Raw genomic sequence first — 72089 nt, 5'->3', positions numbered from 1 at the left:
TCTCAGCAAACTATCGCAAGGACAAAAAACCAAACACTGCATGTTCTCACTCATAGGTGGGAATTGAACAATGAGAACACATGGACACAGGAAGGGGAACATCACACACCGAGGCCTGTTGTGGGGTGGGAGGAAGGGGGAGGGATAGCATTAGGAGATATACCTAATGTAAATGGCAAGTTAATGGGTGCAGCACACTAACATGGCACATGTATACATATGTAACAAACCTGCACGTTGTGCACATGTACCCTATAACTTAAAGTATAACAATAAAAAAAAGAACTAGATAGTTGAGACTATTTTATAAAATAGCATTTAACTGCTTTGAAAAGGCAATAAGTAGCCCCAATAGGTGTGAAAATATTCAGAATCTGCTAATCCCATCCTAGCATTAGGAAATTCATCAAAATTAAAATTTTCATCATAAATATCAAGTGAAGGCCAGGTGTGGCAGCTCATGCCTGTAATCCCAGCATTTTGGGAGGCCGAGGCAGGCAGATCACCTGAGGTTGGGGGTTGGAGACCAGCCTGGCCAGCATGGCGAAACCCCATCACTACTAAAAATACAAAAATTAGCTGGGCGTGGTGGTACACACCTGTGATCCTAGCTACTTGGGAGGCTGAGGCACAAGAATCGCTTGAACCTGGGAGACGGAGGTTGCAGTGAGCTGATATCATGCCACTGCACTCCAGCCTGGGCAACAGAGTGAGATTCCATCTCAAAAAAAAAAAGAAAAGAAATATCAAGTCAATATAGTCAATATTAAAAAAATTTTTTAGTTTATTGTAAAGAGATCTGTAGGTGGGAAGCAAGATGAAGTACTTTAACACTTTCTTACTAGCTGGTGAAGGTGGGCTACATGTACAATTGAAGTTAAATAATATCCTGGGTGGAGTGGCTCACGCCTGTAATCCCAGCACTTTGGGAGGCCAAGGCAAGTGCATCACTTGACCTCAAGAGTTCGAGACCAGCCTGGGCAACATGGTGAAACCTTGTCTCTACAAAAAAATACAAAAATTAGCTGGGTGTGGTGGTATGCACCTGTAGTCCCAGATACTTGGGAGGCTCACTTAAGCCCAAGAGGTCAAGGCTGCAGTAAGCTGTGATCATACCAGTGCACTCCAGCCTGGGTGACAGAGTGAGACCCTATCTCAAAAAAATAAAAATAATAAATAATAAAGTACATGAAATCACAGAGAGTAGTTATCACAATGGTGGAATATATCGTGTAAAAATAATCTAACAAATATAATTTCTTATAACAAATATTGTGCATGAATAGCCTTGAGATTAAGGAGACATAAGACCGTCACATAAAGCTATCTCAAGGAAACTTCTGGTAACCAAAATTTGCCAAAACACATTTCCTTCATAACAAAATAATGGTACGTATAAATGTGATAATAAAGGATTTAACCCTCATTTGCTTAATGTTTACATTCTTACTGCCTCCAAGGGGAAGATCTTGTAATTACGTCCCCATGTTCTCCCTTATATAACAAGATGTAATGACCAGCTCAGTGCTTTGTCAATCTCAAAACACAATAACAGGACTTTTCCTAATTTTTCTAGGTTCCTTATTAAGTTGTTAAATTACGTTTTTTGACCCTGGCTTTTGCTACAAAACTGAATTAGGAAATATAGGGCTCCTAATTTTGTTTCCCCTATAGCCTGAGGATGTTTTGCCATATACGAATCACTGCAAATTTGAAAACATGATTTTTTTTTTATTATACTTTAAGTTCTAGGGTACATGTGCACAACGTGCAGGTTTGTTACATATGTATGCTTGTGCCAGAAAACATGACTTTTAGGCAAGTGTATTATTAGGCAAATTGCTTGCCATTAAATTTTCATTGTAATTTTCTACGTAAATTTTCATAGTCTTCTCAACAAATGATGCTTGATCAATTGGATATAAATATGTCAAAAAACTTTGATCAATTTCCTATACAATATCGTAAAATTAACTCAAAATGAATTATAAGCATAAAAGTAAAATCAGAAAGCATAAGACTTCTAGAGAAAAACAGGAAAAATTATTTGTGATCTTGGGTTAGGCAAGAATTTTGCGGATAATAACAAAAGCATAATCCATAAAAGAAAAATTTGAGCTTCTGCTTTTTTTTTTTTTTTTTTTTGAGAGGGAGTCTTGCTCTGTCACCCAGGCTGGAGTGCAGTAACGTGATCTCGGCTCATTGCAAGCTCCGCCTCCCAGGTTCACGCCATTCTCCTGCCTCAGCCTCCCGAATAGCTGGGACTACAAGGCGCCCGCCACCACGCCCGGCTAATTTTTTGTATTTTTAGTAGAGATGGGGTTTCACCGTGTTAACCAGGATGGTTGCGATCTCCTGACCTCGTGATCTGCCCGCCTCGGCCTCCCAAAGTGCTGGGATTACAGGCGTGAGCCACTGCGCCTGGCCAAGCTCCAGCTTTTTGAAAGAGAATGAAAAGACAAACCACAGACTAGGAGGAAATATTTACAAATCCTATCTGATAAAGTACTTGTATCCAGATTATATAAAGAACACCCAAAACTCAATTTTAAAAAGACAAGCAATTAAAAAGTGGGCAAAATATTTGAATAGGGATGTCAGAGAAGTGGTTTTCATGCGCATTTGCCTAATGACTAATGTGTTGAACAACTTTTCATGTGCTGGCAAATAAGCACATGAAATGCGCATGAAAACCAGATGAGACACCACTCCATACATATGATAATGTCTAAAATTAGGGTGAGCAGACCAACTATTTGGTGATGGTGTGGAGGAACTGGAGCACTCATATACTGCTGGTAGGAATACAAAATGGTACAACTGCTTTGAAAAACATTTTAGATATTTCTTAAAAAGTAACACATATAACATGATTTAGCCATTCCACTTGTAGGTATTTATGCAAGAGAACTGAAAACATATGCCTACACAAAGAGTTATATGGAAATATTCATATCACTTTTTATTTGTAATAGCCTCAAACTGGAAACCACCTAAATGCCCATCAACAGATGAATGATTAAACTGTGGCACATTCATCTGATAGAATACTGCTCATAAACTTAAAGGAAGAAACTACGGACATATGCAAAAACATAGATGTACCTCAAAACTATTCTGAGTGAAATAAACCAGACAAAAAATGAACATGAATTTAATTATTTTATTTATTTATTTATTTTTATTTTTATTTTTATTTTTTGAGACAGAGTCTTGCTCTGTCGCCCAGGCTGCAGTGCAGTGGCTCACTCGGCTCACTGCAAGCTCTGCCTCCTGGGTTGATGCCATTCTCCTGCCTCGGCCTCCTGAGTAGCTGGGACTACAGGCACCTGCCACAATGCCTGGCTAATTTTTTTTTTTTTTTTTTTTTTTTGTATTTTTAGTAGAGATGGGGTTTCACCGTGTTAGCCAGGATGGTCTCGATCTCCTGATCTCATGATCCGCCTGCCTTGGCCTCCCAAAGTGCTGGGATTACAGGTGTGAGCCACCGAGCCCTGCCTTAATGATTTAATTTGTATAATGTTTTGAAAATGCAAACTAATCTATCATGATAGAAAGCAGATTAGTGGTTGTCTGGGAATGAGGGGGATGAGAGTGGGAAGGAGGAAATATTCCACTAGGGCATAGGGAAGCTTAGGAGTGATGGTTATGTTTAGATTCTCGTTCCTAATGATGGTTTCACAGGTGAAAACATGTGAAAACTTAATCATTGTACACTTTCCACAGGGGTAGTCTACAACATGTCAGTTGTACCCCAATAAAGCTGTAAAGGAATGGAAAGAGCATCAGTGACCCACAGAGAAATCTCAAGGAGTCTAATATGTGTATTTGGAGTCCCCTAAGGTGAAGAGAGTGGAAAGACAAAACAATATTTGAAGAAATAATGACCAAAATTTTCCTAATTTGATGAAAACTATAAATCTACAGGTCCAAGAAGCCCAATGAAACTCAAGCCAGATACACAAACACACATACACACACACACACACACAAAGACACACACTAAGGCATGCCATCACCTATAAGACTGCACAAAGTAGCCAAAAAAATTTTACAAGAATACACGTCTGTAATCTCAACACTTTGGGAGATGGAGGTAGGTGGATTGTTTGAGCCCAGGAGTTGGAGAACAGCCGGGGCAACATGGCAAAACCCCGTCCCCATCTCTACAAAAAAAATTTTTTTTTTAATTAGCTAAGCATGGTAACACACGCCTGTAGTCCCAGCTACTAGAGAGGCTGAGGTGGAAGGATCACCTGAGCCCAGGAGGTCGAGGCTGTAGTGAGCTGTGATTGTGCCATTGCACTCCAGGGCAACAGAGCAAGACCCTGTTTCAAAAAAACCCCACAATTTATACAAATACTTACAAATAAACAGATATGTAAGGTGTATGTGGAAGAAGAGAGGAGAATGGGAGTGGGAAAGATGGATAAATAAAATGAAAAAGAGGCCTTTGGTGGATCAATGAAGATAATGTGCCACAGAAGGTGTTTAATGAATTAACTTGACCCTCTGTGGCTGAGGCCAAAATATTGACATAAGCAGGAATTTGAAGTAAAGATTCAAACAGAAGAAATATTATGAAATAACTAATGCTTTGATAGCAATTACAACGTGTAAGGAACTGTTATAAGTGGCTTGCACATATTAACTCACTGAATGTACACAATGCTACAATGTAGGAGTTCTTATTATTACCATCATCCCTGTGCTTGGTTTTTTGTTTGTTTGTTTTTGTTTTTTTGAGATGGAGTCTCGCTCTGTCACCCAGGCTGTGGTGCAGTGGCGCAATCTCAGCTCACTGAAACCTCCGCCTTCCGGATTCAAGCGATTCTCCTGCCTCAGCCTCCTGAGTAGCTGGGATTACAGGCACGTGCCACCATGCCCAGCTAATTTGTGTATTTTTAGTAGAGATGGGGGTTTCATGATGTTGGTCAGGCTGGTCTCAAACTCCTGACCTTGTGATCTGCCCGCCTCAGCTTCCCAAAGTGCTGGGATTACAGGCATGAGCCACCGTGCTCGGTACATCTTCCCTGTTTTAAAGATAGCGACAGGGCCAGGCGCGGTGGCTCACGCCTGTAATCCCAGCACTTTGGGAGGCCGAGGTGGACGGATCATGAGGTCAGGAGATCGAGACCATCCTGGCTAACACGGTGAAACCCCATCTCTAGTAAAAATACAAAAAAAATTAGCTGGGTGTGGTGGCGGATGCCTGTAGTCCCAGGTACACGGGAGGCTGAGGCAGGAGAATGGCGTGAACCCAGGAGGCGGAGCTTACAGTGAGCCGAGATTGCACCACTGCACTCCAGCCTGGGCGACAGAGCGACTCCGTCTCAAAAAAATAAAAATAAAAATAAAAATAAATTAAAAAAAAGAAATAAAATAAAGATAAGGACACTGAGGCACCAGTGGAGTGAATAATTTCCCCAAGATGCACAATTAATAAATGGTACAACCAGGATTTGGATCCAGATGAACTGTTTCTAGAGTCTGATTTCCTCAGCTACTATACAATATAGGTTTGCAAGAATTTCCAGGAATAACAAAACGATGGGATTTTAAGCCAATTTTATACAAATATTTAATGACAAGGTAACTCAACAAGTAGAAGAAATTAGGAACATGCCAAGAAACTGGCACATGTGTATCATATGTGTGTAGAGCACTGTTTTCTTGAGTGCAGCAGATATCAAGATAAAAAGGCTACAGTTGAAAGGGCACAGTGGTTCATTCCTGTAATCCCAGCACTTTGGGATGCCAAGGTGGGTGGATCGCTTGAGGTCAGGAGCTCAAGACCAGCCTGGCCAACATGGTGAAACCTGTCTCTACTAAAAATATAAAAATTAGCCAGGTGTGGTGGCATACATCTGCAATCCCAGCTACTCAGGAGGGTGAGGCAGGAGAATTGCTTGAACCCGGGAGGCAAAGGTTGCAGTGAGCCATGATTGCACCACTGCACTCCAGCCTGGGTGACAGAGTGAGACTCTGTCTCAAAAAAAAAAAAATCGCCAAAAAAACTCTCAAAATAAAGAAGAGGGTACAGACTGAGCTGCCTCATGAAAGGGATGGGGCTGTACGGTTGGTATCAGGAAGGGATCACAGGTACAAAATACTACATCTAGTTTGGGAGAGTAGAAAATACTTTGCAAGGGAGGCATTTGAGATTGATATTGAAAGATGGAAGGAGACTGAGTAGGTCAGAGAAGGATTTTAGATAATAGGGTAATATAACTATCATTTATGGAGTGTCTCTTATGTTCCAAGTACTATATATCACTGAATACCCCTAACAACTGTAGGGGGTAGGCATGGTTACTCCCATTATTCAGATGAAGAAGCAAGCCATTAATATTATTTTCCCTGATCTTATTCTCTCTCTGAATGTTACCACCATACAAGTAGTCTTCCAAAACAGAAAACTGGAGATTATTAAAATTTCTTCTCATTCATCCCTATAGCCAATGACTAAATCATGTTCTTTTCATTACCTAAATAGTCTTATAGTCATTCCTTCTCACCCATCCCTATGGTATAGTTTAATTTTATTTATTTATTTATTTATTTATTTATTTTTGAGATGGAGGCTCACTCTGTTGCCCAGGCTGGAGTGCAGTGGCACGATCTTGGCTCACTGCAACCTCCGCCTCCTGGGTTCAAGCGATTCTCCTGCCTCAGCCTTCTGAGTAGCTGGGATTATTGGCATGCACCACCACACCTAGTTAATTTTTGTGTTTTTAGTAGAGGTGAGGTTTTACCATGTTAGCCAGGCTGGTCTCGAACTCCTGACCTCAAATGATTCACCCACTTCAGCCTCCCAAAGTGTTGGGATTACAGGTGTGAGTCACCACACCCAGTCCCTATGGTATAGTTTAAATGCATGGTCTCCTCATCTTTTTTGAATGATTCAATCATCTTTTGGCTAAGCCCTATCTCTAGTTTTATCCCCTCCCAATTCACCAGAATGATCTTTGTGAAATAAAAACTGATATATATTTCCTTACTGGGATGTACGAGTTAGGGTTGTTCATGTTTCACATAATAGAAACCTTATCTCAATCCTATTCAGTAAGGAAACTCAACCAGAAAACTTCTTGGCTCGTGTCATGGGAAGTTCAGAGAGAAGGTAGTGTTTGCTTAATCTAGGCTCCAGCACCATTTCCCTGCAATTCTCTCATGTCTGTCTCTCCACTATCAGTTTCGTTCTTCAGGCTAGTTGAAAGGTATCCACAGTAGTTTTGGCACTCACACTTATAGTATGATGTCCAGTGAGAGAGGAAAAACTGCCCCTTCTTGTGTTTCAGTCTTGGGAGTGAAAAAACTTTATCTGGAAGCTGTCAGAAAACTTAAATTGTATTAGCTCATATTTCACCATATGTACAATTTCTGACCCTATCTCTCTGGTTAAGGGAATGCCATCCAGGGATTGGTTCAGGTCTGAGATCCTGAGCCAATCACTGACAAGGAGCATGGATTATTAAAGTAGCTTAGAGTATTCAGAATACACTCCCAGAGCTGGGGGTTCAATCTTCCATACCACTTGGATGTTACACAATAGAAGTGGGTAAAATTGATGTTGAGTAGAAAATCATGGGATCACTACATGGATAAGGTCCAAACTCTTTTGCCCAACTGACAAAGCCCTTTGAGTTTTGTCCTCTGCTTACCTCTCAGGACTCATTCCTTGCCATTCTTCTTTGTACACTTAAAATTGAGACGTATTGAACTACCTGTACTTCCTGAAAAAGAACATGCTTTTCCAGATGACCATACTTTTCATATATCTAGATCTACATTTGCATCTTTGCATACTTTCTGCTTCCCGGAATGCCAGCCCCCTTTGACTAACTGATAAACACATCTTTCAACATCAAACTCAAGTGTCCTCTCCTATATGAAGCCTTCCTCAATCTCTTGGACAAGTTTAACCAATGAGTCCTTTGTGCCATTGGTTACCTAGTTCACACTTCAAGTATCTTTTCTTTCTTTTTTTTTTTTTTTTTGAGACAGTGTCTTCTTGCTCTGTCTTCTGGGCTGGAGTGCAGTGGCACTGTCATGGCTCATTGGAGCCTTGACCTCCTGGCTCAGGCAATCCTCCCACCTCAGCCTCCTAAGTTACTGGGATTATAGGCACACACCACCATGCCCAGCTAATTTTTTAGTTTTGTAAAGATGAATTCTTGCTATGTTACCTAGGCTGGTCTCAAACCTAAGCTATCTGCCTGCCTCAGCCTCCCAGTATTGGGATTATAGGTGTGAGCCACAGTGCCTGGCCCACACTTCAAATATTGTAGTTATCTCACTGATGCGCAATTATTTGTTTTTGTTTTTGTTTTGGTCTCCTCAACTACACTGCAAGCTTTTTAAGGACAGGTACTATATCTTCTGTCCTTTTCTACTGCCTAGTAGAGTTTCTAGCACATTCCAAATACTCATAAATATCTCTTGAATGAATGAAGCATGCCCTCAGCATCATTGTTTCCCCTCCTCCTTTAGGTTCCCCTTGCTTAGTCTCACCAGCCCTGGCCAGTCTCCCCAGTGCTACTTTGTTGGTGCCCAGATCTTGTCATTATCAGGCTTAGGTGTAAGATAAGACCTGTATTGGTTCTTACACCTAGGAGCTGTTACCTCTCTAGTAAGCTAACTCACCAGGTGAACACATACACTTATATGTGGTAATACTAAAAAGCTGGGAGACCACCTCCCAGATTTGTGCTTGTTACTTCTTTCACCACATCCCTCAGTGATATGCTTCTGTCTCTTTGTGTCTCTGATAGGCAAGAGAACAGGCTGCAAGACAGATTTAGGTCCCTCCGATATCTGGATTACTGGAATAGCCTCCTATTGTCTCTCTGCTTATAGTTTTGCTCTTTTTCCATCTATTCTCAACATAACCATCAAAGAGATCTTTTAACAGCTTAGTCAGGCAGGGTGCGGTGGTTCACACCTGTAATCCCAGTACTTCGGGAGGCCAAAGTGGGAAGATCACTTGAGCCCAGGAGTTCAAGACCAGCCTGGGCAATATGATGAAACCTCGTCTATACAGAAGATACAGAAATCATCGGGCATGGTTGTGCACACCTTTAGTCCCAGCTACTTGGGAGGCTGAGGTGGCAGGATCGCTTAAGCTCTGGAGGTGGATGGTGCAGTAAGCTGAGATCACACCACTGCACTTCAGCCTGGGTGGCAGAGACCCTTTCTAAAAAAAAAAAAAAAAAAAAAAAAAAAAAGTTTAATCAGACCTTGTTTTCCCTTTGCTCAAAACCCTGCAAATCATTTGCCCTTTCACTTACAGTAAAAGTCAAAAGCTCTACGAGGCTACGAAGCCCTGATGATCTGTTCCACTGCCCCACTCCTCTCTGGCCTCATCTCCTACCCTGCCTCTTGCTCACTCAGCCTCAGCCACCCTGGCTGCCCAGTCCCTCTTAAGCACACTTGGCGTGCCTCAGAAACAAAGCTTTCACACTGGCTGTTCTTGCTGCAGGATGGCTTCTTCTGCAGATTCACATAGCTAATTCTCTCACCTCCTTCAAGTCTTTGTTTAAATGCTGTCATCTCAATGAGTCCTGCCTAGACTGCTCCTCTGAAAATTGTAGCTCCCCTCACCCCACCTTCAGGCACTCTTGATTTCCCTTACTCTGCTTTTTAAAATTAAAACATAATGTTTTATTAATGAACTTATAACTTTTGTACCTACTGTATAATTTACTAACCTATTAAGAGTATTGTTTTTGTCTGAATTCTCTGGGTAGAACATAAGCTGAACGAAGTCGAAGACTTCAATTCTGTTCACTGATATATCTCAAGTTCCTGGAACAGTGTCTGTTCTACGGACTCACCAAAAATACCTGTGAAATGAATGAATGAGTAAATGAATGAATGAATTATGACAGCTTTAAATTATGAATTTATGAATGAATGTTCATAATGCATTCATTCATTATGAAATGAATGAATGAATGATGACAGCTTTAAATATGCAGGTGGTTCTTTTGAGAACAAAAGGGACACGGATTTGCATAATTCAAGGATAGAGTACATTTCTGATACTTACAATGGGGAGTTAGATACTTATAATGGGGAGTTATGTTTACAGAAAAGCCCAAAGAAAAAAAAAATCCTGTATCTTATTACCCAATTTTATCACAAACTTATGAAATGTAGCTATTGAGCAGTGTTAGAATAGACATATGTTGTAATCATGGCTGTTAAGTATAAAATCATCTGAAATGCGAAAGAATATTCTGCCAAACCATTTACATATATTCTACACTCGCTGCATCCTCTTTAACACTTTAGAATCCAGATTCTTTTTAACTGTTTCTAATAACAATATTTGTGCATATTTATATTCGGTCTGCTTCCAGCCTTTTTTTTTTTTTTTTTTTAGCTCCCCAAGGCATCTGATAAAAACCTCTAGTTTATCTAGTCTAAGAACCACTTATTTAAGACAAGAACTCTATCTTAACACATTTTTTTGTCCCTAGCACCTAACACACAATATGGTACGGAGCAGGCATTCAGTAAATGCTAACTGAATGCAGGAGAGGAGTCTCACCATCCTCTAGGACATTTTCTGCACTATACCACAAGAGTTACTCTTCAACATAATAGAGGTGTTTGGCCTTAGCATTCTTGAATGGTATCAACTCCAAATACATAAACTGTGAAACTTAAATATGTACATTGTGAAAATAAAACTTTTATCAAGATATGAAACACTACCATTATCCTTAAAATTTATTTGTGTCTCATCCCAGTCAATTTCTGCCCCACCCCGACCAGAGACAAACACATTTCTGATTTTTCTCACCGTAAATTAGTTTTGACCTTTGGAAAATGTCCTATAAATGGAATCATAAGATAAGTAATCTGTGTAAGTCTTTTGCTCAGTATAATTTTGCCAGTTATTTTGTTTAAGATATTTGGAATTATGCTTATGAGTGAGACAGGTCTATACATTTCCTTTCTTGAACTATCCTGGTTTTTGTATCAAGATTATGCCTTATGTCCCCATGTTGCTCTCTTCCTTTTGTTTAATAGCTAATACAATGACCTGCACATAGTAAGTACAGAAGAATGAATAAACAAATGAATAAGCAGAGCTATAATAATTTCATGATTGCCTTGTTATAACAAGCTGCTAGTCTTTGTCAAATTCTATGGTGGTACAAATGAAAATATCAATACCTTCAAAGTTAACACTGGAAAATTAATTTTGACCAGATCCCAATGATGAATTTGTTAATTATGATAATGTAATAGTATTTTAATAATAATAAACCATTGTTGTTACTTATTGTGGCTTACACTAATAATTACCACCCAATATCCACCTTCCTTACTAATTAACACCTTCCTGACTAATAGAATCCTGATTTTAAGGTGATGTGCACAAAGAAAAAGAACTTCACCCAACTAGCCTCTCTTGCAGCTAGGGGTGGCCACACCACACAGGTCTGGTCAATAAGACCTTGATACATAATTGCCAGGGAATTGCTGGGAAGTTGCTTGTCTCCCATAGACATTGCATCTTCTTCCCTGTCATTTCCTTATTCATGTATGGAATACAAACATAAATTGAAGAAGAATTAGCTATGTTGTACCCATGAAGCAATTGAGACAATGAAAACCAGGTGCTAATACAGATGCTCCTTGGTTTACGTCCCAATAAATCCATCGTAAGTTGAAAATATCATAAGTCAAAAATGCATCAGGGTGGGCACAGTGGCTTACGCCTGTAATCCCAGCATTTTAGAAGGCCGAAGCAGGAGAATTGTTTGGTCCTACGAGTTTGACACCAGCTTGGGAAACACAGTGAGACGCCATCTCTCAAAAAAAATTAATGTAGTACGCCTAACCTACAGAACATCATAGCTTAGCCTAGCTTACCTTAAATGCACTGAGAACACTAATGTTAGCCTAGAGTTGAACAAAACCATCTAACACAAAGCCTATTTTATAAAAAAGTTTTAAATATCTTATGTAATTTATTGACTACTGTACTGTAAGTGAAAACACAATGGCTGATGAGTACTTGATATACAATTTCTACTGATGCATACCATCATGAAGTCCAAAATTTTTAAGTCAAGCCATCAAAAGTTAGGGTCAGTCTATATGTTAATTGGGTTATAGGCTAATTGGCTGTGACAAAGAGACTGAAAGTACAGTGTCTTAAATAAGAGAGTTTATTTCTCTGTCTCTAGAGTTTGCAATTCAGGCCTCTGCCATTCACGATGTGGCTTCCATCTCTGTGATGAATGCATTTGCTTCACCTTCACCATTTCACGGCCTTTGGGAAGGGGGGTAGAGACTAGGAAAGCACACACCTGGTTCCGATGATGTTAAGACCCAGAGGGGTACACATTATTTCCATTCATACCCCATTAGCCTCCATCTAGTCACATGACCTCACCTAGCTGAGAGAGAGGCCAGGAAATCCAGGTAAAATTCTATTAGTAATGGAAGAACAAGAGAATGGAACAAGAGAGGGACAGAAACAGGTCTACCTCACTAATACAGGCACAGCAGAAAGGCAGAAGGCTCCTGGGTCCCTAATGGCATAAGAGAAGTCCATTCTGGCTTTCCACTGCCTTCCCCCATCCTTCATGTCCCATGAGAAAAATAAATCTCTATTTAATTAAGCCTCTGTTACTATTCTTGTTTTTTATAAGATGTACTGTTTATTTGTTGTAGCAGAATTTTTTTTATTTTTGGTAAAATATGCATAACATATAGTTTACCATTAAAGCCATTTTTAGTTGCACAAGTAGATAATGTTAAGTACATTCACATTGTTGTGCAACCATTACCACCAACGATCTCTGGAACTCTTCTTATCTCGCAAAATTGAAACTCTGTACTCATTAAGAAACTCCCTAATCTCTCCTTTCCCCAGCCCCTGGCAGCCACCATTCTACTTTCTGTCTCAATGAATTCGATTACTCTAGGTACCTTATGTAAGTGGAATCACACAGTTTTTGTCTTTTTGTGATGGGCTCATTTTACTTAGTATTATGTCTTCAAGGTTCATTCACGTTGGAGCACATGTCAGAATTTTCTTCCTTTTGAAGGCTGAATAAAATTGCATTATGTGTATACACCACCTTTTGTTTATCCATTCATCCACTGATGGACACTTGGGTTGCTTCCATCTTTTTGAACATGGTGAATAATGCTGCTATTAACATGGGTACACAATGGGTACACAATGGGTACACAAACACTGCTTTGGGACCCTGCTTTACATTCTTTGGGAGTATATAACCAGAAGTGAAATTGCTAAATCATATGATAATTCTATTTTTAACTGTCTGAGGAACCACATTCTGGTTTTCACAGCAAGTGGGCCATTTTACATTCCCAGCAACAGTGCACAAGAATTCCAATTTCTCACAAACACTTGTTCTTTTTTTTTTTTCTTTTTCTTTTTTTATAGTGGTCATCCTAATGGATGTGAGATAGTTAAGCCTCTGTTATTTGGATTCTCTCTTACATGAACCCAAGTGCAGTTTCTGACTCACGTACTATACTATATTGTGTAGATATCACTAGATTTAATCTTCAAAATCCTAAGGCAATACTACTATTATCCCCATTTTTCAGACAGAGAAACAGAGGGTTCAGTGATTTGGTAAAGTTACACAGTTAGTAGAAAAACCAGGATTTGAAATTAGCTCTGAATATTTTTTGGAGGCCCTATTTTTAACAATTCTAATTGCTTCCCTGCTTTTTGTCTGGATTACTTTGTGATTATTTAATACATAAACTATTCCATTCAGTATTCTGCCTCGTTGCTGCAATGTAAAGAATTGGTGAACGAAGACGTGAGGTGGGCAGGGGAGCCGTAGGAGCATGTGGGAGAAAAAAGTTGTGGTCTTGGTTCTGCCTCTAACTGGTCTGAAACAGTCTTTCTGAGCTTCTGTTTCCTCATCTGCAAAACAAAGGAGTTTGATTAGATGATCTCCATGGTTCCCTCCAGCTTAACATCACTGATAGTTGGACTTCAAGGGGGATGGGAGTGCTAACGGGAGGGAAGACAAAATGAGAAAGTATTTGACTGAGAATAATTATTGGAGGCAATGCGAGTGAAAGTGAAGAACAGATAATTCAGTCAATGAAGCAGTGAAATAGGTAAAAGGGAGAAAGCCACACCTGGGAAAATCATTAGGTATGTCAAAATGTGTTGTGGGTCTCTTGTTTGATAATAAAAAAAGAAAGTGTTTGGAATTAAAGAAATTGAAAAACACACAAAGATTGATCCCATAGGTTCTGGAAGAATTATTTGATATTTAAAATCAGAGTCTTGGACATTCTTAAAGTTTAACATTTCTAGTTCTAGTCAATTCAGTTTATATTTTACCAGTCCTATTAGCTTAACATTCTTATTTTTTCATTCTATTTACTTAAAATAAGGTATCTTGATTATTCCTCCATATTAGTGGATTTCAAGTGATCCCCCTCATCAATGTAGAAATGTACCTGAAATATCCTAAGCCCATGACTGTCCACATTTCTTGTATTAAGAGAAGCCTGCTGGTCAGATGCAGTGGCTCGCACCTATCATCCCAGCATTTTGGGAGGCCAAGGTGTTAAGGATCACTTGAGCCCAGGAGTTCAACGTCAGCCTGGGCAACATAGTGAGACCTCATCTCTACAAAAAAAATTTAAAAAATTAGCCAGGCATGGTGGTACGTTCCTGTAGTTTCAGCTATTTAGGAGGCTGAGGTGGAGGGATGCTGATGTACCACGAATATGTATATAAGAAGAAGAAAAAAACAAAAAAGAAAAGAAAACTAAAAGCCAGGTGTTCTTGGCTTACCATTCACAAATATCTAAATTAGGATTTCAGCCAAGTTTCAGTAGAACCCAATGGAATCCCAATGGTCCAACAAAAAATTGTGATTGAAAAACAAACCTATCATTTTTGGTACATTATACACTGCCCAATGCTAGTGCTCACAGTGATGGACAGTAACCCAAAACTATGTTAGCAATTACATTAAGAGGTCAACCTATGGGGTCAGCCCCATAGGTTGGCACAGGGTAAGGCCATGTTTATTTAGTTGGCTCATTGTCAGTTTTTGATGTGAAAATTGGTGATTGCTGTATTGCACAGAGGGAAGGACCGGAGACTGATGACATCAACCTCTCCCTCCCAAATTGTCTCGCCCAATCTCTCTTACAAGCTACTAAGCCACCAACTGCTTTTATGGGAGCAAATTTCATCAATGTAATAAAAACTCGGCTGGGTGTGGTGGCTCAAGCCTGTAATCCCAGCACTTTGGGAGGCTGAGGCGGGAGGATCACCTGAGGTCATGAGTTCGAGACTAGCCTGACCAACATGGCGAAACCCCGTCTCTACTAAAAATACAAAAATTAGCTGGGAGTGGTGGTGGGCACCTGTAATCCCAACTACTCCAGAGGCTGAGGCAGGAGAATCGCTTGAACCTGGGAGGCGGAGGTTGCAGTGAGCCGAGATCGCGCCATTGCTCTCCAGCCTGGGTGACAGAGCGAGACTCCATCTCAAACAAACAAACAAACAAACAACTCACAGGGAATTTTTTATTCTAAAGAAGGGACATTTATGTGCCATGACTCAGCTACTCTTTGCAGCTTTGCCATTGTAAACATTGCAAAATGTGGATGATTTCGGTTGGAAGTAAACTGTATTGTGAGGTTTTCATATTTCTTATAATATTCTCATTTATTTATAATGCTCTTCCATTTTAAATTAGCAATTATGTTTTACCAATATGTCTGATGGTCACATGTGGCATTTTTTGAAGTTAAGTTGTGAAAATGTTAGTGCTAGGCCTAGGCCTGTGGAAAGTTCTGCTAAGACTAGCAATAAAAAATTACTACCTTCTGAATCACTTCACTGTACTAGTACAATAATGACAATGACAGAAGTTCATATTTAAAATGGAAGCTGATTATCAATAGGTTTTACATAGGATGATAATCCAAACTGTCCATTGTTGAATGCCTCCCAAACATATGTCCACATCCTAATTCCTGGACCTTATGAGTGTTGTCTTATTTGGAAAAAGAGTCATTGTGGATATGATAAAGTCAAGGATTTTGAAATGGGGAGATTATCCTGTATTATATGGATGGGCTCTAAAGGCAGTCATGTGTTCTTATGAGAGGGAAGCAGAAGGAGAGTTGACACAGGAGAAAGTGATGCGGAAATGAAGTAGAGTTAACAACCGCAGGTTCCAGGAATAACTTTACGGGCCATTATTTAGCCTACCACATGCAGTAGGAAAAACTGGGAAGCTCAAACAATGCAATAAATGCACGTATTGATAACAAGTTATATGACATTGAGGACATTTGATGTAGAAAAAACTAGAGAATGGCCAGGCGCGGTGGCTCACGCCTGTAATCCCAGCACTTTGGGAGGCCAAGGCAGGTGGATCACAAGGTCAGGAGATCGAGATCATCCTGGCTAACACGGTGAAACCCCATCTCTACTAAAATACAAAAAATTAGTCGGGCGTGGTTGCATGTGCCTGTAGTCGCAGACACTTGAGAGGCTGAGGCAGGAGAATTGCTTGAACCCGGGAGGCGGAGGTTGCAGTGAGCCGAGATTGTGCCACTGCACTCCAGCCTGGGTGACAGAGCGAGATTCCATCTCAAAAAAAAAAAAAAAAAAAAAAAACTAGAGAACACGAATTTTTTTATCTAGGATGATAAGTCAACAGAGTTCAAAAATAAATATGCTATAGCAGTTTTAGGATTTTAAATGATGGCAAGATTTGCTGGGCGCAGTGGCTCACCCCTGTAATCCCAGCACTTTGGGGAGGCCGAGGCAGGCAGATCACCTGAGCTTGGGAGTTTGCGACCAGCCTGACCAACATAAAGAAACCCCGTCTCTACTAAAAATACAAAATTAGATGGGCGTGGTGGCGCATGCCTGTAATGCCAGCTACTTGGGAGGCTGAGGCAGGAGAATCGCTTGAACCTGGGAGGTGGAGGTTGCGGTGAGCCGAGATCATACCATTGTACTCCAGCCTGGGCAACAAGAGCGAAATTCTGTCTCAGAAAAAAAAAAAAAAAAAAAAAAAAAGATAGTAAGATTTAAGAAAATCTTTTCTGCTGCAAAGAACTGACTGAAACAAGAAAAAGCCAAGAAATATGAAGTATTCATTTTTGTGTCTAAAAAGGAAGGTATAGGCAGGGTGCAGTGGCTCACGCCTGTAATCTCAGCACTTTGGGAGGCCAAGGTGGGCTGATTGTGGGACTTTGCATTGGAGCTTAGTGCTGCCCTGTCACAGTGGAAGACAACACAAGGCAGAATTCTGCCAGCACCCATGGAGGTAGCATTTAGATCAGCCCTGGCAAGAGGAAATCAAGTTCTGGCTGGCTCCACCACTGGCTGAATAAAGTGGCCTGGGGCCCAGAACAAACTTGAGTGGTAGCCAGACCACTGGGACTACAGTCCCTGGACAAGCAATGATGCTGCACTGAGCTTGAAGGCAATAGATTTGGTGTGTGTGACCCAGTGAGACACCAGGAGTGGTGACCAAGGTAGTGCCTGTATTATCCCTCTCCCAACCTCAGGCAGTACAGCTTCTTAGGGAGAGACTTCTGCTTGGGCAAAGGTAGGGGCAGAGTACAGGGGACTTTGTCTTGCAACTTTGGTACCAGCTCAGCCATAGTAAAATAAAGTACCAAGCAGATTCCTCAAGCCACCATTCCAGGCCCTACCTCCCAGACAACATTACTAGGTACATCCTGGGCCAGAAGGGAACCTGCTGACTTGAAGGAAAGGACCCAGTCTTTACAAGATTCATCACCTGCTGACTAAGAAGCCCTTGGAATTTGCATATACATCAGTGGTAGCCAGGCAGTAGTTACCATGGGCCTTGGGCAAGACCCAGTACCGTACTGGCTTCAGGTGTGATACACAGCAGTAGCAGCTGTGGTGGTCACAGGAGTGCCTGCATCATTCCTTCCTCAATTTCAGGCAGCTCAGCACAGAGAGAGATTCCTTCTGATTAGTGGAAAGTGAAGGAAGAGAGTGAAAGACTTTCCTTGGTAATCTAGGGAATTCTCCTTGATCTTACCAAGGCCAACCAAGGTGATTCCTCTGAGTCTGCAAGAGTCACAATGTTACTGAGCTCGAGGGCACCCCGTAATGATGATAATGGCTGCAGTGATCACAGTCTCATATCACAACACTCAACTCCCTTTCAACAGATGGAAAGTCTTCTCAAGAAAGACAGGTACAAACAAGCCCAGACTGTGAAGATTGGAATAAATACCTAATTCTTCAATGCCCAGACATTAATAAGCATCACAAGCATCAGGAACATCCAGGAAAATATGACCTTGCCAAATGAAATAAATAAGATACCACTGACCAATCCCAGAGTGATGGAGATATGTGACCTTTCATTTATTTATTTTTAATTTTTTTTCTCTTTTCTTTTTGAGACAGAGTGTCGCTCTGTCACCCAGACTGGAGTGCAGTGGTGCAATCTCGGCTCACTACAACCTCCGCCTCCTGGGTTCAAGTGATTCTCCTGCCGCAGCCTCCTGAGTAGCTGGGGTTACAGGCATATGCCATCATGCCCAGCTAATTTTTGTATTTTTAGTAGAGACAGGGTTTCACCATGTTGACTAGGCTGTTCTTGAACTCCTGATCTCAAGTGATCCGCTTGCCTCAGTCTCCCAAAGTGCTGGGATTACATGTGTGAACCAACGCACTCGGCTATATGTGACCTTTCAGACAAAGACTTCAAAATAGCTGTCTTGAGGAAGCTCAATGAATGTCATGATAACACAAAGCAGAGAAGGAATTCAGAATTCTATCAGATAAATTTAACAAATAAATCAAAATAATTTTAAAAAATCAAGCAAAAGTGCTGAAGCTGAAAAATTCAACTGACAAACTGAAAAATGCATCAGAGTCAACAGCAGAATTCATCAAGCAGAAGAGAGAATTAGTGAGCTTGAAGACAAGTTATATGAAAATACACAGTCAAAGGAGAAAAAAGAAAAAAGAATAGAAAAGAATGAAGCATGCCTATAAAACCTAGAAAATCACCTCAAAAGGGCAAACCTAAGAGTTCTTGGCCTTAAAGAGGAGTTAGAGATAATGATTGAGGTAGAAAGTTTATTCAAAGAAGCAAAAACAGGCCGGGCATGGTGGCTCCTGCCTGTAATCCCAGCACTTTGGGAGGCCGAGGTAGGCGGATCATTTGAGGCCATGAGTTCGAGACCAGCCTGGCCAACATGGTGAAACACCATTTCTACTAAAAATACAAAAAATTAGCTGGGCCATGGTGGTGGTGCACATCTGTCATCCCAGCTACTCAAGAGGCGGAGGCACGAGAATCACTTGATCCTGAGAGGCAGAGGTTATGGTGATTCAAAATCATACCACTGCACTCCAGCCTGGGTGACACAGCAAGACCTGCCTCAAAAAAACAACAAAAAAAGTAACAATGGAGAACTTTTCAAACTTAGAGAAAGATATCAATATTCAGGTACAAGAAGGTCATGGAACACCAAGAACACTCAACCCTAATAAGATGGCCTCAAGGTATTTAATAATCAAACTCTCAAAAGTCAAGTATAAGAAAGGATTCTCTCACGCCTGTAATCCCAACACTTTGGGAGGCCGAGGCAGGCGGATCACGAGGTCTCACCATAGTGAAACCCCGTCTCTACCAAAAATACAAAAAATTAGCTGTGCGTGGTGGCGGGCGCCTGTAGTCCCAGCTACTCGGGAGGCTGAGGCAGGAGAATGACGTGAACCCGGGAGGCAGAGCTTGCAGTGAGCCAAGATCGCACCCCTGCACTCCAGCCTGGGCGACGAAGCGAGACTCCATCTCAAAAAAAAAAAAAAAAAAAAAAAAAAAAGGATTCTAAAAGCAGTAAGATAAAATAAACAAACATACAAAAGAGCTCTGATACATCTGGTACCAGACTTCTCAGGGGAAACCTTATAGGCCAGGAGAAAGTGGAATGACATGTTCAAAGGGCTGAAGGAAAAATTTTTCATTATGGAATATTATAAACAGCAAAAATATCCTTCAAACGTGAAGGAGAAATAAAGGCTTCCCCAGTCAAACAAAAACTGAAGGATTTCATCAACACCAGACTAATCCTACAAGAAATGCTAAAGGGAGTTCTCAATCTGAAAGAAAAGGGCATTAATAAACAACAAGAAATTATATGAAGGTATAAAACTCATTTATAATAGTAAGAACACAGACAAAAACAGAGTGGTATAACACTACAATTGCTTATATAAACCACTCATATCTTGAGTAAAAGGACTAAAAGAGACACGTATCAAAAACAATAACAACTTTTTAAGAGACAGATAGTATAAAATGTTACAGAGACAACAAAAAGTCAAAAAGAGGGTGGTGGTGTTAAAGTGTAAAGTTTTTTAGTTTTCTCTTTGCTTTTTTCTCTTTTTTTGTAATCAGAGTTGTCATTAGTTTAAAATCATGGATTATAAGATGTTATTTGGAAGCCTTATGATAACCTCAAATCAAAAATCTGTAACAAATACATTAAAAGATAAAAAGGAAGAAGTTAAAACATATTATCAGGGAAAATTACTTTTACACAAAGGAAGGCAGGAAGGCAGGAACGAAGGAAAGGGAAGGGGAAGGGGAAGGAAGGAAGGAAAAGACCAACAAAACAACCAGAAAACAAATAAACAAAATGACAGTAGTAACTCTTTACCTATCAATAATAACACTGAATATGAATGTCCTAAATTTTCCCATCAAAAGACACATAGTGACCAGGTGTGGTGGCTCACGCTTGTAATCCCAACACCTTGGAAGTTCGAGGCAGGTGGATGGCTTGAGCCCAGGAGTTCAAGACCAGCCTGGGCAACACAACAAAATTCTATCTCTACCAAAAAGAAAAGAAAGAAAAAATTAGCCTGGCATGGTGGTGTGTTCCTGCAGTCCCAGCTATTCAAGAGGCTAAGGTAGGAGGATCATTTGAGCCCGGGAGGTTGAGGCTACAGTGAGCTGTGATTGTACCACTGCACTTCAGCCTGAGTGACAGAGCGAGACTGTTTCAAAAAACAGAAAAAAAAAAAAGACATAGAGTGCTTAAATGAATACAAAATAAGACTCAAAGCATATGCTGCTTATAAGAAACTCACTTCATCTACAAAGACATTCATAGACTGAAAATGAAAGGGTAGAAAAGGATATTCCATGCAAATGGAAGCCAAAAAAGAGCGAAAGTAACTATATTTACATCAGATAAAATATATTTAAACATGAAATTGCAAAAAGAGACAAAGAAGGTCATTATAAAATGGTAAAGGGGCCATGCGTGGTGGCTCACACCCGTAATCCCAGCACTTGGGGAGCCTGAGGCAGGTGGATCACCTGAGGTCAGGAGCTTCGCCAACATGGCGAAACCCCATCTCTACTAAAAATACAAAAATTAGCTGGCCGTGATGGCGGGTGCCTGTAATCCCAGCTACTTGAGGGGGCTGAGGCAGGGAGAATTGCTTGAACCCGGAAGGCGGAGGTTGCAGTGAGCTGAGATCATACAACTGTGCTCTAGCCTGGGTGACAGAGCAAGACTCTGGTCCAAAAAAAAAAAAAAAAAAAGGATAAAGGGGTCAATTCAGCAAGAGGATATGATTGTAAATATACATGCACTCGACAATGGAGATAAATAAAGTGAATATTATTAGCACTAAAAGAAAGAAAGTCCTCGATACAATAATAGAAAGGCCTCGATATAATAATAGCTGAAGACCTTAACCCCCACTTTCAGCACTGGACACATCATCCAGACAGAAAATCAACAAAGAAACATCCAACCTAGGGGAGGGATAGCATTAGGAGAAATACCTAATGTAGATGACGGGTTGATGGGTGCAGCAAACCACCATGGCACATGTATACCTATGTAACAAATGTGCACATTCTGCACATGTATCCCAGAACTTAAAATATAATTAAAAAAAAAAAAAAAGAGGTCAGGCTTGGTGGCTCACACCTGTAATCTCAGCACTTTAGGAGGCCGAGGCAGGCGGATCACAGGGTCAGGAGATCGAGACCATCCTGGCTAACATGGTGGTCTCTACTAAAAATAGAAAAAATTGGCCAGGCATGGTGGCACACACCTGTAGTCCCAGCTACTCGGGAGGCTGAGGCAGGAGATTCACTTGAACCCAAGAGGCGGAGGTTGTAGTGGGCCTAGATTGTGCCACTGCAGTCCAGCCTGGACAACAGAGCAAGACTCCGTTTCAAAAAAAAAAAAAAAAAGAAAGAAATATCCAACCTAATCTGCACCAAGACAACATGGACCTAAAAGACGTTTACAGAACATTTCATGCAACTGCCGGAGGATACACATTCTTCTTGGCACATGAATCACTCTCAAGGATAGACCATATGTTAGACCATGAGACAAGTCTTAAAATTTTTTTTAAAATTGAAATCATATCAAGTATCTTCTCTAACCACAATGAAATAAAACTAGAAATCAAGAACAAGAAGAACTTTGGAAACTATACAAACATACGGAAATTAAACAATATGCTCCTGAAGGATCACTGAGCCAATGACAAATTAGGAGGGATATTAAAAAATGTATTGAAACAAATGAAACATGGAAACACAACATACCAAAACCTATAGGATACAGCAAAACAGTACTAAGAAAGAATTTTATAGCAATAAATGCCTACATCAAAAAACTAGAAAAACCTAAAAAAAAAAAAAAAAAGTCGTATTACCTGACTTCAAATTATACTACAGAACTATAGTAACCCAAACAGCATGGTACTAGCATAAATGTGGACACATAGACCAATACAGCAGAATAGAGCACCCATAAATAAATCCACACATTTACAGTAAACTCATTTTTGACAAAGGTGCCAAGAGCATACATTGGGGAAAGAACAGTCTCTTCAATAAATTGTGCTGAGAAAACTGGATATCCATATACAAAACAACGAAACTAGACCCCTATCTTTTGCCATATACAAAATTGAAATCAAAATGGATTAAAGGCCAGGCATAATGGTTCACGCCTATAATCCTAGCACTTTGGGAGGCCAAGGTGGGCGGATCACTTGAAGTCAGGAGTTCGAGACCAGCCTGGCCAACATGGCGAAACCCTGTCTCTACTAAAAATTAGCCAGGCATGGTGGCGTGCACCTGTAATCTCAGCTACTCAGGAGGTTGAAACGTGAGAATCGCTTGAACCCTGGGGGCGGAGGTTGCAGTGAGCCAAGATCATACCACTGCACTCTAGCCTGGATGACTGAGTGAGACTCCAAGACTCCGTCTCAACAACAACAACAAAAAAGATTAAAGACTTAAATCTAAGTCCTGAAACTATAAAACTACTAAGAGAAAATGTTGGCTAAACACTCCGGACATTGATCTGGACAAAGATTTCTTGAGTAATACCTCAAAAGCATAGGCAACCAAAGCAAAAATGGACAGATGAAGCTAAGAAGCTTTTGCACAGCAATGGAAACAATCAACAAAATAAAGAGACAACCCATGGAATAGGAGAAAATGTTTGCAAACTACCCATCTGAAAAAGGATTAATAACCAGAATATATAAGGAGCTCAAACAACTCATTATGAAAAAAAAAAATCTAATAATCCATTAAAAAGTAGGCAAAATATCTGAATAGATGTTTCTCAAAAGAAGACATGTAAATGATCAACAGGCATAAAAAGAAAATGTTCAACATCACTAATCACAGAAAAATGTAAATAAAAATTACAATAAGATATCATCTCACTCCGCCCAGTTAAAATAGCTTTTATCCAAAAGATAGGCAATAATGAATGCTGGTGAGCATGTGGAGAAAGAGGAACCCTTGTCCACTGTTGGTGGAAATGTAAATTAGTACAACCACTGTGGAGAACCCTATGAAGATTCCTCAAAAAACGAAAAACAGAGCTACCATACCAGCTATCCCACTGCTAGGTATATACCTGAAAGAAAGGAAATCAGTATATGGAAGGAATACCTGCACTCCCATGTTCATTGCAGCACTATTCACAATAATCAAGATATGGAATCAACTGAAGTGCCCATCAGTGGATGAATGCATAAAGAAATATGGTACATGTGCATAATAAAATATTATTTGGCCATTCAACAGAAAGAGATCCAATCATTTGCAACAACATGGATGAACCTGTAGGGCATCATGTTATGTGAAATAAGTCAGGCACAGAAAGACAAATTTCACATGTTCTCTCTCATAAGTGGGAGTTAAAAATTATTTTAAATGAACTCTTGGAGACAGAGTAGAATGATGATTACTAGAGGATGGGAAGAGTAGTAGGGAGGGGATGCAAAAATACAGTTAGAGTAAGTACAAAGGATACAGTTAGATACAATAAATAAGATCTAGCATTCATAGCACAATAGGGTGACTATAGTTAACAATAATCTATTGTAAGTTAAAAAATAACAAAAATAGTGAAATTTGAATGTTCCTAACACAAAGAAATGATAAATGCTTGAGGTGATGGATACCCCAATAACTCTGATTTGATCATTTCACATTATACGCTTGTTTCAAATCATCATATGTACCCCACAAATATATACAACTATTACGTGCCCATAATAACTAAAAATTTAAAACTTTTTTTTCTTTTTTTTGAGGCGGAGTCTTGCTCTGTCGCCCATGCTGGAGTGCAGTGGCCTGATCTCAGCTCACTGCAACCTCCACCTCCCAGGTTCAAGCAATTCTCCTGCCTCAGCCTGCCAAGTTGCTGGGATTACAGGTGCCCGCCACCACAACTGGCTAATTTTTTAAAATTTTTAGTAGAGATGGGGTTTCACTAAGTTGGCCAGGCTGGTCTCCAACTCCTGTTCTCAAGTGATCCTCCCACCTCTGCCTCCCAAAGTGTTGGGATTACAGCCGTGAGCCATTGCGCCCGGCCAAAATTTAAAGCTTTTTAAAAATCAGAAAGAACTGCATAACAAAATTGAACAGTATTTTGTCTTCTTTCGATCCAAGTGTGTGACTTGGTAAGGGATTTTTTTTTTTTTTTTTTTTGAGACGGAGTCTCGCTCTGTCTCCCAGGCTGGAGTGCAGTGGCGCGCTCTCGGCTCACTGCGAGTTCTGCCTCCTGGGTTCACACCATTTTCCTGCCTCAGCCTCCCGAGTAGCTGGACTAGAGGCGCCCACCACCATGCCACCATGTCCCGCTAATTTTTTATATTTTTAGTAGAGACGGGGTTTCACCGTGTTAGCCAGGATGATCTCAATCTCCTGACCTCGTGATCCACCCTCCTCGGCCTCTCAAAGTGCTGGAATTACAGGCGTGAGCCACTGCGCCCGCCAGGGATCTTTTTTTCTAACTTGTCTACTCTTGGCTTTGAGAGACAAGAAAGAGCTCTGTAAGGTATAATCTGTTCATATACAAAAGATGAGATTTACTGACCTGCTCCTAGACAAGTTCTGGAATTTGGTAAAATGAAAATATCCTGCTATTCACAGAAAAACAATAATTTGCTTCCGTTTTTGTTTTTGTTTTTTGTTTTTTTTTTTTTTTGAGACAGAGTCTTGCTCTGTTGCTCAGGTTGGAGTGCAATGGGGCAATCTTGGCTCACTGCAACCTCCACCTCCTGGGTTCAAGCGATTCTCCTGCCTCAGCCTCCGTAGTAGCTGGGATTACAGGTGCCTGCCACCACGCCCAGCTAATTTTTGTATTTTTAGTAGAGATGGGGTTTCACCATGTTGGCCAGGCTGGTCTCGAACTCCTGACCTCAAATGATCCACCCGCCTCAGCCTCCCAAAGTGCTGGGATTACAGGAGTGAGCCACCACGCCCGGCTTTGCTTCAGTTTTTAACTACTTAAATCCGTAAGAATTTTTTATAGTATAGAAAGTATGAAGAGTAAAGACAGAAATTGTCTCATTTTACTGGAAAATGAAATCCATGTATGCTTATCTTAAACTCAGAATTCAATATTCAGAATTAAACTTCAACTCAGAATTATTTGTGCAGTAAAAAATAAGCCCAAGTTTCACATTAAAGAAGAAAATTTTCTTTTCCCTTTCTGGCTTCAAAAATAACAATTTTGGCTGGGCATGGTGGCTCATGCCTGTAATCCCAACATTTTTGGGAGGGTGAGGCAAGAGGATTGCTTGAGACCAGGAGTATGAGACCAGCCTGGGCAACACAGCAAGACCCTATCGCTATTATTAAATAAATGAATAAATAACACTTTTAAGCAAGAAATCAATACATGTATACAATGATTTTGTCACTGACATGATTATATTTAAGCTTGATCATGTCACTCAGTAAGAAAATGTTCTCTTTTAAATCTTGTACAAAACTGTATCTTATACTAGATTTTTATTCATATTGGTTTTGTTTATTATTTTCATAGCTTACCTATTCAATAAATGTTAATAAAATTTTATGTTGTGAATAATATTAATCAAAATAAATGTGCAGTCTTTGTTTAAGTTAAATCAACCAAGCCTACCTTTAGAAAAAAATCAAACACCATTTTGGCTTGTCAGTTATTTAACAGAAATTTGTCATCTGCCTTCTGAATTTTATTTTATTTATTTACTTATTTATTTATTTATTTATTTATTTATTTTATTTTGAGACAGAGTCTCGCTCTGTCACCCAGGCTGGAGTGCAATGGCATGATCTTGGCTCACTGAAGCCTCTGCCTCCCAGGATCAAGCGATTCTCCTGTCTCAGCCTCCCAAGTAGATGGGATTACAGGTGCCTGCCACTTCGCCCTGCTAATTTTTGTATTTTGAGTAGAGATGGAGTTTCACCATGATTGTCTGGCTGGTCTTGAACTCCTGATCTCAGGTGATCCGCCCACCTCCGCTTCCCAAAGTGCTGGGATTACAGGTGTGAGCCACCATGCCCGGCCTGCCTTCTAAATTTTAAAAATTCATGAAAAGAAAGAGATTAATTTTTAAAAAGGTAAGTTAAGCTTAACTACCAATTTTTTTTCCCAGAAAGGTTGGCTATAAAGTAATTATTAGTTTTAGATAGGGTGAAGAACTACTTTTGCCCATCAAATATGTTATAATATACCCCATTAATATCTTACATAGTAGAAATTTATTATAAGACTTTTAGGCCCACTTGGATAAGGTAAAAAAACAAAGGAAAAACTAAACTTTTCTCTACTTATACTAATGACTTAGATTAGAGTTATCCTTTGTAAGGAGGGAGAACCATGCAAAAGGTATACTAATAAGTCAGCCAAAATAAGCAGATCTATAGAAAACTAACATTGTCTACCAAACAACATTGACCATCATCTACAATTTACCGATAATGTAAGCCACAGCTTTAGTAGTTTTTATATAGGGTTTCCTTGAGACTTGAAGATTATTATAAGCATTCCTCCAGGGTAAAGAGATTGAGAAATGTTAGGGAGAGTCTAGTTATGAGTCAAAAACCACAACAGTAATTGGAGCAGGAAAAACTTTCACATATGGAATTAAGTAGTAAAAGATGGTTAACTAAAAGGTATAAAAGGGGATTTTACAAAATACAGGAATGGCAAATACAGGAAACAGTTACTATCCATAGGGTTAAGGGAGAAGATATCTAAGGAGGAAACTCAGAATTTGGAAGAAGATACTCATCCCATAAGGCCGATACTCAGATCTTGTTAGAGTGTGGCTACAGTCCAGCCTGCTAGGCAACAGAAAGTTTGCTGGAGTCCTGGTGGGCCAGGAAACTGAGGGTAGGTCTGTTAACATCCTCTGCTAAGAACTGAAGGCCAGGCTTTGGAATTGTCCTGCCGCCACTTGGAGAGATGGCTGAAAGCTTTATTAAGAGAAGAGCAAGGTTTTGGGGGGAAGGGAAAGAAGAGGTTTTCCTTGCCCTTTGCTCAGCCTTATAACATTAAAGGATTTTTTAAAATTGTGTTGCTATTCCTCATGAGGATTGGGATGTGGGATAGGCAGAATACTAATCTATCCTTTTCTATGGCGCATCAATTTTTTTTTTTTTTTTGCCAAACCCATACCAATACTGTCTATATTATAACACAGCCCCAGCACAATGGAAAAAAAAAAAAACAATACATCTCTCTCTGTCTATTCCTCTCCAAAGGAATAAATACAATATAAAAATCTATTAAAAGATATATTAAAATATACAATACCATATTATAATAGAACATAGTAATTTAGCAAATGACTTAGTATTACCTCACACAAGAACCCATGAAACAAAAAGGATTGAATGGAAACCTGCCCAGGCTGTAAGAACTAGAACAATAATTCATAAGTAGAAAAGAAAATGTTCAGAGGAAAAGCTGTTGGCATTTGAAAGAATAATGCAGCTCTTAATGCAAATTAATAATGAATGCAGTTAGTTTGTGACATCATGTAAAATAGTGACAAGTGATGGTTTAAAACAATCTGAGTTTATATATCTTGTTTGTGATTTCCATTATTTCAGGATCAAGAGTAAAAACAATGTTTTTGAATCTAGAGACAATTCTCAATTATCTATAATCATGCAGTTTCTGGATTATCAAGGTCCTTAAATTTTCCTTGGTTTTGCTAACCATCTTTATTATTATTATTATTATTATACTTTAAGTTCTAGGGTACATGTACACAATGTGCAGGTTTCTTACATATGTATACATGTGCCATATTGGTGTGCTGCACCCATTAACTCTTCATTTGCATTAGGTATATCTCCTAATGCTATCCCTCCCCCCTACCCCCACCCCACAACAGGCCCTGGTGTGTGATGTTCCCCTTCCTGTGTCCAAGTGTTCTCATTGTTCGATTCCCACCCATGAGTGAGAACATGCAGTGTTTGGTTTTTTGTCCTTGCAATAATTTGCTGAGAATGATGGTTTCCAGCTTCATCCATGTCCCTACAAAGGACACGAACTCATCATTTTTTATGGCTGCATAGTATTCCATGGTGTATATGTGCCACATTTTCTTAATCCAGTCTATCATTGTTGGACATTTGGGTTGGTTCCAAGTCTTTGCTATTCTGAATAGTGCACAAGTATGTTTATGGTAGACCATCTTTTCACTGTTTATTACCACTCTCACCAGAAGATGGAGAACAAAGTGAAGAGGTTGTGAAGTTCAAATGACTCAAATGTCACCATCAGTGAAAGTGGCTTTTCTCAGCATTAGTTGGTGCTGGGAGAGAAAAGGAGGAACAGAAGATGTTGAAATAAATTCCCTGGCTGGGTGCGGTGGCTCACACCTGTTAATCCCAGCACTTTGGGAGGCTGAGGTGGGCAGATCATGAAGTCAGGAGTTCGAGACCAGCCTGGCCAACATAGTGAAACCCCATCTGTACTAAAAATACAAAAAATTAGCCGGGCATGGCAGCACCCACCTGTAATCCCAGCTACTCAGGAGGCTGAGGCAGGAGAATCGCTTGAACCCGGGAGGCGGAGGTTGCAGTGAGCCAAGATCATGCCACTGCACTCCAGCCCGGGCAACAGTGCGAGACTCCAACTCAAAAAAAAAAAGAAGAAAGAAAGAAAAAAGGAGAGAGAAAGAGAGAGAAAGAAAGAAAAAAAAAAGAAAGAAAGAAAGAAAGAAAGAAATGCCCTGCTCTGCCTAGTGCCCTTTTCTTTTGCCTCTTCTTCCCCCACCAGCTTTGCCTCTCCCTCATCCTTCCTGTCTTTCATCCTTGAGTGCCCTTCAATTCTACATGAAACAATCTTGGTCCAGGATTGATAATTAGAAAAAAACAGCTGAAGACTTCCCTACCTGGAAGAAGGATAAGGTCCCTAGGTTCTGTAATGGGTGAGCTGCGGGCCTGGGTTCTTCCTTCAGATGTTACAGATGCTTCTGCTTGGTCTAGGGAACAGCAACACAGCAAACCAGTAATGTGGAGCTGCAAAGAAAAAAATAATCATTACATAGGAGGAAACAAGTACTGAAAAACAATCCATCATCCTGCTGTACGAGTGAAGACTCCAGACTGCAGCAATCGTCCTACACTTGAGACTTCCTCTAAATATAGAAAAGTACAGACTGCTGCTCCAGAGGGAACCTTAGCGCTTATCTTAGAGCTGAGACTCCAGGTGGAGTCTGCCAATCACTGCCACCTAACCCTCCAGCTACATTGTCTGTCTCATATGTCTCACTTGTGTGGGAAACTCTCATCTCAGTCAGAGGGTAGTGGGAGGAGATGAAATAAATAAAGCCCCAAATCTTGACCTTGACTCATAAACACACTAAACCTTTTTGGGGCTCTTAATTTGTTCTCATGTGGCCCCAGCAATGGGCCAAACACCTTTAATCTTGTAAGGCAGGTGTGTTTCACTCACATCAGTTTCTCTGTTCTCTACCTTCCTCAGTTCTATTTCTTTCTTTCTTTCTTTTTTTTTTTTTTTGGGGGGGCGGGGGGAGTCTTGCTCTGTCACCCAGGCTGGAGTGCAGCGGCGCAATCTCGGCTCACTGCAAGCCCTGCCTCCTGGGTTCACGCCATTCTCCTGCCTCAGCCTCCCGAGTAGCTGGGACTACAGGCACCCGCTACCACGCCCGGCTAGTTTTTTTGTATTTTTAGTAGAGACGGGCTTTCACCGTGTTAGCCCGGATGGTCTCGATCTCCTGACCTCGTGATCCGCCCGCCTGGGCCTCCCAAAGTGCTGGGATTACAGGCGTGAGCCACCGCGCCCGGCCCCTCAGTTCTATTTCTAATTGTCTTTCCTCCTTAAGACATAATGCCCTTTGTTAAAGTCCTTCTTCTGGTTTTTCCGTTTTCTCCCACTGGTTGTCATCCCCTCTTCATCCACTAGCCTCCTGTTGCTACCTGAAAAATAGACAACCATTTAACAAACATTTGTTAAGAGCTTAATAGTGTTCCAGACACTATTCCAGGCACTGGAAATACAGCGGTGAACAAATCAAAATCAAACTTGTCCTTATTTTAGACAGGGGAATCTAATTTAAAAAATGAAATATATACTATGTCCAAGGTGATACAGAGTGAAATGAAAGCAAAGTAAGGGGTGCAGGGGATACCAGGGAAGTAAGGAATGGCTAATTTATATAAATGTGGTCAAGAGAGCTTCATCAATTAAGGACATTTGGGCCGACACTTGAAAGAAATGAAAAGTTGTCTGGGTGTGGTGGCTCATGCCTGTAATCCTAGCACTTTGGGAGGCCAAGGCGGGCAGATCACCTGAGGTCAGGAGTTCAAGACCAGCCTGGCCAACATGGTGAAACCTTGTCTCTATTAAAAATACAAAAATTAGCTGGGCGTGGTGGCGGGCACCTGTAATCCCAGCTACTACGGAGGCTGAGGCAGGGAGAATCTCTTGACCTCGGGAGGCGGAGGTTGCAGTGAGCCAAGATCACATCGTGGCACTCCAGCCTGGGCGACAGAGCAAGACTCTGTCTCAAAAAGAAAAAAAAAAGAAAGAAATGAAAAGTGAGTCATGTAGATATCTGAGGAAAGACTATGCCAGGCAGAGGAAACAGTAAGTTTCCTTCTTGAGGAAGGCAGCTGCCTGATGTGTTTGAAGAACAGGAAGCTGGTGTGTTGGGACCAGAGTGGACGTGGGGGATAATGGGAGGACATGAGGTTAGAGTGGTAGAGGGGTCTAAATCATGGACAGCTTCATCATCCATTTTATGGATTTTGACTTTAACTCTGGGAGAGATGGAGGGTTTGGAGCAAAGCCATGAAGCCATGACTTAGCCTGACTTCTGCTCTCACTGGATCACTCTGGCTAAAGTGTTGAGAATAGACTGTAGGAGGGCAGGAGTGGAAGCAAGGAGACTGGCTAGGAGGTTATTTCAATCATTGAGGCAGGAGGTGATGGAGGCTTGGAACAGACTAGTAACTGGGAAGGTGGTAAAAAAAAGTTGTTAGAGAATGAGTATATGTTGAAAATGGAGGAAAGAGAAGAATCAAGAATGACTCCAGGGGCTGGGCGTGGTGGCTCACACCTGTAATCCCAGCACTTTGGGAGGCCGAGGCTGGCACATCACCTGAGGTCAGGAGTTCGAGACCAGCCTGGCCAACATGGTGAAACCCTGTCTCTACTAAAAATACAAAAATTATCTGGGTGTAGTGGTGAGCGCCTGTAGTCCCAGCTACTCAGGAGGCTGAGAGAGGAGAACTGCTTGAACTGGGGAGGTGGGGGTTGCAGTGAGCTGAGATTGCACCACTGCACTCCAGCACTCCAGCCTGGGTGACAGAGTGAGACTCTGTCAAAAAAAAAAAGGAATGACTCCAGGGTTTTTGACTTGAGCATCTGGAAGAATAAAGTTTCCATGAACTGACCTGGGGAAGGCTGTGGAGGAAGAAAGTTGGGGAGGAAGATCAGGAGTATAGTTATATATATACCAAGTTTGAAATACTGATAAAATGCTAATTTGACATTCCCCACTCAAAATTCCAGGAAAAAAAGTTCCTGTAGCCAGCTGACAAGAGTGACATTGAGACATTCCCCACTCCCTTCAGCCTCTTCCCCAATAATGTATCAAGTACAGAACTGCTTGGTTAACTTCAGTAAGCGCCAACCTCAAATCAAGCTTCCATGTAGATACATGCTGTTCAATTTAAACTCTTCTTTCCAACACATTTCCCACTGGATTTATTCTCTCTTTCAATCCCCATATGCTCTCCCTCTCCTCTTCCAATGATGCTATCATGCCACCTTAATGGGAAAGTTCGAAGTCATCCAGCATTTTTCAGTTCATCACATCACACATTCCCACATCATCCTCTCAGAACTCTCTCCAATCTCAAATAATGAGCTTTCTCTTTTGCTCTAAGCAAAGTCCTGTGGTTTTTTTTTTTCTCCTTAATCTTGTCTGTCTCCCCTACTAGACTATGAGTTCCTTGCCCGGGAAACTAGTGGTTCTTTATAAATATATATTGAAATAATGAATAAGTGAATAAATAAATGAATGAATGGTTTTAAGCTACCAATCTTTTCCAGTTTTCTGGATTTGGGGCCCCACAATCCTCTCCCTAGAATCGTCAATCTCTCTAGGCTGAATACATCAAGGCCAGACTGATTTTAATTAGTGGCTTATGGAATAAATCTTTTCACTATTTAGACCTACCTGTATTATTTATTTATTTTTTTTTTTTTTTTTGAGACGGAGTCTCGCTCTGTCACCCAGGCTGGAGTGCAGTGGCACCATCTCAGCTCACTGCAAGCTCCATCTCCCGGGTTCACGCCATTCTCTTGCCTCAGCCTCCCGAGTAGCTGGGATTACAGGCATGTGCCACCACGTCCAGCTAATTTTTTGTATTTTTAGTAGAGATGGGGTTTCACCATGTTAGCCAGGATGGTCTCTATCTCCTGACCTCGTGATCTGACCACCTCGGCCTCCCAAAGTGCTGGGATTACAGGCGTGAGCCACCACGCCGGGCCCCTACCTGTATCATTAAGCACCTACTTTTCAGGCAAGAGCTAGCTGGGACAAGAGTGAGGGGAACTAAAGAGAAAAAGAAAATCTACCAGGTGATCAAGAAAATTTAAAGAAGAGAAAATAAAACTAAAATAATTTTTTAAAAAAACTCTTGAAAAGTAATGAAAAGTCACTAAAAGTATGAAAAAGGTACACCCTACCAATAACAACAAAAATTAAAAACTATATGAAAATGTCATTTTGGCTTTTAAAATTAAAAAGAAAAAAGTTTAAATAATAATACTTTATATTGGTATGGATATGGTAAGTCAACTTGTGACTGCTGATTAGAACACAAATGTATACAATTGGTTTGAAAAAGTGTTAAATTTGAGGGACATTATTTATTCCTTTCTAGTGTACAGCTACTTATTGCTACATAACAAGTACTCTAAAACTTAAAACGACAATAAATATTTATTATCACACATAATCTCTGTAGGACTGAATTCAGAAGTGGCTTAGTCGGGATGGTTCTAGCTAGGGGGTCTCTCATGAGTTGGCAATCAAGACTTCAGCAGAGCTGCAATCATGCTGAAAGCTTGACTAGGATTGAAAGATCCACTTCCAAGGTGGCTCACTAACATGGCTGTTGACAGGAGACCTCAGTTCCTCACCATGTAGACATCTCCATTGGGCTGCATGAGAGTCTTCATGACAAGACAGGTAGCTCCCCCAAGGTAAGTGATCAAAGATATAGCAAGGTGGAAGCTGAAATGTCTTTTATGACCTAGGAAGTCTCACACCATCATTTCCATGAATTCCCCTTGGTTATACAGGTCACCCTGCTCAACATGAAAGGGGGTTACGGGAAGGGGTGAATACTAGGACACAAGGATCACTGGGGGCTATTTTGGAGACTGGCTACCACAGGATGTAATCACTTTCATGCTTGAAGGATTTGGATCTATCTTTAAGAGCTCAACAATTAAAATACAGGCCACCCCTTCTGTTAATGATATTCAAAGGCATATCTGTTTCAGAATATTCTTGCTATGACTTTTGAATATGGCTCAATTCTATAATTTAGTATCCTCACCTTTTAGGTTAGCAAGTGAAGCAACGAGAAGACACTGAAGTATAACAGAAGAGACTGGAAAAGCAGAAAGAAAGAAAACTTTACTGGGAAATATTTTCAGATGGATAACTTTTATTTGTAGTGTTCAGGAAAAGGGCTTATAACTAACCAAGATATGGCGTATAACAATGGATATTTTTCACAAGGAGGACCTAGTCAACTTCTAAAAATTTAGCGTTTAAACTCTCTGATTACAATACACTTTATTTCGACAAGACCCTCTGAAGATCCCTAGTACTTTACTTGGCGTTCCTTTAGAGCATTTTTACCTTTACTGTTTGATCATATTACACATGTCTGAGTCATTCTACCAACTCCAAAGTCCTTAAAATCAGAGTTCATTTCTATTTCATCTCTTCCCTCTATTTAGGATCTAATATCATTGTGTTCTCCACTTCCCTCCCTACTTCTCAACTTCCCACTTTGCTCTCCCTTTATACAAACACAGATGGCTGTACTTATTGCCTTAGAGAAGCCATGTGGCTGCAACATCACAAAAACCTGTGAGTCTTTGCTTCAGTTTTGTATTCCAAAAAACCCAAAGCCCTCAAGAGATTTGTGTGGACTGCAGACTTAGAGGAAATGCTTTTTAGATATAGTAGGAGAGGGGCTAGGCATGGTGGCTCATGCCTATAATCCCATCACTTTGGGAGGCTAAGGAGGAAGGAGCCCTTGAAGCCAGGAGTTCAAAACCAGCCTGGGCAAGAAAGTGGAGACCTTGTTTCTAAATAAATAAATAAATGGATTTTTAAAATTAAAAAAAAAATAGTTGTGCAAGATGGTGTGTGCCTGTAGTCCCAGCTACATGGGAGGTTGAGGCAGGAAGGTCACTTGTACCCAGGAATTGGAGGATGCAGTGAGCTATAATTATGCCACTGCATTCCAGCCTGGGCAACAAGTGAGACTCTGTCTCTAAAAAAAGAAGTAAAAGAGCAGGAGAGTGCACATATCTCAGTGACAACCAGACAAGATGATGAAAAATGATACTGAAAAGCAGATGTGTCAATGAAAAAAGCCAAACTCTGTAAAATATTTGAGGAGATTTGTTCTGAGCCAAATATGAGAGGCCATGGCCCAAGGCACAGTCTCAAGAAGTCCTGAGAACAAGCGCCCAATATGTTTGGATTACATCTTGGTTTTATATGTTTTAGGGAAACATAAGACATCAATCAATACATGTGAGGTGCACACTGGACTGGTCTAGAAAGGTGGAACAAAGCAGGGGTGATGGCTTTCAGGTCATGGGTGGATTCAAAGATTTTCTGATTGCAGTTGTTTGAAAGAGTTAAATTATTGTCCTGTAATCAATAGAAAGGAGTATCTTGGTTAAGACAAAGAGTTGTGCAGTGAGAATACATAGATACAGGGAGGGTAACAACACACACTGGGGCCTGTTGGGGGGTGTGATGGGGGGAGAGAGAGCATTGAGAAAAATAGCTAATGCATGCTGGGCTTAATACCTAGCTGATGGGTTGGTAGGTGCAGCAAACTACCATGGCACACATTTACCTACCTATGTAACAAGCGTGCACATCCTGCACATGTACCCCAGAACTTAAAATAAAAATTAAAATGAATAAGAAATAAAAAAGATAAGGGATTGTAAAGACCGAATCTCATTATGTAGATGAAGTCTCATAGATGGTCATCCTTAGAGACAATAGATGAAAAATGTTTCTTATTTGGACCTTTAAAAGGTGCCAGACTCTCATTTAATATCTTCAGGGTTGGGAGGGCCTGGAAGGGGGAAAAGTCCTAGTTATGTTAACATAGATTATTTACAGCTGCAAATTTTCCCCCACAAAAGACAGGCTTTGCAGGGCCATTTCAAAATATAGCAAAGAAATATATTTGGGGGCTGGGCACAGTAGCTCATGCCTATTATGCCAGCACTTTGGGAGGCCAAGGTGGGTGGATTACCTGAGCTGAGGAGTTCGAGGTCAGCCTGGCCAACGTGGTGAAACCTCATCTCTACTAAAAATAAAAAATTAGCTGGGTGTGGTGGCAGGCACATATAATCCCAGCTACTTGGGAGGCTGAGGCAGGAGAATTGTTTGAACTCGGGAGGGAGAGGTTGCAGTGAGCCAAGATCGCACCATTGCACTCTAGCCTGGGTGAAATTCCATCTCAAAAAAAAAAAAAAAAAAAAAGCAAAACTCCGTCTCAAAAAAAAAGAGGCCGGGCACGGTGGCTCACGCCTGTAATCCCAGCACTTTGGGAGGCTGAGGCAGGTGGATCACGAGGTCAAGAGATAGAGACCATCCTGGTCAACATGGTGAAAATACAATATTAGCAGGGTGTGGTGGTGGATGCCTGTAATCCCAGCTACTCGGGAGGCTGAGGCAGGAGAATCGCTTGAACCCAGGAGGCAGAGGTTGCAGTGAGTCAAGATTGTGCCATTGCACTCCAGCCTAGGCAACAAGAGCGAAACTCCGTCTCAAAAAAAAAAAAAAAAGAAATATATTTGGTGTTAAAATATTTGTATTTCCTTCTTTATCTGTCACGTGATGTTATGCCAGAGTTAGGTTGGAAAGTAAGTCACGTTACATGGGGTTAAATAAAACCCATCTTGTGGCCGGGTGCAGTGGCTCATGCCTGTAATCCTAACACTTTGGGAGGCCAAGGTGGGAGGATTACTTGAGGTCAGGAGTTCAAGACCAGCCTGACCAACATGGCAAAACCCTGTCTCTACTAAAAATACAAAATTTAACCGGGCATGGTGGCGCATGCCTATAATCCCAGCTACTCGGGAGGCTGAGGTGGGAGAATTCCTTGAACCCAGGAGGCAGAGGTTGCAGTGAGCCAAGATCACGCCACTGCACTCTAGCCTGGGCGATAGAGTGAGACTTTGTCTCAAACAAACAAACAAACAAACAAACAAACCCATCTTGTTACTGGAAAGTGGTCTCAATCCAGACCCCAGGAGAGAGTTCTTAGACGTCACGCAAGAAAGAATTCAGAATGAGTCCATAAAGCAAGTTTATTAGGAAGCAAAAGGGATAAAAGAATGGCTACTCCATAGGCAGAGCAACAGCTTAGGCTGCTCGACTTATAGTTATTCATATTTATAGTTATTTCTTGATTATATGCTAAACAAGGGGTGGATTATTCATGAGTTTTCCAGGAAAGGAGTGGGCAATTCCTGGAACTGAGGGTTCCTCCTCTTTTAGACCATGTAGGATAACTTCCGGACGTTGCCATAGCATTTGTAAACTGTAATGGTGCTGGTAAGAGTTTTCTTTAGCATGCTAATGCATTATAATTAGCATCTAATGAGTAGTAAGGACGACCAGAGGTCACCTTCACCACTATTTTGGTTTTGGTGGGTTTTGGCTGGCTTCTTTACTGCAATCTGTTTTATCAGCAAGGTCTTTGTGACCTGTATCTTGTGCTGACCTCCTATCTCATCCTGTGACTTAGAATGCCTAACTTCCTGGGAATGCAGCCCAGTAGATCTCAGCCTTATTTTACCCAGCTCCTATTCAAGATGGAGTTGCTCTGGTTTGAACACCTCTGACAATCTGATGAGATTTTATGGTTTGTAGGCTGTGACTCCTCACATCCCTTAGATAAGAATTTGGGGCTGGGTGCGGTGGCTCCCGCCTGTAATCCCAGCACTTTGGGAGGGTGAGGCGGGCGGATAACAAGGTCAGGAGTTCGAGAACAGCCTGACCAACATGGAGAAATTTCGCCTCTACTAAAAATACAAAATTAGCCAGCGTGGTGGCGCATTCCTGTAATTCCAGCTACTCGGAAGGCTGAGGCAGGAGAATCGCTGGACCCCGGGAGGCAGAGGTTGCAGTGGGCCGAGATGCCAAGATCGTGCCATTGCACTTCAGCCTGGGCAACAAGAGTGAAACTCCGTCTAAAACCTCTCCTCAAACTTTCCACTTAGCACTACATGAACCATCTCATCTGGCTGGGAACTTACACAAAACCTGAGGAAAGAAGATAGGGCCTATTGTCTGATACTAAGTTTTTGCCACACAATCAGAATAGAGCTTGAAAGAGAAAAGGTTGAATGACTGAAAAGTAAAGAAGGCTACATTTCTTACACACCCTAGTTTGTGGATTGAGATGCCTATTTGCTACATTTGTTACTCAATAAGCGTTTGCTGAATGAATAAAATAATTGAATAAATAAATGAAAAATAAAAATTTGAAACAGATCCATGTTTGCCCAGGGTGAATGTTTTTTGATGAGGGAGCCATAGGCAAGGTGGACTATGTTGATAAAGAGTTAAACTCTGTAAAATATTTGAAGAGATTTATTCTGAGCCAAATATGAGTGACCATGGTCTGTGACACAGCCCTCAGGAGATCCTGAGAACATGCACCCAAGGTGGTTGGGATGCAGCTTGGTTTTATACATTTTGGGAGACACGAGACTTCAATCAACTACATTTAAGAAATACATTGATTTGGCCCAGAAAGGTGGGACAACTCGAAGCGGGAATTGGTGGTAGTAGAAATGGGTCCTTCCAGGTTATAGGTAGATTTAAAATTTTTCTAATTGGCAATTGGTTGAAAGAGTTATCAATAGAAAGGAATGTCTGGGTTTTCATAAGAACTTGTGAAGACCAAAGTTTTATCATGCAGATGAAGCCTCCAGGTAGCAGGCTTCCGAGAAAACAGATTGTAAATGTTTCTTACCAGACCGAAAGTCTGTGTTGACCTTAACCAGAGAGGTATGAGGCTAGTCGGACCCCAACTTCCCGTCATGGCCTGAACCAGAATTTTAGAGTGCCCTGGCCTGGGAGAAAGTCCATTCCGATGGTTGGCGGCGCGGGGGGCTTAGCTATTTTTGGTTTACATCTAAAAGAAGCACAAAGGTCTAGGCATCCAGAATCATGGGTTCTGGTGACCGTGGACCTGGAGGTGATGGTAAAATCTCTCTTTTTGTTCCTGGGGTGTTTTCATTGGGATACTTTCTATGACAAATGTAGGCCGGGTTTTATTTTTCTGGGTTCCTAGTGGTGAGGTAAGGTGAGGTCCCTCAACAAGAAAAAGGACCAGTTTTAGCTTCAGGTCTATGTGAAAGCGGTTAACACTGGGCCTGGAATGGTAGATAATTTAAGGTTACTTCTTATTCTCGGTTCTTTTTTCCAACCCTAGCGCGTCTAATCACTTCTAGGCCCCGCCCCTTCTGAGCCCCCCTCCTTCGGCCTGTATGATAGGCTCTTCCTCCATTTCCGGCTTCTGGGACTCGGGTGCACCACGGCTTCCGGTGTCATGGCTGCTTGAAGTCCCGGGAGTCGGTGAGGCGGCTGCAGGTGCCTCCCTGCGGAGCCGCTGGTCCGGCTGGCGGGGATGTGACCGCGGGCCCGGACGGCCTGTCTCAGGCGTCGCGTCAGCTCCCGTGTCCGTGCCCTTAACCCACACCGATGGCGGGATCCGGCTGCGCCTGGGGCGCGGAGCCGCCGCGTTTTCTGGAGGCCTTCGGACGGCTATGGCAGGTACAGAGCCGTCTGGGTAGCGGCTCCTCCGCCTCGGTGTATCGGGTTCGCTGCTGCGGCAACCCTGGCTCGCCCCCCGGCGCCCTCAAGCAGTTCTTGCCGCCAGGAACCACCGGGGCTGCGGCCTCTGCCGCCGAGTATGGTTTCCGCAAAGAGAGGGCGGCGCTGGAACAGTTGCAGGGTCACAGAAACATCGGTAATTGCCGCTGTCTCCTTTCTCTTCTTGCCCAGGTCACAATCCGAGCACACTCTTCCTCTCGCTGTCTGGCGTTCCATCTTCCTCCCCTTCTGCGGAAGAAGCGGGTCTAGCCCTCTTTATCACCCCATCCAGGCCCCTTTCCCCTTTCTCTTTATTACTGTCTGCGATATAGTGGAGTTGGTGGTCTGCTTTGCCAGGTGTCACATAGATGCTCAGTAAATTCTGTCTTGCTTCGAGTCTCATCGGAGAATGCCGCATTCATTAGCATACAGAAATATCTTTTCTGGTGAGAGGAGGCATGTCTTTGCTAGATTGTCGTGTCTTGTGTGGAAATTTTTGAATCTTTGCATACCAGTAGAAAATGGGGACTATGTCTGGGCCTTGTGACATCAATGCTAGTAACTCATATAGCTCACCTGTTATATCTTTAGTACGGATTTGGAAGAAATTATTCAGTATTCCATGGGAGCCCTTATAGAAGTGTGAAATTTAGGAACACTGTACCTTTGCTCTAGTGAGACTGTTTCAAGAATCAGATAACTCAGAATGTAAGATATGTAATGATCACTGATGATTGATCTGTGAAAAGGTTTCATTTTCATTACTCGACAGAAAGCTTATCATTAGTTATAGCTTTGGTTATTAAAGAAAAGTCTTATTTCCTAGCAAGTATGATGCATATTTAATTTGAAGAGTGAGTTTTTTTATAATACCATTTTGGAGAAGAATTAACACTAGTGCTACATTTTTTTAGTTTACTAAATGGTCTGTTACTATAACCTTGGTATTGAAAAGGGAAAAATTTTGCAAGCCTAAGGACTTGCCGAATCTCTGCAAGATTAAAATTTCATCCGGAAAGTCTTAATCTCTTTGTTAGTATTTAGATTATAGAGAGCTGTTTATTTTTCTGTTTTAGTTTTTTTTTTTTGAGACAAGTTCTTACTCTGTCACCCAGGCTGGAGTACAATGGCGAGATCACAGTTCACTCCAGCCTCCAATTCCTTCTAAAGCCATCCTCCTGCCTCAGCCTCCCCAGGTAGCTGGGACTACAGGCACGTAGCACCACTAATTTTTTGTAGAGAGGAGGTCCCCTTTTGTTACCCAGGCTGGTCTCCAAACTCCTGGGCTCAAGCAGTCCACCTGCCTCAGTCTCCCAGAATGCTGGGATCACGGGCATGAGCCACCGTGACAGACCTAGACTGCTGTTTTGGATGAAGAAGCAATCTTTAGTTTGGTTTTTGCGCATTGTGACATTCCTTTTAAAAGAGTTACTTAATATTTGGATTTTTACTTTTTAAAATTTCTTTTTTTTAAAGGACCTCATGATGCAACAGTAAGTTTTATTTATTTATATTTTGGATTTTTACTTTTAATCATTTTTGCTTGGCACTCCAAGTTCGTGTTCACCACCACTGAGTACTTGGTGAAACACAAATTGAATAATTGTACCATATTTAGTATCTGTGAATGGTAATCAGCTGTTGTAGGCTGTCTCATCTTATTTTTATTAAAATAACCCAATTGCCAAAAGATCTTATTCATGGGAGAAATAAATTACAGTGGAAGCTTGCTCATCAAAGTTATCCTTATCTAGACTATCTCAAATTTGTACTGCAGTTACCTACTTTAATAGTGACTTACTCTGAGTCTGATTTTTAAAGTATTATAATTTCTTTTTCTAGTGACTTTGTATGGAGTGTTTACAATCCACTTTTCTCCAAATGTGCCATCACGCTGTCTGTTGCTTGAACTCCTGGATGTCAGTGTTTCGGAATTGCTCTTATATTCCAGTCACCAGGGTTGTTCCATGTGGATGATACAGCATTGTGCCCGAGATGTTTTGGAGGCCCTTGCTTTTCTTCATCATGAGGGCTATGTCCATGCGGACCTCAAACCACGTAACATATTGTGGAGTGCAGAGAATGAATGTTTTAAACTCATTGACTTTGGACTTAGCTTCAAAGAAGGCAATCAGGTAAGAAATAACCTTTTCTTTTCTCTCGCAGTTTAAAATGTAGTGGTTGAAGCCAAATATTTTTAAATGACAAGGGTAGTTTAGTAGGGACTTACAAGTCATTTTAACCTAAATTACTGAAATGCCAGGGGATGCAGTAAATCAAAAGAATTTCAGTGCCACCGTGTAAAAAAAGGACATAATGTTTGGGTCAGGTAGGAGGAGCCAGTGAAGCACAAGAGCTCTGGAATTATTAAAAGTACTTAACCTACATAGAATGGTTTTTTAAATTTTATGCGTGTTTGGCTAATTGCTGAGTTACTATTCCTGGTCTCTTCAGTGTTGGGGCTGTATCTCGTGGCAGAATGCATATAATAGTTCTGCCAAATCCTCTTTTCTCCATGGCTTATCGTTTCTTTGCAGAGTGTCCTTATTATCAGCAGTGCCTAATAGGTAAGAGACAATCCAAAGAAGACTTCTTTATGAGCACTATATGGAAATGTACAGCTTGCCTCTGAGAACTGCCCAGTTAATGAACCAAAGAATTATGGTAACCAAGGACTAAAAATTTTTAGCATTTAGCTTGGCAGTGGGTTTACTGCACTCTTAGGGAAGTAAATTCACTGTAGAGATGGATAGAAAGGGAGCAGCTTTTTTATTGGTTGTAATATTTACTCATCTTTTTTAGGATGTAAAGTATATTCAGACAGACGGGTATCGGGCTCCAGAAGCAGAACTGCAAAATTGCTTGGCCCAGGCTGGCCTGCAGAGTGATACAGAATGTACCTCAGCTGTTGATCTGTGGAGCCTAGGAATCATTTTACTGGAAATGTTCTCAGGAATGAAACTGAAACATACAGTCAGATCTCAGGAATGGAAGGTAAACTTCACCAGTGCTTTGCTTTGGGGTCCTTACTTTCAACTTAGGAGTATTCAATTTATGATGATTCTTTTTTTTTTTCTTTTGAGATGGAGTTTCACTCTTTTGCCCAGGCTGGAGTGCAGTGGCGCAATCTCAGCTCACTGCAACCTCCACCTTCCGGTTTCAACCAATTCTCCTGCCTCAGCCTCCTGAGTAGCTGGGATTACAGGCGCCAGCCACCATGCCTGGCTAATTTTTGTATTTTTAGTAGACGTGGAGTTTCACCATGTTGGCCAGGCTGGTCTCGAACTCCTGACCTCATGATGTGCCCGCCTGGGCCTCCCCAAGTGCTGGGATTACAGGCATGAGCCACTGCACCTGGCCAATTTATGATGATTCTTTTAGAGAACTCTTGATTGCTGTCTGTTGTCCATTCTCCTCTTTTTCTATTTATGATACTTGAATGCCACTACCAACTCCTATGGCTATCGATGTGCTAGTGAGTATTGCATTCTTATTGTTCCTAGCCTGTGGCTTGGCATATAGTAAGTGCTTGATAAAATGTTTGAATGAATGCATTTTCCTGAAGAAGCAAAAGTGGTTTCTTTTGTTTACGAACAGTAATATTAAGTTCTAAAGTGTTACTAATACAACCATAGCTTATAAGTTAAATGATAATTTTTATAGATTATCTTAACTGCTTTACAGTTAAAAAATATTTTTGCTGGGCATGGTGGCTCACACCTGTAATCCCAGCACTTTTGGAGGCTGAGGTGGGAGGCTCACTTGAGACCAGGAATTTGAGACTAGCCCAGGCAACGTAGTGAGACCCCAGTCTCTAGTAAAAAAAAAAAAAAAAAAAAAAAAAAAAATTATAAAAGGTATTTTAATACTTGTTTAATATCAAGAACAATAATCATTCCAAAGCATTGTATTTATTAAACCTCAAAAAATTAGCTGGGTGTGATGGCACATACCTGTAGTCCCAGCTACCCAGGAGGCTGAGGCAGGAGGATCACTTAAACAGTAGCCTAAAGGATACTGATATTATCACAACATTAAAGCCCCACAATACCTTTGAAAACATACTGTAGTTAATTCCTAATTTATAAATGCACAGAAAGTTCATTCAAATATTAGAGGTTTGGAACTTAGATATTAAGCAACAAGTTTTTGATACTAAGCAACAAGTATTTTTTTGAGCATCTAATACATACTGTATAGCTATTATAACATATAGTTTTGTTTCTTTTAAACACCTAGTCACTGATTTCCGTTGTAGCATTTCCTGGAAGGGATATTTTAATAGCCCAATGTATGTACCTGATGCTTTAATGGGTAAAAATTGATTTCTTGGGAGTAAAATCAGTATCATTCTTTATTATTGATATCCCAAACAATCAAGAGTCTAAGTATTCTTTCTTAGTGCTAATCCAGACATAGATCAGTTATTTGAATGAGCTTTGACTGCCTTTGAGCCTTTTGGACTATATCTGTTTGGCCTAGAGCTCATCAGAACTAGATCACATTCAGATTTGTGTGAAACTTAGAGGGGTGATGTGTAGTAATGGGATCTCCAATATATGCCTCTAGATAAAACGTTATTTTTCTGTTTTATCACTTTCTATGGAGGCAAAATTGCCAACTGATTATGAGCATAGGCTCTAAAGTCAAAGCTACTAGGGTTTGTATCTTGCCTCCACAAAGCTCTTACTAAGTTATTTATTTGGGTTCACTAAGCCATAGTTTGCTTTCTTTAAAATGAGGATAATAATGGCATCTATCTCATAAGACTATTGAGGTTAATAAAGAAATGATACTTTTAGCAAACAGCTCATGGTAAGTATTTAATAAATTTTACTGATAATGATAGTATCTGTTCTTTTAACTCATGTACACAGTTCTAAATTGTGAGTTAGCATAGTATTCAAGGAGAAAATATATTCTGTAAAGATTTAGAGAATGAGTAATATGACAAATAAGATGTTTTAATACTGCATCATATTCGCTTTGATGGTTTATTTCTGCCTGAAAACCAATTGAAGACTCATCACGGAGATACCCTGAGTCACCTATTACACATTCATTTTTGCATTAAACTACATTCTTATGTGGTTGCTTTGGTATTTATTTTTTATTCTTTCATCTAGTAGATGTTCATAGAGTGCTAGGTGCTGAAAATGAAGAAAAAAATGTTCTTCTCTAGAAGTGTATAATTATGTATATTATTTCCTCTGTTAAGATTGTAGGCTCTTGCTGGGCATGATGGCTCACACTTATAGTCCCAGCACTTTGGGAGGCCACGGTGGGCAGATCACTTGAGCCCAAGAGTTTGAGACCAGCCTGGGCAACTTAGTGAAACCCTGTATCTACAAAAAATACAAAAAATTAGCTGGATGTGATGGCACACACCTGTATTTCCAGCTACGCAGGAGGCTGAGGCGGGAGGATCACTTAAACCTGGGAGGCAGAGGTTGCAGTCAGCTGAGATTGCGTCACTGCACTACAGCCTGGGTGGCAGAGCAAGACCCTGTCTCCAAAAAAAAAAAAAAAAGAGAAAAAAAGATTGTAGGCTCTCAGAAGATAGTGTTTTCTGTTGCATTTTACTCTCAAATAGTGCTATATGCCTAGTACTCAATAAATACAGACTGAATAACCAAAGGAAAACTTTTCTCCGTTTTTTAAGGCAAACAGTTCTGCTATTATTGATCACATATTTGCCAGTAAAGCAGTGGTGAATGCCGCAATTCCAGCCTATCACCTAAGAGACCTTATCAAAAGGTATGTTACACGTACCATAAACTTGCTTTGCATACATGTACTATGTGAAATGGTACGTCTTTTTTTTCTCTGAACAGATTTATATTATTATTTCTAGTTTGCTTGATCCATGTAGGGGTTTTGTTCCCCTAGAAATAAGTCTATGCAAGCTAGCTTCCTGTAAGGAACATAAGTAATGAAATAGTTGTACCAAATTTGTTTTCAAAGGAATGTTCTTTTGCTCATAGTATCAGATGTTAAGCTTTTCCTGGCAGCTGCCTTTTCACTGGAAGATAGATTCACTGTACCTTTGGCCTCTCATAGCCCTGGCAGTTCTATATACTTGATGGAAAGCAGGTTTTTAAAGAGAGTCTTTATTAACTAAAGATTGAGTTTGCTTTTGGACTACTCCCCTCCCCCCAAAAAAAGACCCAAAAACCATTTCGAATAAGATAGTTTTTTATTATACTTTAAATAATTACTCTTGACAACGGTCTGGGGACAGGTACAGTTTTTCTGATATCTGAATAGATCCAAATACAATAGATATTTTGAAAATACAAATGTGTACAGTCATGTCATTTAACAATAGGGATCTGTTGTGAGAAATATGCCATTAGGTGATTTTGCCATGCCGACATCATATAGTACTTACATAAACGTAAATGATACAGACTTCTGCCCACACCTAGGCTATATGGCACAGTCTATTGCTCTTAGGCTACAACCTATATAGTGTGTTACTGTACCAAATACTATAGACAGTTGTAATACAATGGTAAGTATTGTGTCTAAACATAGAAAAGGTACAGTAAAAATATAGTATAAAAGATTAAAAATGGTATACCTTATGGGGCACTTAACCATGAATGGAGCTTGCAGGACTGGAGTTGCTCTGGGTGATTCAGTGAGTGAGTGGTGAGTGAATGTGAGGGCCTAGGACATTACTGTACACTATAAGACTAGGGGTAAACACTGTATACTTTGCCTACACTATATTTATTTAAAAATTTTTTCTTTCTGTTTTTGAGACAGAGTTTCACTCCATCACCCAAGCTGGAGTGCAGTGGCACAATCTTGGCTCACTGCAACCTCTGCCTCCCAGATTCAAGCGATTCTTGTGCCTCAGCCTCTCGAATAGCTGGAATTACAGGTGCATGCCACCATGCCCAGCTAATTTTTGTGTTTTTAGTAGAGACGGGGTTTCACTATGTTGGCTAGGTTGGTCTCGAACTCCTGACCTCAAGTGATCGGTCTGCCTCAGCCTCCTAAAGTGCTGGGGTTACAGGTGTGTGCCACCGCTTCTGGCCAAAATTTTTTTTCTTCTATAATAAATTAACTTTAGCTTAACTGTAACTTTTTTACTTTATAAACTTTAATTTTTCTTTATCTTACTTACTTTTAAAATTTTTTGTTAAAAACTGAGACACAAGCACACCTTAGCTTAGACCTACACAGGGTCAGGATCATCAATATCATTGTCTTCCACTTCCACATATTGTCTTACTGGAATGTCCACAGGCACAGTAACATGCATAGAGCTGCCATCTCCTATGTTAACAATGCCTTCTTTTGGAATACCTCACAAAGGACCTGCCTGAGACTATTTTACAGTCAACTTTTTGGGGGAGGGGGATGTACTTTAAAATAGGAATAAAAAAATATAGTTGTAAATACATAAGCCAGTAACACAGCTATGTATTGTCATTATCAAGTACAGTAGATTTGTTTACATCTATGTCCTACTGCAACACATTACTCACCTGCATTACCACAAGCATGTGAGTGATGTGTTGCGATAGGACATTATGATAGCTACGATGTCACTAGGTGATAGGAATTTTTCAGCCCAGTATAATTTTATGAGATCGCTGTCGTATATGTGGTCCATTGTTGACCAAAACGTCATTGTGCAGTGTATGACTGTATTATTAAATAGTAGGCTTTTCAGGTTTCTAGACTATGGACTGGAAGTGAATAAAATAATTAGTACACTAGAAAGGTATGGATCCCTTGTCTGAGTTAGAGTATTATAGTTTCCTTTGAATATTGGCCCTGTAAACCTTTAAATTAGTTTTATTAACTCTTTACCTTGAAATAGTTACAGACTCACAGGACTTTGCAGAAATGTTACAGAGAGGTCCCTACCATTTACCCAGTTTCCCCCAGTGGTAACTTTTTACATAACTGTAGTATATACAGTATCAAAACCAGTAAATTGAAATAGGTATAATCCACACGATTTATTCCGATTTCACCAATTTTACGCATACTTACTTGTGTTTTTCAAATTAGTTTTAAATAGCTGTTAGTATCTGATTGATATGAGATATTATAAATTGCATTTTACATTGACGAGATGGGAGTGAAAAATTATAAAATGGATTCTAGCCTGGAAGTTAAATTTTTATCTAAGTTCTAGTATTGACTTTCTTATTTTTATTTTTTTTAAATAATAGACCCCCCCACCATTTTACATAGAATACTAAATTTGGAAACTATAGAAAGTCAAGATGAGGAAAATAAAAATTATAAACCCACATTCTAGTGTTAGCACTTTGGTATATTTCCTTCCACTATTTTTCTGCATTTTGCATTATATATCCATGCAAGTCGCTGAACCTTTTTTGTTGCTGTTGTTGAATAAAGCACAGACACTAAAAACACTAATTAAACAAATGTGTAGCTTAATCTGTAGGAACATTGTACCCATCTTGTAACTACCATTCACATCAAGAAATAAAACTTTGCCCATCACCCTGGAAGTCCTGTATGTGTCTCATCCCAATCTCATACATTTTTGTTTCCTTGAGTGTCTTATATTTTACTGCATGTGCTTCTGTTGAAAGTTTGATGACTCAGTAATTGCCTTTTCATTAAAAGCCACTTGGTCTTCCAGCCTGGCCAAGATGGTAAAACCCTGTCTCTACTAAAAATACAAAAAAATTAGCCGAGTGTGGTGGCACGCGCCTATAATCCCAGCCACTCAGGAGGCTGAGGCAGAGAATTGCTTGAACCCAGGAGGTGGAGGTTGCAGTGAGCTAAGATTGTGCCACTGCAATTCAGCCTGGGCAACAGAGTGAGAATCTGTCTCAAGAAAAAAAAAAAAAGTCACTTGGTCTTCTTGTCTAGATGCCCAGAGGATTTTAACTTTTTCTTCAATGTATAGTAATTTTATCAAAATGTATTTTGATTTTGATTGTTCTGGGTCAGTATTCTCAGAAATACGGTATGTCTCTTAAATTACAGTTTTTAAATATTTTTTCTGTTCTTTGTGGTTTTCACTTTCATGTCCTCCTAGTCTACATGCATTTGATTTTCTTTGCCTTATATTCAATATTGCCATTTTTTCTTTTCTTTTTTTTTTTTGAGACAGAGTTTTTGCTCTGTTGCCCAGGCTGAAGTACAGTGGCACGATCTCGGCTCACTGCAACCTCTGTCCCCTGGGTTCAAGCAATTCTCCCACATCAGCCTCCCAAGTAGCTGGGATTACAGGCTACTGCCACCATGCCTGGCTAATTTCTGTATTTTTAGTAGAGACAGTATTTCGCCATATTGGCCAGGCTGGTCTCGAACTCCTGATCTCGTGATCCGCCTGCCTTGGCCTCCGAAAGTGCTGGGATTACAGGCGTGAGCCACAGTGCCCAGCTGCCATTTTATCTTGATTCTATATTATCTCTTTTTCCTTTCTTTTTTTAAGAGACAAGTTCCCACTATGTGCCAGGCTAGTCTTGAACTCAAGTGACCTTCCAGCCTCAGTTTCCCAAAATGCTGGGATTACAGGCATAAGCCACCACCCCCAACCCATTATTTCTTTTTTTATTTTTATTTTTATTTTTTTTTTGTGAGACAGAGTCTCACTCTGTCGCCCAGGCTGAAGTGCAGTGGCGTGATCTCGGCTCACTGCAAGCTCTGCCTCCCAGGTTCACGCCATTCTCCTACCTCAGCCTCCCGAGTAGCTGGGACTACAGGCGCCCGCTACCACACCCGGCTAATTTTTTGTATTTTTAGTAGAGACAGGGTTTCACCATGTTAGCCAGGATGGTCTTGATCTCCTGAACTCGTGATCCACCTGCCTCAGCCTCCCCAGATGTTGTGATTACAGGCATCAGCCACCATGCCCGGCCTCTTTTTTATTTTTAAAAATATCCTCCTTTTTGTCTACTATTTCTCTTTAAGACATTATTGGTTGTGTTTATTCATCCTTGTATCTCTTGTAGTGTAATTTTATTTTATGAAATGATTTTTAAAAATGTCTAATTCTTTCCTGAGTTCTATTACCTTATTTTTGTGATTTTCAATTTTTTTTCTGTTGCTCTTTCACATCTTGAATCATTTTTTAAAAATGTCTTTAGCTCATTTGAGTTTTTTGCGGGGGGAGGAGAAGACAGAGTCTCACTCTGTCACCCAGGCTGGAGTGCAGTGGCACAGTGCTCACTGCAACCTCCGCCTCTCAGGTTTTAGCATTCCTCCCTCCTCACCCTCCCGAGTAGCTGGGATTACAGGCGGACGCTGCCAGGCCCAACTAATTTTCATGTTTTTAGTAGAGACAAGGTTTCACCATGTTGGCCAGGCTAGTCTGGAACTCCTGACCTCAAGTGATCTGCTTGCCTCAACCTCCCAAAGTGCTGGGATTTATGGGCGTGAGCCACCACGCCTGGCCATTTACCTCATTTTGAAATGGTAGGCTCATGGCCATAATCCCAGCACTTTGGGAGGTTGAGGCGAGCAGACCACTTGAGGTCAGGAGTTCCAGACTAGCATGGCCAACATGGTGAAATCCTGTCTCTACTAAAAACACAATTTAGCTGGGCCTAGCAGCATCTGCCTGTAATCCCAGGTACTCTGGAGGCTGAGGCAGGAGGATCGATTGAATCCCGGAGGCAGAGGTTGCAGTGAGCCAAGATTGCACCATTGCACTTCAGCCTGAGTGACAGAGCAAGACTCTGTCTCAAAAAAAAAAAAAAAAAAAAAAGGTAGATTATAATGGTCATGTCTTTCTGGCATACATTATCTGAGATTTATCATTTTGTAGTTTTTTTTTTTTGTACAATAGATACTTTTCTTTCTCTTCTCTTCTCTTCTCTTCTCTTCTTTTCTTTCGAGGCAGGGTCTCACTCTGTGACCCAGGCTAGAGTGCCATGGTGTGATCACAGCTAACTGCAGCTTTAAGCAATCCTCCCACCTTAGCCTCCGAAGTAGCTGGGACCACAGGCGTGCACCACCATGCCTGGTTTATTTTTTTGGTAGACAAAGTCACACTATGATGCCCAGGCTGGTTTCAAACTCCTGGGCTCAAGTAATCCTCCTGCCTTTGCCTTCTAAAGTGCTGGGATTACAGGCATCAGCCACCATGCACAGTCAGTTATAATCCTTTTTATGTTGCTCCTTTTTATGTGAAAATTATTTTCCTAAACTTATAAGAAAATATACTTGGGATAACTTTTCTTATTATATAGGGCTCCCTCTTCTGTTGTTTTGTGTAATATTCCCCAAAAAGTGACTTTTTTCAGAGATCTCCTGGCTCTTCTCTTCTGCTTTTTTCTGGTGCCTCTCTCTCTCCTCTCACCCTGCTCAATTTGGATTCTATTCCCAAGATTTCTTCTCACTGTGGGACTCTGCACTGAAAGAAAGCTTTGGCTGGTTAGTTTTAAGAGGTATTAGTGTCTAGATTACTCCAACCTCTTATGATTTTACAAAGAATTCCTTGTATTCACTTAGTATTAGAATGTATAACCCCTTATAGTTTCAGCTGCTTTTCTCCAGCGTCTTGCTGTGCAGTCCAGTGAGTACCTTTTGGCTGTTTGGGGTTATTTTTTTTCTGGTTCATCAGATCAATTGTAGCTTTCCTCTGCCTTCTTACACATAGATGCCAATATAGTGCAAATCTTATGGCTATTGATAGTTTGGCACTATAGGTTTGTGTGTGTGTGTGTGTGTGTGTGTGTGTGTATGATGGAGTCACACTCTGTTGCCCAGGCTGGAGTGCAGTGGCACGATCTCGGCTTACTGCAACCTCCACCTCCCAGGTTCAAGTGATTTTCCTGCCTCAGCCTCCCAAATAGCTGGGACTACGGGTGCACGGCACCACACCTGGCTAATTTTTTGTATTTTTTAGTAGAGATGGGGTTTCACCATGTTGGCCAGGCTGGTCTCAAACTCCTGACCTGAAGTGATCCACCCACCTTAGCCTCCCAAATTGCTGGGATTACAGGCGTGAGCCACCACACCTGGCCTAGTTTTTGTTTTTTAAGTGGCTTATTTTTACTTTATAAATGCTTACTTACAATAAGGAAATAATGGTCTTTTTATGCCACAAACACTTCAGTAGCTATATAGAGATACATTAATTTTATTAGACTATAACAGCATCTCGGTCTTTTTTTTTAATGACATAAAATTATATGTATTTATCATGTACAACATGTTTTAAAGTATATATACATTATGGAATGATTAAATCTAGTTAATGAACAAATGCATTATTTTACATAGTTATCATTTTTTGTGATGAGAGTTTTTAACATTCACTGCCTATGTTTTTCAAGAATCCAATATATCATCATTAACTAGAATCACCATGTTGTGCAGTAGATCTCTTGAACTTATTCTTTCTATCTAACTGTAATTAGGCATCTTTTGGCTTTGGCCAATGTCCCCCCAAACTCCTCTCTCCACTAACGCCCCCACCCAGCCTCTGGTAACACCATTCTTCTCTCTACTTCTGTGACATCAGCACTTTTTAGAATTCACATAGGAGTGAGATCATGCTGTATTTGTCTTTCTGGACCTGGCTTATTATAACACTTAACATGATGCCCTACAGGTTCATCTGTGTTGAAAATGACAGGATTTCCTCCTTTTCAATGGCTGAATAGTATTCCATTGTGTATATATATCATGTTTTCTTTTTTTACTCATCTGTGTTTTTCTTTTTTCTTTTTTTTTTTTTACTTCTTACACTCATCTTTTTTTTTTTTAAGCTAACATGCAAGAAATGAACACTTATCTGTTAATAGATACTTAGGTTGATTCCATATCTTGTCTATTGTGAATAGTGCTGCAACAAACATGGGCCTACAGGTATCTCTTCATCATACTGATTTCATTTCCTTTGGATATATGCCCAGTAGTGGGATTGCTGGTAGTTCTTTTTTAAAAAATTTTTTAAGGGGCCTCCATACTACTTTCCATAATGGCTTTACTAATTTATATTCCCACCAACAATGTGTACGGATTCCCTTTTCTTTATGTCTTTTGTCTGTTTGATAATAGCTATTGTAGTAGATATGAGGTGATACCTCATTGTGGTTTTGGTTTTTCATTTTCCTGATGATTAGCGATATTGAGCATTTCTCATATACTGTTGGCCATTTGTATGTGTTCTTTTGAGAAATGTTTGTTCAGGTCTTTTGCTCATTTTTTAATTGGGCTATTTGTTTCCTTGCTATTAAGTTATTTGAGCTCTTTTTTTTCTTTTTTCTTTTTTCTTTTTTTTTCCTTTGAGACAGAGTCTCGTTCTGTTGCCAAGGCTGTAGTGCAGTGGTGTAAACATGGCTCACTGCAGCCTTGAATTCATAGGGTCAAGTGATCCTGGAACTACAGGTGCATGCCATCACACCAGCTAATTTTTAAATTTTTTTTGTAGAGAGAGGATCTTGCCATGTTGCCCAGGCTGGTCTCAGATTCCTGGGCTCAAGCAGTCCTCCCACCTGTGCCTCCCAAAGTTCTGGGATTACAGATGTGAGCTACCACACCCAGCCAAATTGAGTTCCTTATATATTTTGTATATTACTCCCCTAGCATATGTATAGTTTGTAAATATTTTCTCCCATTCTGTAAGTTGTCTCTTCACCCTGTTCATTGTTTCCTTGGCTATGCAGAAGGATTTTAGTTTGATATAATCCCATTTGTCTGTTTTTGCTCTTGTTGCTTGTGCTGTTGAAGTTATATTCAAAAATTCAATGCCCAGAACAATGTTGTGCAGCTTTTCTCCTGTTTTCTTCTAGTAGTTTTAGGTCTTACATTTAAATTGTTAATCCATTTTGAGTTGATTTTTGTGTAGGTGAGAGATAAGGGTTTAATTTTATTCTTTGGCGTGTTAATATCCAGTTTTTCCCAGCACCGTTTATTGAAAATACTGTCCTTTCCCCATTGTGTATTCTTGGCACCTTTGTTGGAAATCAGTTGGTTGTAAATATTTTTTTTCCCTGGGCTCTCTGATCTGTTTCATCAGTCTGTGTGTCTGTTCTCATATCAATACCATGCTGTTTTGGTTACTGTAGCTTTGTAGAACTTTTTTGAAGTCAGGCAGTACAGTGCTTCCAGCTTTGTTCTTTTTTCTCAAGATTGCTTTGGCTACTCAGGGTGTCCCTATGGTTTTTGTTATATATTTTGTCCATGGGTTTTTGGTTTTGCTATCTAGTTGCTTTATTAGTAGAGAAATTTGATGAGATTCAACAATCATCCCACCGATATCTTTTTTTTTAATTGTGTTACCCTAAATCTGTGTCTTTTTTTGTCACTCACTGTTATAGAGTGTAGGTCACTTTGCAGTGTTTCATTTATTAATCAAAAGTGTTATTTTAAATCACAGTATAATGTCATAGGTATGTATCATGAATTACTAAACCATTTACTAATAAATAGCATTTGTATTCTTTGTAAGTGAATGATTCAATAAATCATGCTAATATAATTAATGCTGTGATGAACATTTAGACATTCTTACTTTCTTTAATGGTTGCATTTTCAAAAGATTCAGCAGAAATGATAAGGCACCTATTTTTGTGTTTTAGCATGCTTCATGATGATCCAAGCAGAAGAATTCCTGCTGAAATGGCGTTGTGCAGCCCATTCTTTAGCATTCCTTTTGGTAAGTTGTGTATTCTTTTATTTTTTTCTTGGTCATTTGACAGTCATACAAGACATCAGCACTAATTTATATTCCCAAGTTCCTTTATCTGGTGTTCAACTTATTTGGGGGGATTTACATTTAACCATATTATGATGAATTTTAACAGCCCCTCATATTGAAGATCTGGTCATGCTTCCCACTCCAGTGCTAAGACTGCTGAATGTGCTGGATGATGATTATCTTGAGAATGAAGAGGAATATGAAGGTTAGTGTTTTCTAAATTATATTTTAATGTGTCTTTCTTAAATAAGTCTGGAATAAACATATCCGTAACATTTTCATATTTCCCAATTTATCTAATGAGAATATTGAACAATATGATCTCTAATATACTCTCACTTTTTTTTTTTTGAGGCAGTGTTTCACTCGTTGCCCAGGCTGGAGTGCAGTGGCGCGATCTCAGCTCACTGCAACCTCTGCCTCCTGGGTTCAAGCCTCAGCCCCTCAAGTAGCTGAGATTACAGGCATGTGCCACCAGGCCTGGCTAATTTTGTATTTTTAGTAGGGACGGGGTTTTACCGTGTTGGTCAGCTGGTCTCAAACTCCTGACCTCAGGTGATCCACCAGGCTCAGCCTCTCAAAGTGCTGAGATTACAGGTGTGAGCCACTGTGCCCAGCCCTCTCACTTTTTTATTCATAATGTCCTTTTGACTCTTTTACGTTTCATCTTTACCCAGTTAATGAAAAAGATTAATTTTCCCAACAACTTCTATCTCTCTGGTCTGTCTCTTCTAGCCTTTCCCTATGCTTGCATTTCTCCATTTTAGCTCTCTTTTTTGCTTTTAAGACATATTAACTGAGTATTTACTATGTGCTGTTGTGGGATTACTTCCCGTCTTTAGTATAGTAGGGGAGACAGCTACATAAACAATTATAGTTCTGATAATCTGAAGATAGGGTACTATACAATGGCAGAAAGGACAAGTACTTAACCCAATCTCAGTAACTGGTGAATGCTTCTCTACGGACGTTATATCTGAGCTCAGTAATTTGGAGTTGCTTGACTAAAAGTTGAGGGGTTAGGAAATAAGTAGCACAAACACATAGATATGAAAGTGTCAGAAAACAGCAAACTGATATGACTGTATCTTAAGATATTTGTTGGGGAGCAATCAGTTAAAGCTAATGAGGTAGCCAGAGTACAGACGAGTTTGCTATGTTTAAGAATTTGGATTTTATCCCAGAGATAGTAACACCAAAATACAGATATGTGAAGAACTTTGCGTCAGGTATAGAATAATATCTAGTTTATGGTTAAGTATTCAATACCTATCTGTTCTTTGTTGAATGCAGTAAGGAGTTTATTAAATAATTTTAAATGGGAGAATGACATAGTCAAACCTGTATTTTAGTAGGGACATTTTGGAAACAGAGAGGGAGTGGACTAAAACAGGGCCAAACTTAGACCAAGGACAACAGCTGTGAAGCATTTGCATCAACCTATTGTTACTACTACTGGAGAGACAATTTTGTGTAGCGGTTAAGAGTGTAGACTTAACAAAAATTACCTGAATGTGGTGGCACATGCCCATAATCCCAGCTGCTCAGGAGGCTGAGGTGGGATAATCGCTTGAACCCAGGAGGCAGAGGTTGCAGTGACCCGAGATTGCACCACTGCACTCCAGCCTGGGCAACAGAGTGAGACCATCTCAGGAAAAAAAAAAAAAAGAATGTAGACTGAGTTTACATTATGCCTCTATCACTTACTAGCTTCTTTGCAGTTTTCTGCAAAAGAAGGAAACTATAGTTTCCTCATCTATAAAATGGAGATAATAAATAGTACCTATCTTGTAGAGTTGTTGTGAAAATTAAATAATGTATAAACATTTCCTAGAACCATGCCTGGCAAATAGTAAGCACTCAACAAATATTACCTATTATTAACCACTAGAATACAATCTGGTTTGTTCTGTTTATTGCTATATTAATAGCACTGACACACAGTAGGCACTCAAATATTTATTATAGGAAGAAAGGGAAGATGGAAGGAGAAATAATTCGCAAGGAGCCAATCTATCTAAATGTAGTGACTAAGTGGATATGAGAGCAAGAAGTGAGGCAGGTTGGGGTTTTGCACGAGGCATCTGAATTAAACCACTTGGCAGATGGTGGTCCTAGTTAAAGAGGTAAGGAATAAAAGAGAAAAAGCAGACCTTGGGGATTCATTTTGGACAAGAGGAATACCTCCTGTACTCACTGAAATAGGTTGGAAGAGAAAGAATTTTGGTGTGGCTGTATCTAAGTTACGTAAGTTATAAGTAAAAGTAGGTAGGAAGTTAGTGATGTTCCTGCGTAGTAACCAAATATTTTCTGTATATGTCCTTCAGCACTCGATTTTGGACTTTTCTAATTTTTTCCTATTATTTTATTTACTTTCAGGTCTTAACTATTATTTTGCTAACAAATGATGCTCAAATATCCTCTAGACTCTTGACCTATTTTTAATTTCTGTATCTTCTGCCCATAAATTATATCAGTTTTATGTCCTCTTAATATTTAAAATAGGAAAAAATTTAAAACAGAAAGCTTTATTTTATGTTTCCTTTTCCTTTTACTTTGTTTCTTGTTCTCTGGCTTATCTTAACACTTACTTTGTGCCTAGTACTTTATATATATTATTTGAGAGGTAGTAGTTATTTTTCCAGTTTGTAGATAATGGAAGTAAACTTAGGTTTATTCACAAAGCTAGTAAATATTTTTAAAGCCAGATATTTAGGTCTGTATATCTCTAAAGCTCTTATTTTTCTATTTAAAAATATCAATTGCTTAATATTAAATATTCTCCTTGTAGAAAATTAAAATGTTACAGATAAGGCTAATTATATGACAGTACCTCTTGTAAATGATTTCATGTCCCTACAGTGTAGTGAGAGAACTGTAATTTCTTTGAGTCTGTGACCATTTTAAGAGTCTTGAGTTTTCAGGTTGTCTATCTGAAAGAAAGTCTTGCCCTCAGCATTGTTTCAGGTTACGAAGGTGCAATGGCTCTGAATTTCTTGGAATCAGTTCAGAATACTACTTAGGTCCTTTCAGTCTTCATCTTTGTAAAGACCTGCTGTCTTCATCACCTCATTCTGTCTACTCCTAATAGTTTTTATCTCTTTAAAACTGAAGCTTGGCCGGGCGCGGTGGCTCATGCCTATAATCCTAGCACTTTGGGAGGCCGAGGCGGATGGATCACGAGGTCAGGAGATCGAGACCATCCTGGTTAACACGGTGAAACCCCATCTCTACTAAAAATACAAAAAATTAGCCAGGCGTGGTGGCGGGCGCCTGTAGTCCCAGCTACTCAGGAGGCTGAGGCAGGAGAATGGCATGAACCCGGGAGGCGGAGCTTGCAGTGAGCTGAGATGGCACCACTGCACTCCAGCCTAGGCGACAGAACGAGACTGTCTCAAAAAAAAAAAAAACAAAAAAAGTGAAGCTTGGCCTGTTTTTGAATAAACCTTTAGACAACCATATAACTCTCCTTTTCTATCTTGCTGTGACTTTTTTTCTGCTTTTAAATACACGGAGTCTTTACATTTTGTTTAAATGTTGCTATTGAATCTTAGTGTTTAAGAATCTGAAGTGAACTAAAGTGCAGCAGACAATATGGTACCATTAAATACCTTTGTCACTTCTGATGAACGGGGTCGTCATGAAATAACGAGTTTCTTAGCTAGAAATTATGGTATGTGTTGGAACAGCTGTCTTGTAATCTTCATAGAGGCAGGGAAGGAAGTTAAACCTTACATTATAGACCAAATTAAATTTCAAATCAAGTAAAGATTAAAATACTAAAACAAGGGAATGAAATAGGGAGGAAGGGAAAAGAAAGGGTGAGGGAAGGAAGTAGAGCAGGTAGGAAGCAGATAATTTTTTAATATAAAAAGACATTGTAGAATTTTGTTTTTTAATATTCCTGAAGTTGGAAAGGCCTTTTTTGAATATGGCAAAAAACTCAGAAGCAGTGTAATAAGCATTGAACAAAATCAACCCTGACAAAAATCACCCTAAGAAAGATTAAAAGACAAAGGATAATTTAAAGAAAAAATATTTATAGTTTAAAGAAAAAATATTTATAGCTCTTATTACAGTTTATGGAAAAGGAAGTAGACAAGTATTTTACACATATGCTTTTACTCTCTATTATTCTTGAAATGCTAATTAGAGCCAAACTGCAATATCTTTGTTACCCATCAAACACATTGACAGTGATGGAACATTTGATTATCCTCTTGTGGGTAAGGGTATAAGGAAGCAGACATTTTTGTACATTGCTAGAGAAAGTTTACATTGGTAAACTTTTATGGAAAGCAAATTGGAAAAATTACAAATTTATGTCAATTTTGACCCAGCATTTCTATTTCTAGAATGTCAACTTAGAAATACACAAGTGAGGCTGGGTGCAGTGGCTCACGCCTGTAATCCCAACACTTTGGGAGGCCAAGGCAGGTGGATCACCTGAGGTCAGGAGTTTGAGACCAGCCTGACCAACATGGTGAAACCCTGTCTCTACTAAAAATGCAAAGATTAGCTGGGTGTGGTGGCACACGCCTGTAATCCAAACTGCTTGAGAGGCTAAGGCAGGAGAATCACTTGAACCCGGGAGGTGGAGGTTGCAGTGAGCCGAGATTGTGCCACTACACTCCAGTCTGGGAACAGAGCAAGACTCCATCTCAAAAAAAAAAAAAAAAAAGGAAAGAAAGAAATACACAAATGAAATGAGATATGCATAGGGGAGTTATCTATTGCAGTACTGTTTTTAATGGTAAAAGTTTGGAAATTGTCTAATCAGTATTGGACATATAAGATAATATATTGAACATTGATAGAATAAAATATTTCATAACCATTAAAACAAATGAGAAAATTTTATGGGATAATTTGGAAATATCTTAAAGGACATATTTAATATAAAAAGCAAGGTATTTTTATAATTTCATATTTGCTTGTATATAAGTTTATAATAATGGCAGAATACAGAAGAAATTGGCGAGGCGCGGTGGCTCACGCCTGTAATCCCAGCACTTTGGGAGGCTGAGGTGGGTGGATCACAAGACCAGGAGTTTGAGAACAGCCTGGCCAATATGGTGAAACCCCATCTCTACTAAAAATACAAAAATTAGCTGGGCGTGGTGGTGCGCGCCTGTAGTCCCAGCTACTCGGGAGGCTGAGGGAGAAGAATTGCTTGAACCCGAGAGGTGGAGGTCGCAGTGTCACGCCACTGCACTCCAGCCTAGCGAGACTCTGTCTAAAAAAAAAAAAAGACAAACTGATACTATGTATTGCCTTCAAGGAGAATAGAAGGTGGAAGACTATTATTTAAAATTTTGAATCATTTGAATGTCAACTATTCAAGACATAAAATGACCTCATTACTAGTTATGTATTCTTGAATTCTTTGATGATTAAAAAATTTAAAATGTTGAATACTTGTTTATTATATCAGAGCAGTTACTGTTATATGTTTTAATAATCAGATGTTGTAGAAGATGTAAAAGAGGAGTGTCAAAAATATGGACCAGTGGTATCTCTACTTGTTCCAAAGGAAAATCCTGGCAGAGGACAAGTAAGTGAATATTTTCATAATTGCAGATTACTCAGAGGTTATTAAAATTCTGCGTTTAATGTTTTAGTTCTGTAGGAAGATGTACAACAAAATTTTACTAGGGATTATGAGTTTTGCATTTTAATGATTTTTATATTCTGACTTGTACTTTTTACTTCTTCTAAAAGTTCTATAATATGCTTGCATTTTTTTAGCACTTAAAATTTTTTTTTTTTTAAATATTGGCCGGGTGTGGTGGCTTATGCCTGTAATCCTAGCACTTTGGGAGGCTGAGGTGGGTGGATTACTTGAGGTTAGGAGTTCAGAGATGGTGAAGCCCTGTCTCTACTGAAAATACAAAAGTTAGCCAGGCGTGGTGGCACATGCCTGTAATCCCAGCTCCTTGGGAGGCTGAGGCAGGAGAATCACTTGAACCCAGGAGGCAGAGGTTGCAGTGAGCCAAGATCCTGCCACTGCACTCCAGCCTGGGCCGGGAGAAATGAGTGAGACTTCATCTCAAGAAAAAAAAAAAAACTACTTTTGGCCGGGCGCCGTGGCTCACGCCTATAATCCCAGCACTTTGGGAGGCCGAGGCAGGTAGATCACGAGATCAGGAGTTCGAGACCAGCCTGGCCAACATGGTGAAACCCTTTCTCTACTAAAAATACAAAAAATTAGCCGGGCATGGTGGCGCATGCCTCTAATCCCAGCTACTCGGGGGGCTGACGCAGGAGAATCGCTTGAACCTGGGAGGTGGAGGTTTTAGTGAGCGGAGATCACGCCACTGCACTCCAGCCTGGGCAACAGTGTGAGACTCCATCTCAAAAAAAAAAAAACTACTTTTGAGCCACTGTAAACAGTAACACCAGGCCAGGCGAGGTGGCTCATGCGTGTAATCCTAGCACTTTGGGAGGCCGAGGCGGGTGGATCACCTGAGGTCAGGAGTTTGAGACCAGCCCGGCCAACATGGTGAAACCTCCTCTCTACTAAAAATACAAAAATTAGCCAGGTGTGGTGGTAGGTGCCTATAGTCCCAGCTCTTCAGGGGGCTGAGGCAGGAAATTTGCTTGAACTTGGGAGGCTGAGCTGCAGCAAGCTGAGATTGCTTTATGGCACTCCAGCCTGGGTGACAGAGCGAGACTCCATCTCAAAAAAAAAAAAAAAACAGTAACAATAACACCAACTGCTAAATCATGCTTTATTTCAGGTTCAGCTGGAGAAATGTTTTAGTCTAATTTTGTTCTAATTAGGTAGAGTTAGAAAGCCAATTAGGTTAGGTTCTAATTGTAATAGAAACTATCAGTGATAGTTTAAAGATGGAAAGTGTGCTGGACTGAGAATTCTTGAACCTGAGTTCTAGCCTCAATATGATTAGCTTTGTGATGATCCTCATTTTCTTCATCTTTAAAATGTGTGGGGTAAAACTGTTATCACTGCATTTTCTTTAGAAACTCTAATTCCAAATTAAATTATATGACAAAGAATGTAAGAAAATATTTATTTGTAGCATTTTTATTTTTCGAGAGATAGAATTTTGGTTTGCTTTATCTTAGGGTTCCTCATTCTTGACACTGTTAACATTGAGCCTGATCATTCTTTTGTTGGAGTAGCTGTCCTCTACACTATAGAACGTTTAACAGCTTTCCTGATTTCTACCCACTTTGGACAACAAAAATGTCTCTAGACACTGCCCAGTGTCTGTCCTGTAGGGGGTGAAGTCATCTCTGGTTGTGGATTATTTTATTTTATCTTTTTTTTTTTTTTTTTTTTTTTTGAGACAGGGTCTCACTCTGTTTCCTAGGCTGGAGTGCAGTGGCGCGATCTCAGCTCTCTGCAACCTCTGCCTTCCAGGCTGAAGTGATCTTTCTGCCTCAGCCTCCCGCGTAGCTGGAACTACATGCACATGTGCCACCACACCTGGCTAATTTTTTGTAGAAACGAGGTTTTGCTATGTTGCCCAGGGTGGTCTTGAACACCTGAATTCAAGAGATCCACCCGATTTAGCCTCCCTAAGTGCTGGGATTAAAGGCGTGAGCCACTGCGCCCAGCTATTATTTTATCTTAATAGCTTAGTATTATGAACATTCCTGACAACTGAAAAAATATGAAAACAAAAATATGAACACAGTTTTATTCTAGTCCTAATGAAAAGTTATTGCCAAACTAGTGATAATAGTTTTACATTTAGTATCACATACTGAATACTAGTATGTATAATTGTATCATTGCTGTTTAGTCATTTAACTGATATTTATTGAGCATTTATTATGTTCTAGGTACCCATCATAAAAGTGGTCAAATCAGATTTTTAAAAATGTGATAAGTGCTAGGGAGAAAAACAGATTAAGGAAGAAGCCTAAGGAGTGCTGGGGTAGGTAGGGTGGGTTGCACTGTTAAATGGGTTAGTAGGGAAGGACATCTGAGAAGGTCATATGAATCAAGATTTGAGGGAAGTGAGGAAGAGAATTTTAGGCAAAAGGAACAGCAAGATCCAAGGCCCTGAGCATTCCTGGCAGATTTGAGGAGGCCGATGTGGCTGTAGCAGAGTGAGAAAGAAGAATAGTAGGAGATTAGATCAGAGAGATTAGGGAGTGGTAGGGGTCATATTAAGTAGAGTGAGCTTGGTAGAGTATTGAGATTACATTGGCTTTTACTCTGAACTAGGGCAAGGTATTGGAAGATTTCGAATGAAGGACTAACATGATCTGACTCAATATTAGCCCCAGTGGTCAAAGTGAAGTGGAAGATACAGAATAGAGAGAGAGGAGAAAGCTTTTCCAGAGAGAAGTATCCAGGTTTAAGATGATATGAAAAAAGTATCAGTGAGAGGAAAGTTGCTATTTTGAGAAGTTTTCACTGACATTTAAAGGAGAGTGAAAGCAGCTTTTGATAAACTCTTGGAATCACAGATTTAATCTATCTAGGCTTTTGAAAATGTCCATTACTTAGTTGTCAAAGGCATTCTTCATTTGAATTTTTAATTCAGGCAAACATGATTTTATAAGGAATGTTACAAAAAACACTGAAAAATAATGAATGCATCTGATAATGCAATTATAAAAATAATCAGAATTAAAATGATACAGCCCTATTAATTTCATAATAATTTATAAAAATAAGATGCCTTTCTTAGTGTGGGATGGTGTAGTATAGAAAAGTATAGCCTATCTGAAGCAAGAATCAGGTAAAAAAAAAATCAGGAATAGATTCATTATTCCTTTTTGGGGTGGGGTGGGGGAGGGGACAAGGCCTTGTTCTGTCACCCAGGCTGGAATACATACAGTGTCGTGATCTCGGCTCATTGCAGCCTCGACTTCCTGAGCTCAAGTGATCCTCCCAACTCTGCCTCCCAAGTAGCTGGGATTACAGGCACATGCTACCACACCTAGTTAGGTTTTGTTTGTTTGTTTTTGAGATGAAGTCTTGCTCTGTTGTTGCCCCGGGTGGAGTGCAGTGGCGCAATCTCAGCTCCCTGCAACCTTCACCTCCTGGGTTCAAGCGATTCTCCTGCCTCAGCCTCCTGGGTAGCTGGGATTACAGGTGTGTGTCACCTTGCCCAGCTAATTTTTGTATTTTTAGTAGAGACAGGGTTTTACCGTGTTGGTCAGGCTGATCTTGAATTCCTGACCTCGTGATCCACCTGCCTCGGCCTCCCAAAGTACTCGGATTACAGGAGTGAGCCCCTGCACCCAGCCAAATTGTACTTCCTAATAGGTGCAATTTCCAGCAGATTTTGACCAGTATTTTTACCTTTTTCACTTGTAAAAATACAGATTATCATCCAGGTACCATTGAAATGCAGTTGCTGTCTGGGCTATTCAGCCGTATCTTTGGCAAATGTCTAGTGTTGTTCATCACTCCTGTAATGACCTTAGCAAAAGATTGTACATGATTCACACAACTTGTCTTTGAGAGATTTTTCAGAGTTGAGCTGAGTTGTGAGGAAGTATTCTAAACCTTGCTGCCCTGAAGTATAGTTCATAGACCAGCAGCATTGGCATCACCTGGAAGTTTGTTTAGAACAGAAACTCAGGCAACATCTTAGACCTAAGGAAGCAAAATCTGCATTTTAATAACATCTCCAGTTGATGTATGTACATTAAAGGTGGTAAAGCACTGGTCTAAAACAATCTTGGTGGAAATGAAATGTTTTTTTCTCTGTCTTTCAGGTCTTTGTCGAGTATGCAAATGCTGGTGATTCCAAAGCTGCGCAGAAATTACTGACTGGAAGGATGTTTGATGGGAAGTTTGTTGTGGCTACATTCTACCCGCTGAGTGCCTACAAGAGGGGATATCTGTATCAAACCTTGCTTTAATCAGTAACCTAAGGACTGTTTCCTTTTTCTCCTCTTCCATTTCTTGGGTTATTCCACATCTGAATGCAGGAGTACCCCCTTACCATTTTAAGAAGGTACTTTGTACATTTATTTAATCCTACTAATATGCAGCCATTGCCCAAGCAGTGACTGCGTTGCATACATTTGGCACTGAGTAGGACAAGACCTCTCAGCTATACATTGAGGGGTTTTAGAGCATCCATGTGGGCAACCCTTTTTTGTGCAGGAGAGCAGGTGTTGCTCTTCAGTATGTAGCCTAAAAAAATCTTAATTATTTCATGGATCATGAAGCAAGGATGAATAATATCATGTCTCGGTAAATACTAACAAATTTGTTAGGTTTGGTGACATCATTTACAGATTATTTCTTTATGTTGTCCAGTGGTTCTTATTGTTGATATCCATAAGCTGGCACTGGATGCTCTTAGTAATGTTAAGTAATTGTCAAGCAGCAGTTACCTACTGTGTTCTTAACACTGAGTTGTGAATTTTTTCTTAAAGCAGTACTGTAGTACTGAATATTCCTTTAAAGGAACTGCAGTGAGCCTATCTATGTTTTTTTAAATTAAGGCTTTTAAAATAGAAAGCTGATGCTTGATCTTGCACAATTTTTATGTCTAGTATGTATGCTTGAGTGAGTGTGCGAGTATGAACGATTAGAGAAAATTTGAGTCAGTGTACTTTATAGTGTGAATCCTGTGAGCTAATACAGTCTATACTTATTTCTTCCCTACCTGTTTCACATCCGTAAGATTTAAGATATACATTTTTTGAGAGGTAGTCTGTCTGATACAATGTAAATGACAAAACATAATTCCTGAGAGGCCCAGAACAAACTGGAGTCTAGCCTGGAGTTAAATTGAGACTTCTAAAATGATTGCAACAAAGACTAAGTTGTGCCAGATGTAAATCAACCCCTCTTTTAGTTTACTTTAGACTTTGTATTAGCTCATCTTTTTTGTAGTAAATCTATAGTTTTAAGGTTTCTCAAGATGTGGCTCTACCTACTATGATGGAAAATTGAAGTGGGTCAAAAGAATTAGATGTACAGTGAAGGGGAAAGAAAAAAAAAGGGCGAAGAGAGGGTGGAAAATAAAAGGATTCTTTTTTTCTTCCTTTCTGTTTCTCATATCCCTGCTCCCTTTTTCCTCCCCTTCCCTCATTCTCTGCCTCTGTCCTTAGCTGAAGACAAACTAGAGGAACAGCATCCCAGGTAGTTTGGCTTTTGACTGCAAGGTAGTTAAGAAAGGTGTAGATATAATGAGGTAGAGTAGAAAGGAAGAAAAACTCAAAGAATTCTTAAAAGGATTCATAGCAACCTAATGTGTCCGTGAGTAGAGGATGCTGCTATTCGTGAGTTCATGGACACAAGTTGATGACATGGTTTTTAGAATTATAATTATGGATTCTTCTTATTTCATGGTAGGTTGTCTTTAATGATATAAAAATTAGGATGCCTTTATGAAACACTGATTATACCAAAAAAAAAAAAGACAAGTTATATACAGGTTATTAATTTTTTTATTTATTTATTTTTTCCTAAGGAAAAAGTCTTCTGTCTTTCCCTGCTGGAAGCCTTCTCATATTTCCTTATGTTTGCCAGGCAGGTTGCTGAGAGTCCAATTAGGATTTGCGTTTTACAGAATGAAATACTTTACCCCACTCAAACAATTACTGTTTGACATTTTAGTTATTTATAATTGTCAAATTCAGGACTCTCCTTTAATGTTTATTATGAAACCAAATTTGGCATAAGGAGGCTGATTTATGAATTACCAAAGGGTCTTGTGGCATGTTCCCCAATATATGCCCTTAGAAGGAAGAACTATTATTTTTTATTTTGACCCTTTCAGGAGTTGATTATAAATTGGTTTGTTTTCAAGTCAGAATTCAAGTGGGCAGAACCAGTATTGTGAAGACCTAAACTTTCCTAAATGTTCATATGGGTAGCAGATTTTGTGGTGATTAGAAACATCAGGTCCTTAAATATGATGAACATGGGATACAAAGAAATTCTTTATAAGGGCAAGTATCCTAAGTTAGCACATTTACTTTTCTCTCCCCTCCGCCCCCAAAAGAAAAATCCTTACAAATAAACTGCAGGTAGGCTTCTAAGCCTAGTCCTGCAGTATGCTGCTAACATCTTGATGCCAATCTTCACAGCATTCTTTGATTGTCATCTTATTGCTGATGCATTCATACATATATTTAGTGCTTGACACTGTAGAATTTTGTTACAGAAGATGGTAACTAGATTTTAAGGGAGCTGAGGGAATAATTGATGAGCCTTGAATTAACCATGCATTTGATTAGATGGGGTTTTTTTTGTTGTTGTTGTTGTTTTTTGAGATGGTGTCTTGCTGTGTTGCCCAGGCTAGAGTGCAGTGGCTCAATCTCGGCTCACTGCAACCTCTGCCTCCCAGGTTTGAGCGATTCACCTGTCTCAGCCTCCCCAGTAGCTGGGTTTACAGGCACTTGCCACCACACCTGGCTAGATGTTTTATATTAAAGCCAGAGAATTGAAAAAGAAATGCCTCCTGTGATTTAAATTATTTTATAGCTCTTAGCCTGTTCTACCAAAGATCACATTAGCAGATTACCCCTCCCTCCTGTGATATTATCTTTCTTAAACCTGAACCAAATATTATCAAAAGATACGAGTTTCATGATTAGGATGAAATATATACATAGGGATTTTGATTTCTTAAAGTTATTGAAAGACCTAGAAATTTTATTTTTGAGAGAAAGGGTAAAGAGGTGAGGGTTCATGTCACTTAACCCCTACCCTTTTGGGCAAATTTTGTCTCAGGTAGTGTTTCATTCCCTAAATTAATACCTGTGCTTCCTTGCCTCTCACCTTCCCAGTTACTTCTTTGGGGTATTACTGTGGCACATTGTACACCCAGAAAAGGCACATACAGTGATTATTGTTTTGTGGAAAATACTTGATTCTTTTGAAATATATTTGGAGGGGGTAGCTAGCTAGCCACTGTCAAAACTAATGCTGTATTTACAGGACAAAAACAAGTAGAGTTGGACACCTCAGTAAGAGACAGCATTAACTAAAAGTACTGACTGCCTTTTAAAGGAATTTTTAAAACTATCCTTTTGCAATAAGAGATCCGCATTTATTACCACTGGTTGTCTTCCTTTTTTGTGGCCACCAATATAGCAGCTCTCTTTAGAGGGATTCCCTTTCTGCTATGCCTTGAGCCAAACTGGCTGCTTTTAGAACAAAAACCATAAGTATGGTTTTACTCGAACTTCTCTTTGTTTTTATTGAGAGAAATATTGCCTTCTTTTTGGTACTCCAGCTGCTAAAGAGTGCTGAGATATGTTAAATTATTCTTCAAAAGAAAATCTCCGAATACTCATTTAACTTGTCTTCTAGATTCATGTTGCTTATATTTTAACTCTTGAGCAAGTTTATTGTAAGGAATGCTGCCATATAGAGAAAGCTGAAGAGAAACCATGGGCAGAAGGCTTTTTTCTGTCTTGTTACACTGGACCTTCACTCTGGTAAGGGCATCAGTTACTTTTCTGGAATAAAAGGCAGAGTTAGAGCACTTAGCAGATGCTGTTTCATGGCTTGTTTTAGTTAATTCATCATGCAGATAACTAACATTTGGGTATTTTTTGTTTTAGGTCTTATTTTCTGTTAGGCCTATCTTACACATCATTTCTACTATCAGTATACTTGGCAGCATGACTTTTTTTCTTTTTTTTTACAGTTAATTTAATGTAAATCAGCACCATTGTAAATGATAGTAATTGTAAGAACATAGTTACTGGGTGAAGGAGTAGGGGAGACACTCAGTAACCATATATTTACCTAGACACTTATGCAAGGGTACATGCTAGGTGGCTTTATTCAGATTCGGGTACAGTTGGAATCACATCATGACTTTGAGTCTGATGGATGTGTAGATAAAGATTTAAGCAAGTGCCTTGTGTTTCCTGGAAAATATTAAAACTCATTTGGGTGAAAGCTTCCCAGATGATGATAATTAATAGCACTTCTGCCTTTTTCCTGGAGTAACTTTTAGATTGAGTCACATATGATAGTATAAAAGTCCAAAATTTTCTTGGTTTACCTTTGTTTTATTTTTCATGTATATATTCACTATCTGCCTGGAAATAGCCTTGGTTTACCTTGTTTTTTTGTATGTGTAAAACTATTCATGTTTGATTTTATTCCAATATTATATATGATGGAAAAGCCAGAATTGTCTGGCAGAATTTAATTCTTCCTTGGATCTCTAGTTCTGTTTTTAATATCGGGTTCCTTCATCAAATGTTATTACTGTAGCTCTGTGATATAATTTCATTTCTTGTCAATTATGGTCACATATAGACAAGTACTTGGTCACAATTAGCTCAAAAGAATCCCCATTTCTTAAGGTGCTCAGTCAATCACCTTTATTTTGAGATGGTAGTTTTTCAAGTTAGTATTACTTACTACCTTTCTTGATGAATATAAAAATGTTGTCTCCATCATACGGAGCTGAGCCTCTTGTGGTATATTAAGATAAGTCCCATTCTTAATCACAGAAGAACATGGAAATTTTAGTTTTTGGAGTACCCAGAATTGTAAAGATTTTGTTTCATTTTGTTTTAGGATAGCTTCTCTGCCTGATACTATAGGATATGTCATGTTTGTTATTGTAGCCACTTCCCTCAGATGTTTTTCACTATTTTTAAATTATATAATGACCAGTAGATTCACAGTGGCATGTACTTGACAAGTGCTGTGGATATTTAAGAAGAAGGTAAATAATTTTAATATTTTTGCTGTAATTTTATAGGGGCAGTGGACTGTAAGAGAAATATCTATAAATCAGAGAGTATTTAGGAAACTTTGTATTTTATAGGTGGTCATTAAAGTGATCTTCAGGATATAAGATAGTGTACACAAACTTTATTCTCCTGCTAGGAAATTTTTATTCATTTTCCTACCACTCAGCACTTTTGTTCTGCCTTGTACTGCTTATGAGGATTAATGTTTCAAATTGGCTTTATTTGTGCTTTTCAGAGAGTTGTCATAATTGTGGCAGTTGTGTTTGTGGCACTGTAAATGCTGGAATTCATGGGAAACTTATCAAATGACTGCTTGAGTGTTATTTCCCATTAAATTGGGTAGCTGTCACAATAACCAGAAGAAATCTTGTGGCTCTTTTGAAGAAAGCCATGTATGTTTTGTTACCTAGGTTCATAGTATTATAATATAAAGGCAAAGAGAAGCATTCTATCTTATTTGTCTTATAAACCATTAATCTTTTTTTGTGCAGAAGAGAGCTTATTTTGTTATACTGCTTGTATAATGGAAATAAGTCACATTCTGGGGGAAAAAAACTGGAATTGTTTGTATTTTGTTTTTTTTTTTTTGCGGGGGGGAGTCTTTATGTGAAAAATCAGAGCTACTTGTTACCATAAGCTCTTACTATCAACAAGATAATTATTTGTTATCACTTTTTTATCCCAGGTTGGAATTGCTTTCCCCTTCTAAGTTATCTTCCCTTAATAATATTTATGATACCAGGACAGTGAGGGTATAAGAGCAAATGTAGTGAGGTATTCAAAAATCATGCATATATGGACTCAAAAGTTCTTTAGTTATTTGAATTATATATAGCTATATTATTTTATTAGCTTGGGTTGTCAGAAGATTGCCAATTTTAAGAGTAAAGAGGAGAGAGATAAGTAATAAAAATAGAGGAGGGGAAGAAAATGGCTCCCTTACTGGTCTTAGTAGTCTTCTATATAGTTAATGAGCTAAAAAATGATACTTAAAGTTCCAGGTTTGGTACCGCTAGCATAGAAACATTGCCTTTCCTACACATTCCTCATCACTGTTTCCTCAGAAAATTATTTTAAGAGTTTGTGAAACCAGATTAAATATCTATATTCAGTTTGGCCTAATTTTTAAAAATAAATATTTATACTCCAGCTTTTGTGTATTTGGTGTACATCACCACTTATGCAAATCAAGGATCAGAAAACTGGAGGTTAGCCATCTCCATTATTTCCTTTTGCACAATGGGTACAGTGGGTGGCATTAGTATGCACTAGCTGCAAAGTTACAGCACCTTATGGAAATAAGTATGTTTATTATAATAAAAAAAAAAAGTTAAGCTGCATCTCTGTAGATTATTTACTTTGCAGACTGTACAGCTGCCATATCTTTTCCAGCAGAATTTACTCTTCCATTCTTAATTCTTTTTTGAAATATCTTAAATAATTTAACATTCCTTTATAACCTCTTAACAGTGTCAAAACTGGGGTAGAAGGGATTTTATTTTTTCCCAAAAGGGCTCCATCTTTGCTATCTGTTGATCAGTCTTAGAAAATCTAATTATGATCAATTAATTTTAACGGTTGATGGCATCCTGTGTCAGCTGGAGTAGTTGGTTGTGAATATTAAAACCTAGTACTATTTTCCCTCAGTAACAGGTAATTGCTACATTTTTTATAAGAAGGTATGGTTAGAAAAAAATGTGAAAGATCACTTAAACCAAAGCCAGTTACAAGGAGTAATCTCTCCTGTTGGTTTACCTTCACCTCAGAACTACAAGAATATTACAATACATAGTGAATAGTTGTCTGTAACATTTCTACCAGTTGTTTCAGTAGCATATTGGTCTTGGCATTTCTTGGCACTGTGGTTCTGCTGTATTATTTGTGATGTCTCATTGTTTGTGAGCTTTTGTTTTTGTTTTTTTTTAAAGAAAAAACAAAAAACAAAAACTAAGTGGGACTATATATGTAGATGTGTGTCAGTACCAAAAAGTTATTTTCTCAAATCCCTGAATTTCTGATTTCCATTCAAGTCTTTTAAACTCTTTCCTGCTGAATAGCAAAGAACTTTTATTTTCCACTTCCCTGTATTCCTAAAAAGTGTGAACAATGTGTTTCAGTTGACTGTATTGCATACTTTTTTGCTGAAGACTTTTTCTGTAAACACAATTGCCTTGTTCAGTTTTGTTGTAAACTGACTTACCATAAGATGCACTGTTGATAATGCTTTCTGATGTGTTTGATAAGAGTGATAAATAAAAGCTTAAAAATAAAGGAGTTGCTTTTTAATTTCAACTTTTTCTATACTTAGTATAAATATTCAGATAACAGGTAAATATGTTTATTTTATGATTTAATTTTAACTAAAAACTGCCATTAAAAATTTCCATGTGGCTTTAACCACCCATTTCTAAAGAATATGATTTTTCTTTTTTGGAAATCTTGCATCAAATTGGCAATACTGATACGTAATTTTTTATTTTGGAAAAGTGTTCTTGATATTGTAGAAACAGCCAGGTCTAATGAAAAGAACCAGAGTTCAGAGTCAGGAAATTTGTGTTCTAATCTTGGCTGTTTTATCAACTTGGATGTCTTTAATCCAGTGATTCTGCTTTGATAATAGCTGTATTTTTATGTTGTGAGGACCAAATGAGATAATAGGTGCAATAGTAATAAAACAGCCATAAATCATGAAGCATCAACTAGGTGATGGATACCATTTTAGTTTATATCATGTTTAATGTTCCCTTTTTCCATATGGGAACTGAGACCCAAATAACCTGAGACCCAATTAACTGA

General features: G+C 39.6%; 1 protein-coding gene across 1 annotated transcript; it reads left to right on the top strand.

The window, feature by feature from the left end:
• The first annotated feature begins 39666 nt into the window (after nt 1-39666).
• Nucleotides 39667-71564, top strand: UHMK1 (U2AF homology motif kinase 1). Its single transcript, XM_054494592.2, has 8 exons — nt 39667-40130; nt 41816-42108; nt 42776-42967; nt 45636-45730; nt 54508-54584; nt 54733-54831; nt 60092-60180; nt 64329-71564. The coding sequence occupies exons 1-8, from the start codon at nt 39863-39865 to the stop codon at nt 64473-64475; spliced, it is 1260 nt and encodes a 419-aa protein (XP_054350567.1). The 5' UTR covers nt 39667-39862; the 3' UTR covers nt 64476-71564.
• The last annotated feature ends 525 nt before the right edge of the window (nt 71565-72089 follow it).

This window comes from Pongo pygmaeus, chromosome 1, assembly GCF_028885625.2.
Source record: "Pongo pygmaeus isolate AG05252 chromosome 1, NHGRI_mPonPyg2-v2.0_pri, whole genome shotgun sequence".
Lineage (NCBI taxonomy): Eukaryota > Metazoa > Chordata > Mammalia > Primates > Hominidae > Pongo > Pongo pygmaeus.
Note: the sequence above shows the minus strand (reverse complement) of the source record. Positions and strands in the feature narration are given on the sequence as shown.

Coding starts and splice junctions, on each gene's coding strand:
- UHMK1 (XM_054494592.2), top strand. CDS start 39,863: ATGGCGGGATCCGGCTGCGCCTGGGGCGCGGAGCCGCCGCGTTTTCTG. Junction 40,131..41,815: donor GCAGGGTCACAGAAACATCG/GTAATTGCCGCT, acceptor TTCTTTTTCTAG/TGACTTTGTATGGAGTGTTT. Junction 45,731..54,507: donor CTAAGAGACCTTATCAAAAG/GTATGTTACACG, acceptor TTTGTGTTTTAG/CATGCTTCATGATGATCCAA.